At 45.8% G+C, this 72089-nt stretch overlaps 1 protein-coding gene and 1 non-coding gene across 2 annotated transcripts; one reads left to right on the top strand and one right to left on the bottom strand.

Annotated features, from left to right (window-relative positions):
• The first annotated feature begins 3068 nt into the window (after positions 1–3068).
• Positions 3069–3134, top strand: TRNAG-GCC (transfer RNA glycine (anticodon GCC)). The gene has a single exon. It is a non-coding gene; the product is annotated as a tRNA-Gly (tRNA).
• Positions 3135–33384: 30250 nt separating this feature from the next.
• UCHL3 (ubiquitin C-terminal hydrolase L3) lies at positions 33385–63955 on the bottom strand. Its single transcript, XM_056861878.1, has 7 exons — positions 63831–63955; positions 61380–61536; positions 60004–60089; positions 58880–58927; positions 38447–38522; positions 33890–33948; positions 33385–33600 (listed from the first exon to the last, which is right to left on the bottom strand). Exons 1-7 carry the CDS (start codon positions 63903–63905, stop codon positions 33517–33519), a joined length of 585 nt encoding a protein of 194 aa, XP_056717856.1. The 5' UTR covers positions 63906–63955; the 3' UTR covers positions 33385–33516.
• Positions 63956–72089: the final 8134 nt, after the last annotated feature.

Genomic DNA, 72089 nt, shown 5'->3' with positions numbered 1-72089 from the left:
GCTCTGGCAAACGATAGTCAGGAAGCACCCTGACACCTTCTTCTCCGCAAACACGTACACATTAGCAAGGGTCTCCCAAAGCATTGCTCGCTGGGTTGAAAAAATCACAACGCAGCGATCCAAGATTAAAACCAAAACCTCTGGGCAGAAAGTCTCCATCTCAAAACCAGAAACGTAGCACCAGCAAGCATTCCTTCTGAAACCCCCTTTTATCAAAGGCATCAGCCAGAGACATTTTCAGAACAGGAAATTTACTAGCAGGTTTGTATCTTGGACCAGGGAAGACTGCCTGCGGAAGTAGGCGACCAAGCAAGAAAATCTGCAAATGCAAACTGAAGACAAACAAGAAAATTGTGCCCAGGAGTGAGGGGTGGAAGTATGCTGGAATTTTGTTGGACTGCAAGCAGCTTGCTGAGCTCCACATGGCCCAATAGGTCGCTGTTTTGGCAGGGAATCTGACAAGGAGCTTACTGCTTACAACTAAGATTGCCAGGTCCCCACTGCTGTTGGCGGGGGTAGGGTTGCCAGCTCTAGGTTGGGGAACTTCTGGAGATATGAGGTGGGAGCCTAGGGAGGACAGAGACCTCAGTAGTGGTAAACTGGACGAGACATTATGGGAGGAAGATGCCTTATGCGCTTCTTACTTTCGTTGTGATGCGACTGGGGACTTTGCAGGGAACACGCCTGATAGAACGAGTGTCCATTATAATGCTGAATCAAGACTAAAGTACTGAATTGCAGGAAAGCGTGGTCTGAAGATGGTGGGGGTTTCCTGTACTGGATTTTGTACAGCTCATAGCCTGGGTAACCTCATTAACATGACTATTTTCCCCCCCTCTGGTGGAAGCTTTGGCTAGGAAAGTGCTCTTTAATAAATGCACGCTTGGATCATTACATGTGATCTATGTGAAGATGTTCTTGAAGAAAGTTTGGGAAGTTGCATTTGATGCTGCCTTTTAGAGGAGCGGGCCACCATGAAGTCCACTATGCTGCTATTCTTGCTCACCTGCAATTCCTGGTCTATAAAGGTCTAAACGTGGCCCAACCAAGTGACATTTACCTTATATCCAGCCCTCGTGAAAATTGAGTTTGACACCCCTGGTCTAAAGAGACTGCGTGATTCTGTACCCAAAGGAAAGCCTTCTTCCACACATTTCTCCCAGCTCACCAAGGATAATCTGGCTGGATAAAGTCTTCTTTAGATCTCATCCTTCCAGGATGTTAAGGCAATGAAGACCTGAGAGTAATGTAACCTTTTCAGAAGTTACGCTAACCTTGTGGAACCCCTGCCCAGAGAGAACCGTCAGGCCACTGCTATTTTTCCATTTGCTAGTGAGGAGACTTGGATTTTCCCAAAGGCTTACATACCTGTCTCTAAGCTCAGATGGAAGATTCATGTGAATATGTTAGTTGGGAATTGTTTGTTCTGTGTTATTCTTAATGTTTGAATGTGTCAAAATTTGTTTTAGATTATGCAGTGTTTTATTAGGCTGTAGGAAAGAGTTTTACAAACACTATCAGTAGGGTTGCTGGGTCCCTCTTTGCAACTGGTGGGAGGTTTTGAGGGCGGAGCCTGAGGAGGGCAGGGTTTGAGGAGGGGAGGGACTTCGATGCCATAGAGTCCAATTGCCAAAGAAGCCATTTTCTCCAGGTGCACTGATCTCTATCGGCTGGAGATCAGTTGTAATAGCGGGAGATCTCCAGCTACTACTTGGAGGTTGGCAACCCTATCAGCCACACATCCTGCACCAACCTGTCAACAATGAATTTATTCAGAGAATGAACCACAGATTCCTAAAGAGTTTGCAAACTATTTTCTATATTCTCATTTCCTTCACAGTTATAATACAGCTTCCTTTCCAGAGAGATGGCAAAACATTTTAAAATTTTAAACTATTTATGATGATCTACATCTGCTTCTTATTAGAATTTTTTCAGGAGACTGCTTATGCATTCTAAGCAGAAGAGCCGGTACAGAAACCATTTTTAGTAAATTAAACCCACATTCACCTGGCCCAACACTGCTTCAGCCAAGCTTTAAAAAGCAGAATTGCAGGGGAGAAAAGAGAGTTTGACAAAACTGTGTTCAAAATGGGCCCGACATCCTCTTGCTTAAGTGCTGACAACAGTATCGAGTATGGAAAACATTATCTGACATATGTTCGCTCTTGAACTACAGAGGGAAATATTAGTTCCCTTACAAAGCCCACGAAAGCTTTAGGTCACAGTTCAAAGAGACAGAAGCAAGGGGAGTGGTAAGAGTTCTGAGACAGATTATGGCTTGAAAGAGGTAACTCAAAAAGATCAAAAGGAAACACAGAAAACTTCAGTGAAGTCACCTGGTATGAGGAACTCGGACAGTCTTTTTAACGCAGATTATCAGACACAGTTTAAAGGGACACTACACAACATAATTTGGAGAAAGCAAACTATGTTTGTCAACAGTAAAAGTGCAGAAGGTAAAGGAGGAAGCATTAGGGTTGCCAGGTGACTTGGAATGGCGGGGCAATTGCCCGCCAATCTACTGGCCGGCTCACAGCAAGGATTGCGCATGTGCGTCCGCGAACAACGCGATCCCATCACTTCTGGTTTACTTCCAGAAGCGCCGCAGGGTGAAGGGATGATTTACCACTCAAACTGGGGTTCGAGTGGTAAATCGTCCTGTGCCGTGGCGCTTCCAGAAGTTAACCAGAAGTGGCAGGACTGCGTCACTCACAGCCGCACACGTACGATCCCCACCCCAAAAATCTCCCGCTGGAGGAGAGAGGGGACCTGGCAACCTTAGGAAGCGAACAAGCTCAAGGATGTCACGCCAAACCATGAAAACGCCTCCCAACACATAAGCTCTCAACTCACTTTTCCACTGTGACTGTAGGGTTGCCAGTGTTAGGTTGGAAAATACCTGGAGATTTTTGGGGGGGTGGAGTCTGGGGAGGGTGGGGTTTGGGGAGGAGAGGGATCTCAGTGGGGTATAAAGCCTACCCTCCCAAGCAGCCATTTTCTGGAGATTGGGAGTTCTTACTGATGAGGATCAGATTATTTTGTACAGGACAGATGTGGGAGGGGCCGAGGCTCAGTGGTAGAGCATCTGCTTGCCGTGCAGAAGGTCCCAGGTTCAATCCCTGGCATCTCCAGGTAAAGGGACTAGGTGGGTAAGTGATGTGAAAGACCTCCGCCTGAGACCCTGGAGAGCCGCTGCCGGTCTGAGTAGACAATACCAACTTTGATGGACCAAAGGTCTGATTTAGAAGGCAGCTTCATGTGTTCATGTGATGTTTTTAAGATACAAGAACAGAGCCTGCGGGGAGATTTATAGTGCAATCCTAAGGAGAGTTAATCATTAATTTCATTGGGCTTAGACCTCAGTAACTCTGCATAGGATTGTATTGTTAGTCTGGTAGAAAATGATGCCGCGGTTGTTATGCCTGTTTAAGAGTTACAAAAAACCTTGTTTAGAATCTAAATTGTCATGTATTGCTCAAAACAACAACAGGCAGGCAAAGATATTCCTGGACTGAACGGCTTAAACCTCGGCCCAACACAGAAACTTAATGGAAAACCAACAGCATAGTGATACCAGAATTAGATAGGTGCATTTGGCCTTTAAAAAGACAGACAGACAGACAGACTTGACAGGGCAGTTGCTGGGAATGTTCCTCGATATGAGAGACACAGGGGCACATATGATCTGGAGAACCGTGTTTGATTCCCCACTCACACACATGAGTGGCAGACGCTAATCTAGAGAACCGGGTTGGTTTCCCCACTCCTACACATGAAGCCACCTGGGTGACCTTGGGCTAGTCACAGCTCTCTTAGAACGCTCTCAGTCCCACCTACCTCACAGGAAGTCTGTTGTGGGGAAGGGAAGGTGATTGTAAGCGGGTTTGATTCTCCCTTAAGTGGAAGAGAAAGTCGGCATATAAAAACCAACTCTTCTTCTTCATGGCTACAGAGTACAATATTATCTGGCCATGATTAAAGCTCACAGCACACCAGGGAAGGAATTCTCACCTGAAGGAAATGAACCCAGTAACGTTAATGGACTCTTCTGGCTTTAGTTACCCAGCCACTCCGTTTTACAAGTTTTACTGCCAACATACATTGGATAAATTTCAAATTAAGATAGAAGCCCCCCCCCCCTTCACCACAGCGAAATGGTAATACTCACTTAATAGAGGCTTAAATATATTCCTTATGCAGATGTTCCAGTTCTGAGCCAAGTCCATAGCAACGGAGCTATAAAAAGCACTCCAAGAAAAAGAAGAAGCCCACCCAAGTTTTTACAAATGAATTACTTGATGGAGAAATGTGCAGGTTTGGCTTTGTCTCTCAAATGTTATTCATTACTATATATATATATATATATTCATAAATATATTCCAAGGTCAGAGAGATCTCATCACGTAGCTCTTGCCATGCTCTGAGGCAGCTGGAAAATAACTACTTGCCAATAAATGTTATTGTTAGTTCTGTTCCTTTAGGCTACACAAGGGGAGACTGAAAGCTCATTATACCGTCCCAACCCCACACACATACACACACTCATCTCCCCCATAAAGCCATACTGTATTGATTAGACTCATGTTCTTGAGAAGGACTTAAGAGAAGGAAGGGGGCTCTTCACGCAAATCCAGGAAACCGACCCTAGCTGGACTTCCTGGCAGAAAAGCAAACCAGGAAAATATACAGTAGACAGTCTGGCTTTAAAACACGTTCCAGAAATAGGCATGTGGTGACCACATGTTAGACAGCCATTTCCTTAGACTTCATCATTATGTTGCATGGTACTTTCTAACTTTATTTAACGTACGTTTATTGAAAGCTTTAATATATCTCTCCCCCGCCTCCTCTTCCCCCCCTCCCTGTCTAGAATTCCATCTTTACCATAGTTTCAGGTGAGTAGCTTGCTCATCTTTACCATGAATTAGGGTTGCCAACCTCCAGGTGGTGGCTGGAGATCTCCTGGTGTTACTACTGATCCCCAGCTGATAGAGATCAGTTCACCTGGAGTAATCCTGTGCAGTTTCCCCCCACACTCACTACCTTTTAAACATAGTTCACACTATGCTTCTCTCAGACTCCGAAGACGATTACTCCTGTCTCAAATGTTGTGCACAAAAATGGCTTTTATTTATAACTTATATGACATAAATACTGGGGTTCTTGAAAGCTTGGAGATGATTCAGTGAGAAATTCAATAACTATGGACCAACTTTTATGAAATACAAATTGTCCAGCACTCACTGATCTTGCCATCTTTCCTCAACTAAGCATTCTAAGGGGTTTCCTCCATCAGGGAAGCCAACTTCAGGTTGGGAAATTCCTGGAAATTTTGGGGTAAAGCCTGGGGTGGATGGGGCATAGGGAGAGGAGGGACCTCAGGAGGGTGTAACACCACAGAATCCACCCTCCAGAGCAGCCATTTTCTCCAGGGGAACTGGAGGTCAGCTGTTGTTCTGGGTGATCACCAGAGCCCATCTGGAGGTTGGCAACCCTTGCAGTCATACAGGGCAATAGGGCGACGTAGGGTTTCACCCCTCACCATGCCCCAGAATTTTCTACAGGTGTTTTTAAGCAGCTTCCTCAGCACAAGAGTTGATACGTGAGCGGGCAGAATGTTTGAAAACCATCGCTTTTGGAGGTTTCTACTGCTGCAGTGCACCATCATGGGGGGAGGGGACGTGGCTCAGTGGTAGAACATCTGGTTGGCCTGCAGAAGGTCCCAGGTTCAATCCCCGGCATCTCCAGTTAAAGGGACTAGGCAAATAGGTGATCTGAACAGACCTCTGCCTGAGACCCTGGAGAGCTGCTGCCATGAGTAGACAATACTGACTTTGATGGACCAATGGTCTGATTCAGTATAAGGCAGCTTCCTGTGTCCACTATGTGACTCAGCCATCAGGAAAACCTTGCTTTTCTCGCTTGGACAAAGCCCAGCCTTCCAGTCTTGTCCATGATATTGTGTGAACAAGTTCGGTCTCCACAAGTGGCCTGTGGCTTCAGTTTCTCCCACGTTCTGCTTTAAAATCCACTAAAATTGAAGGTATCCCTACTGATTCAGAGGAGATCCAAAATATGACAGTAGCGCAGTACTTATGTTAAGACCAACAAACATATCCCAAGAGGATATGTTTATGGGAGGAGCTGTAGCTCAGTGGTAGAACATCTGCTTAGCATGCCGAAGGTCCCAGGTTCAGTTCTTGCCATCTCCAGTTAAAGGGACTAGGCAAGTAGGTGATGTGAAAGAGCCCGGAAAGCCGCTGCCGGTCTGAGTAGACAATACTGACTTTGATGGACCGAGGGTCTGATTCAGTATAAGGCAGCTTCATGTGTTCAAGAGAGAGGGAGAACAAGCTTATGAGCTACCCAGAATCTTTCATCAGGCTGGATGTATCGGGGGGGGGGGGGTGTAATCAGGGTAAACTGGCAGAGCCCCCAAAAGTCTGGCGTTCGTAGCTTAATTGTGCTGCAGACTTAATTAGATTACATGTTGCTGGGTACGAATCAATTTGAAGATGCCCTCAAGGCTCTCCGGATGAAGAACCAAATATGAGCGTCCCCTTTTGAAAATACAAATGCCACTTATTCAGAAGACCCCCCCTCCTCTCCTCCATGCCCTCCCCCTTTAGTCATTATGGTTTACCAGGTTCAGGTTTTGGGTTGTTGTTTTTAATTCATGCATGCCAGATTGCTTTGGGACAGTTGCCTAGCAATGCTGGCAAAATCCATCTTCTGTAAAATAAAAACTTGTGGAAATGAAACGTTTCTTTCCAAACCAGCCCACATCAGAATTAGCTGTGACTGTGAATGTGATTTCCATTGCCAGTTGAGAGACGGAGGAATGTCATTCCACCACGTCTCTCATACCCTCACAAAATGCAAGCACCATTGAATATTAAACACCACACATGTGTATTATGGGGCTCAGCTAGACAACCTTTTGCTGTAAACACACACACACACACACACACTGAGCAGCAACTTTGGGGGTGCTTTATGCTTACAAGAATTAGAAGCGGAAATCTACAGAGAAGAGCCCCATTTTACGTAACTCCTAGCCTACCACAAGTTCTGGAAAAAAAGCACGCAAATCGTCAAGGACAGCCAGACTGGTATATCACATGAAAAGTCCTACATTCCTGGTGACCAAGCATCCATCAAACGTCGTCTGTGGTTTTTCAGATCATTTGACTATTCAGACCTCAGTCGATTTTTTAAAAGCGGGTCACGGGGGCATTTTCCTAATGAATAAGCAGGGAATGCCATTTGTACAACATGCATTTTTCGCCAGGCTGGGACAGTCAAGAGTTTGTTCCTTTCCCAGTTCCAAAAAGCTAGAAACTCTTCACCAACAGTAAGAATTTTGAGTTCTCACTCATCCATTTTTACTACTGTCTCTTATTTTGCTCACGAGACTTGAACCAGGACAATGAACGCTGGTGTGAGGTTTGTGATTGCTTCCGGGGACAAAGTTCTTCTGGCATGCTGGTGCCTCTTTAAACGGCAGCGTTAAGGACAAAGCAGCCGCGAAGGAAAGCCTGCCGACGAAAACAATGGGACATCTGCCCTATGGCAGAAGGGAGAGAAAGGGCAGGTCTACGTACTTTATGACTTGGCGAGTCCCATACAGCTCACCCGCCTCCCAAGGGACAGGATCACCTAGGGCTGTCAATAAGGTTGCCAGCTCAGGATTGGGAAATACCTGGAGGTTTTGAGGGTGGAGCCTGAGGAGGGTGGGGTTTGGGGAGGTGACAGACTTCAATGGGGTATAATGCCATAGAGCCCGCCTTCCAAAGCACCCGTTTTGTCCAGGTGAACTGATCTCTGTTGAAATAGCAGGAGATCTCCAGACACCACTTGTGACTGGCAATCCCACTTGTCAACCTCCAGGGGAAGCCAGGAGATCTCCTGCTATTAATTTATCTCCAGAGATCAGCTCCCCTAGAGAAAATGGCTGCTTTGGAGAGTAGACTCTATGGCATAGTACCCTGCTGAGGTCCCTCTCCAAACCCAGCCCTCCCAATGCTCCACCCCCCAAATCTCCAGGTATTTTCCTAGCCGCCCACCTGGCCTTACCACCATGGGGCGGGGGTAGTTCAGGCAGAATATGGAGACCAAAAGGCTTACTTTGCTTCTGGGGAAGATACATCCCTAGCTTTACACATATATACAGGAAAAAAGTTTGAGGTGTTCATGCAGGAATTCTTTCACTTTCAAATATGAATTTCCTTCTATACAACTGAGAAAGATAACCCTACCTCCTGTAAGGAAGAAGTCCAATTTGTGCAGCTCTCCCTTAGTCTGCCGGTCGATACTAAAGACTCCCTTGGTCCCTACAGACAACATCAACAAAGCACATCTACTTACTCAACACCTGAACTATTTCTGATTAGCACAGGAGCACCAGTTTACTTTTTAAAATATATTCCACTCTTGAGTTCACGTCGAATGCATTTCCCATCTTGAATTCAAAAGTGTCATTTGTTAATAGGAACTGTTAATTGAGTAAACAGTGAAACACATTTTTCTTTCCACTAAATGATGAATCTCATATGCCATCTAATGGAGAGGTTGGTTTAGTTAAAACACACACATACACCAAAAGTTCAAAAATGAGTAAGTAAGTTTCACATTGTCTGGCTCTGTTGTCATTTTCTTCCAAGTGAGTACAGGCTTTTCCTTTTCCTCATGAAGATGGATAAACAGCAAGTCAAATCTATTTGCTTTGAAAACTGAACACTGACTCCTCTCCCCAAGTTTAGTCACTTTTGACAGCTAGATGAAAGAGATTAGCACATTCATTGTCTTCTCAGGTATTTAGAGGAAGTGTTTTGCCAAATACTTTGAATTTGTTGAAGACAATGGCATTCTAAAAGCAAGTGAAAATCCCAAGAGACGTCCACCGCCTGACCTGCGACAAACCCAACACAGAATTGCCTTGAATGTTAGAAGCTGACTTCTGGCATCTCTATTACCTTTCCTTACCCACCAGATACTAGAGCACATTAAGAATGATCAGCAAAAAATCAAACAGGGCAGCTTTACTACTACAGAACACAAGTTCTGCATGCATGAATGTTTCCCACATTAAAATTAAACTACATATAGAAAGCTTCACTAGGAACACTCTACTAGAACTCTTTGCTCAATATATTTGGCCCCAAAAAACAGTCTGCAAAATCATGACTAGTTGTCAGCCCCCAGAGAAGGATACTCCACCCCTACCTGGCATTTCCTGCTGCCACTCTGAGTGGTGGTAGGAGAAAAGTATTTTTTTTTTATAAAAAAAAATGGACAACAGCATGATGTCACTTCCAGTAAATGCAGAAGTGGCACACATCTCTCTAGGAATTGTCTGAAACTCTACAGCTTTATCACAGAGCTCTGAGCAATTCCTAGACAGGCAGGATGCCACTTTCACATTTATCTGGAAGTGATGTCACACTGCCCATCACTACCCATATCTCCCCCAGTCTTCTGCTGGCTGTCAGTCCAAGTCCTGCAACCTTATGATGCAACTGATTGGATAGACTCCTGTCTGGGAAAAATGGGTAATTTGCTCTGAGCTTCTCAGCCAAAGAATAGGACGTAAGTGAAAACAATTACATTTTAATTCTGCCGTTCCACCAAGAACCTCAGGATGATGTAAGTAAGTAAAGGTCCCCTGTGCAAGCACCGGGTCATTCCTGACCCATGGGGTGACGTCACATCCCGACGTTTCCAAGGCAGACTTTGTTTGCAGGGTGGTTTGCCACTGCCTTCCCCAGTCATCTCCCCAGGATGATATACCTAGTTCTTTATCACAGAGATGGCTATTTCCACAATAGCGTAAATAAGGTTTCTGCCCGTTTGGTTTGAGACAACAGTCTGTTTTGATTTTGCTTCATACTCCGATTTCCAAGCGATCTCTGTTCCCTAACTCTCAGTACATGTGTGCGAAGCTTCAACTATTAAGGGGAAAGTTACTTCAACACAGCCTGTTCTCTTAGCATTCGCACAGTTTTCCCTTCATTTGGACTGTTGTGACTACAAGGAACAAACTACACACTTAAAAGGCACTTGCATCGAGAGGTATTTTCAGAAAGAATGTGGTAATCGTAAACCTAACACTCAGATGTATCAAGAGCCCTTTATCAGGCCGAAGCTGAGGATGGCTGGTTAAGTGCTCGAAATTCTTGGGACAGGTGTCCCATTTCCGCGGGTCTGTTTGAGGCAGTTCATCACAACCGCATATGAAAAAAAAAACCTTTAGAGATTAAACAATATAAAGCTTTTTAATGTTGTTCAGGGGGGTAAGAACATGGAGACCACCTATTTCTAAACAGGTTGTATACACCAGCTTCAGACTTATTTCAGGGGGGAAAAAACCTTTAGAGATTAAACAATATAAAGCTTTTTAATATTGTTAAGGGGGGTAAGAATTCTTCCATAATGGAAGAATTTAAAAACACTCGGGCAAAGGCCGTCACATATTGGGATAAACTGGCAAAAACGGATTTTACTATTTTAATTAGTGAGTTATAGAAACTAGTTTTAATACTTTTATATTTTACTGTTAATAGATATCTTTAAAACTGTTTAGACACTTCTTCGGAAGTCGGGTGGTGGGTCACTTTTTAAGGTGGGTGGAGGGTCGAAGGGGTATCTTTTTGAACTTTACAATTTTGTAACCATGAATGTATTAATAAGTATATATAGATACTCTTTTGTATTTTTTTTAATTTTCTTTATATTATTATTATTATTGTATTTGTTTTGTTTTATGTTATAAAATTTAATAAACATTTATAAAAAAGAGGGGGTAAGAACATGGAGACCACCTATTTCTAAACAGGTTGTATATGCCAGCTTCAGACTTATTTCAAGGGAAAAAAACCCTTTAGAGATTAAACAATATAAAGCTTTTTAATACTGTTAAGGGGGGTAAGAACATGGAGACCACCTATTTCTAAACAGGTTGTATACGCCAGCTTCAGACTTTTTTCAGGAAAAAACAACTTCAGCCTCATCTGTCAAAATACTTTCCTGAAGCTTAGAAGATCTGCCCTGCTACACACAAAACACGCAACGGCTTATCAGTTAGAAATAGGAAACCAAATATCAAAGCAAATTGACGGATTCCTTGCTGGCCACCTGAGTGAAACTCTGCTGCTACGGGATGGTGTCCCAACTTTGATTTCACATCATCCCATCCTGTGGACATGCTTCGCTTCCCAGGAATCCATTTCCAGTATGTGAGTTATCTACCTTTCTCTTCCAAATGCTCCTATCCCAGACCTGCCTTAGATATCTGATTCCTAACTGCTGTCCTGTGGGACCGAGCTCTCGACAGCAAATCTTTATACGGCTACGGACGAGTCTCCGTTTCGCCTCCGATGTCTGATGACCCGCTTGCCTCTCTGGCAACCTGACATCGTTCTTACAAAATTCCAACCCCCGTCTCACTCAAAGAGATGGAAGGCAAGTTGACAAATAAAAAGACACCTCCACAGGTATGAGCAGCGACAGTTTCTAGAGCTTGCATCCTCGCTGCAGTGGTTAGGAGCAGTGAATAATCTGGAGAACTGGGTTCGATTCCCCACTCCTTCACATGAGCGTTGGACTCTAATCTGAAGTACTGAGTTTGATTCAACACTCCTCCACATGAAGCCAGCTGGGTGACCTTGAGCTAGTCACAGCTCTCTTAGAGCTCTCTCAGGCCCACCTACCTCACAGGGAGTCTGTTGTGGGAAGGGAAGGTGATTGTAAGCCGGTTTGATTCACCCTTAAGTTGTAGAGAAAGTCGGCATATAAAAAACCCAATTCTTCTTCTTCTCATAGGACCACATCTGGGCCCATTCACCTTCAGAAGCACACAACAAGATGTTTGAATAGAACATGATATTCCAAGTGCCTCCCTGGGCCTCCACAGTACCCCGGCTTCCAGAATTGTGTACCTTTAATAACTCCACACAGCGCCGGCCCTCTTTCCAACAGTGGTTATCCAAATGCTCTGGAAACATACAGTTTAAAGAGGTTAAACATACCTGAAGTTAAAATACACATGAAGTTTTGGGAGGTATTATACAACACCATGTGATGACTCATCTCATCATTCATGGCATCTTAACCATTTTAGTTAACCATATGTGTAAATTAATCATAGCTACATCGTAGAAGTTTTCTTTGTACTTTAATTGAAAAAAAATGGTACGGCCTGTTTCATGTATAGTGTTTATTGATATTTCCACCTGTTTTAGGGTCATTATTACATATGTTTGCTTCTAAGGTAACTTTGGTTTTGATTATACTCACAGGGTGTTTCATCTGCACCAAGAATACCAAACTGCCCGACTTCGCAAGCAGCCACTCAAAATAATCAAACTCAATCCACATGAATATCAGAGGGGAGACTTCCCCTGCACATATAGGCAGATTTGCCAAGAATGTATGACAAGACTGAGTGTAAAAATAAACTGACAACTGTATGTATTTGAGATGCAATGTTCAACCAGATTACTGACCAAAGAACCCTTTGATTACCATTATATATTCAATAAATGGCTGTGGGTTTTTTAATCACAAACACAAACTTTTATTGGCATAACGGGTTTTTTAATCCTTACATAAAGTTCCATAAAAGAGTTCTATCTGAAACAAAAAAAAGAAAGAAAAGAATTTATGCTCATAAGGACTACTGTAATAAGTACAGATTCCCCTGAAACGAGTAAGGAATTTTTATTCTGAGCAATAAAATCTTTTTACCTATTTTGCACCATTGGCCTTGGTCTTTTTTATTTCCATATGAAACAGAAACAAATGTTCTTCCTTCTCCAGTACAGGAACAAATACCTCTAAGATGGTAACTCCTACAATAAAAAGGTAAAGGTCCCCTGTCCCCGGGTCATTCCTGACCCATGGGATGACGTCACATCCTGACGTTTACTAGGCAGACTTTGTTTATGGGGTGGTTTGCCAGTGCCTTCCCCAATCATCTTCCCTTTACCCCCAGCAAGCTGGGTACTCATTTTACCAACCTTGGAAGGATGGAAGGCTGAGTCAACCTTGTGCCGGCTACCTAAACCAACTTCCGTCGAGATCGAACTCAGGTCATGAGCAGAGCTTGGACTGCAGTACTGCAGCTTACCACTCTGCCCCACGGGGCTCTTAAAACTCCTACCATACTCTTCATCTAAAAACATTTTCCTCCCACCCTCTGAAGTACTGTTTGATCTATTTAAATTTGATCAACTGAATGATGCGATAATCAACTAAGATTTCTTTGAGCAAGTGAAGCGCACAGGAAATATGTCATTTAATTTCATCCCAACTAAGCGATGCAATTATACTACCGCTTCATTTAGAAGAAGAGTTAAAATATTAGACACAAGTAAATGACACCATTCTAAAATTCCTTCTAGACTCAAACGGAAGACTAGACGTTGAGAAATTACTGGAATTGGGATGCTTGTAAAATATGCAAGGATAAGTGAAGGCAGACAACCACAGTCAAAGACCACAAAGGATATGGTATGAATGAATTCCTTTTATTATCTATTGGAAATAAAAATAAATGTGAAAACAAGACAATTGTTCATTCATTCATACACACACACACACACAGATCCTGTAGGATTCTGCCTCTTCTCCAACGATCCGGCTCCAGACGCCTCTTCCTTCTGAGGTTAGATGGGTGGTAAAGACCAGGGACAGCTTTCTTTGTGGTTCTGCTCTGGAGGAGGTTTAACATTCCCAGAAACATTTGGCAGACACCCACTCTATTTTCTTTTAGGTACAACTAGGGTTGCCAGCTTCTTGCTGGCCACCAGCAGGGGGTGAGGGGGTAGGGTTGCTAGATCCAGGCTAGGAAACTCCAGGAGATTTGGGGATGGAGCCTGGGGAGGACAGGGACCTCAGTGGGGTATAATGCCATAGTGTCCACCCTCCAAATCATCCATTTTCTCCAGGGGAGATCAGCTGTAATTACAAGGGATCCCCAGGACCCACCTGGAGACTGGCATGCCTATGGACAACGTTAAAACGTTTTTCTCCTCTGAGTAGTTGATTGATTTGGTTTCACCACTTCTGTTATTGATGCTGTTGTATGCATATTGTATTAAGGGTTTCATACCAGAAGAAGAAAAGTTGGTTTTGATATGCCGACTTTCTCTCCCTTTTTAAGGAGAATCAAACCAGCTTACAAACTCCTTCCCTTCCTGTCCCCACAACAGACACCTTATGAGGTAGGTGGGGCTGAGAGAGTTTGGAGGGAACTGCAACTAGCCCAAGGTCACCCAGCTGGCTTCATGTGTAGGCGTGTGGAAATCAACCTGGTTCACCAGATTAGAGTCTACCACTCTTAACCACTACAACACAAGGTATTTTATGCTGCTCTTTCTTAACTTGTGGCTGTCCTATTTGTGATCTGCCTGGGAAACCACTGAGCAGAAGAAAGAAAAGTTCTAAATAAATAAGAACAAGTCACAGGTATTTTACAACACTCTGTCTGGTATGAACTGTTGAAAAAATGATATTCAAAAAGAAAGCCACTGGTCACAGTAAAATCATTACATGATAATGTCAACAAACATGGAAGACCTTTCTATACTTTGTCTGTCCAAAAAGCTTTTTAACAGGGCTTACCTAAGGCTCCTAAGTGAACTTAGCCACCGTGGAATTGGGGAATGGGTGCTTTTATAGCTATAGGAATAACAGAACAGGAAACAGATGGTGGGAATAAATGGAAATATTCACAATGGAGGGAAGCAAATAGTGGTGTCTACCAAGGATTATATTTAACTTAGAGTTAGATGCAAGCCAACCAAGTCTGCAAATAACAAATTATTCAAGATGGGGGAAATCCAAGCAGACTGCGAAAAGCTCTGTAAGAAGGTCTGAAAAAGTTAACAGGCAGTGCGGTGGTTAAGAGTGGTGGGCTCTAATCTAGAGAACAGGGTTTGACTCCCCTCTCCTCCACATGAGCGGTGGACGCTAATCTCGTCAACCTGGTTTGTTTCCCCACTCCTCCACATGAAGCCTGCTGGGTGACCTCGGGCTAGTCACAGTTCTCTCCAAATCTCTTAGATTGGCATGACCGGCTCTTCACCGCCATAGATGAAATTACACCCCAGCGCCCTCTTTGCCTCCGCCAAAACCGAGCCCCATGGTATACCGAGGGGCTTCGGGAGATTAGAGGGCTAGAGCGAGTATGGCGGTGAACTCGTGACGAAGCCACAAGAGCATCTTATAGGAAGCTTATGAAAGCCTATGAGGTGGCAATGAAAGTACTAACCCTGCTTAGCTTCCGAGACCTGACGTGATCTGACTAGCCTGTGCCATCCAGGTCAGGGCAGCAGGTAACAGAAGAAGAGTTGGTTTTTATATGGTGACTTTCTCTATCACTTAAGGGAGAATCAACCCAGCTTACAATCACCTGCCCTCCCCCTCCCCACAACAGACACCCTGTGAGGGTGAGGGTGGGGCTGAGAGAGTGTGACTAGCCCGATGCCACCCAGCTGGCTTCATGTGTAGGAGTGGGGAAACAAATCCAGTTCACCAGATTTGCCTCCGCTGCTCATGTGAAGGAATGGGGAATCAAACCCGGTTCTCCAGATCAGAGTCCACAGCTCCAAACCACTGCTCATAACCACTATACCACCACACAAACCAGCACAGTAGCAATGCAGGAGTCATGTACTGTTCACTACTTGATGGCTGATAACCCTTTCCATCAAAAAGTGAGAGCTCTCATTTCCCAACCGGATCGGAGCTGGCTAGGTACTTTAGCTTGGTGGACTGGAGTTTTCACTAGAATTTCCCTACCAAAACTGGGAGAAAGGCTGCCGCGAGAACACAGCCAGGTAGGGTGTCACCCTTGGCTGAAGGAAGTCTATCTCCATCACCCTCAATGCTGAAGTTGGCCATCCATGCCCAGCTCCTAACAAGCATACAGAGTAGGGTTGCCAGGTCCCTCTTCACCACCGGCGGCAGGTTTTGGGGTGGAGCCTGAGGAGGCCGGGGTTTGGGAAGGAGAGGGACTTCAATGCCACAGAGTCCAATTGCTACAACAGCCATGTCCTCCAGGTGAACTGATCTCTATCGGCTGGAGATCAGTTGTAACAGCAGGAGATCTCCAGCTACTACCTGGAGGTTGGCAACCCTAATCCAGAGTATATTAACCTACATAACAGAAGGCCATAATCTATGACAACCCCAGATTGTAACACACCTCAAGAAGAAAGCAAGGGCAGGCAAACAGAAACACTCAAGGAAGAGGGAGGAATTTGGGGAAGGATCTCAGTGGGGTATAATGCCATAGAGTCCACTTTCCAAAGCTGTGGTTCAGTGGTAGAGCATCTGCTTGGCATGCAGAAGGTACCAGGTTCAATCCCTGGCATCTCCAGTTAAACGGACCAAGCAGGTAGGTGATGTGAAAGACCTCTGCCTGAGACCCTGGAGAGCCGCTGCCAGTCTGCGTAGACAACACTGACTTTGATGGACCAAGGGTCTGATTCAGTATAAGGCAGCTTCATATGTGCATGTGTTCTAGGTGAACTGATCTCTGTCACCTCAGATCAGTTGACATAGCAGGAGATCTCCAGCCACCACCTGGAGGTTGATAACCCTATGTGCAACCAATTTCTGGGCACGATATACAACATATAGGGTGGAAAGCCATAGGTCTTGTGCAAGTGGATCAACAACAAATCTGTTTATGTTTCCACTTGTGCACTGCTGGATCTAGGCCAACATTTTGCCACGCAGAAAATGGGCATGTACCCTGACACTAAAACATTGCCACAATTACTCTAAAATTGCAACTGCAATAACAGTTAATTTTTTAACTGTATATAGCAGAACCAGCTTGCTTAAACCAAGATTAGCCAATATGCCCCCCAAAGCCATTTTAATCTGGGCCCCAGCAACCCTAGTTGTAGAAAGTGCTGTCAAGTCACAGCTCACTTATGGCGACCTCGTAGGGTTTTCAAGATAAGAGAAGTTCGGAGGTGGTTTGCCACTGCCTGCCTCCGTGTGGGCTGAGAGAGTTCTGAGAGAACTGTGACTGGCCCAAGGTCACCCAGCAGGCTTCACATGTGGTGGAGCGGGGAATCGACCCCGCTTCACCAGGTTAGAGTCCACTGCTCTTAACCACTGCTCTCTCCAGCAATCCTACCACCATTAAGGTGCAGAAGACTACCATTAAGGTGCAGAAGACTACCATTAAGGTGCAGAAGACTAGCAAAGAAGGGAATAAAATATTTCAAATTTTAAGTACCGGTATCAGAGATCTTTCATATAAGCCCAAACTATGCTGGAATACACCCACTCCATTACTGCTAGATCAGATTGGCTTTATTCACACATCCCAACCACTTCGTTGGGGGCAGGGGGCAGTTTGTGAAGCGACTCACTTTGCTATCACTTTCCAGAGAAAGAAATCTCTCCCCTTCCCATCCCGAATCCAAAGGTTTAGGTGCAGCCTAAACATTAGTGTTGTGCAAAATGATCTTATACATATTGTAAAAACTCTCACAACTTACTCATTGCTGTGAATATTACAATTACATACTACATTCCAGCACACCTTGTGGATAAGAAAAAAAGCCTTTTCTTTTTCTATCCCATCCATATGCTATAAACGTACAGGCTCAAAATCTACACGCTAAGAAACGCTACTAGCCAAGGCTGGTCAAGCCTTAAGAGAATACTTAAATTTCCTGTTTTCCACTTCCTGAAATACCAGACCTGGAAGGAAAGTGTCCCAGAATGGTTCCCCCTCTCCCTTCTCTTAGAAGTCGGATGAAATATGTGCCAATAGTCCTGGAGCTGGCAATAAATTTCCCCCAAGAACTGTTAAGATTAATAGCCCTAAGGAATCACTTTTCAAACACCATCCAAAAGGCGCAAACACTTGCAGCTATTCATACAGTGGAACTAGAACGCAAGCTCGCTTTGAGGGATTCGGCCGCTTCGCTCACCTTGTTAATTTTACAAAACGGCCGCACCTTTTTCAGCTACGTTTGCTGGGCTCCAAAAATTTGGTAGACACCTTTGAGGGAGACTTTTTTTTTTTGACAATCAGTTCCTCAGGTGGCATTCCATCATCTTTGATGGATCTACAGGAGTTCAAGCCGAGGACTAAATTGTCCCCTTAAGTGCAGCTTACAGATCTGAACTTGGCCATAAAATTCAACATATGCTTTGTTAAGCAGAAAGGAATGCATCTCCCCCCCATGATTACTTCTCTGTAAAATACAGGAGGCTACATCAAAGGAGAAAACTAAAATAGCCCCGGAAGACCAAATTTAGTTACCAGTGCAGAAGCCGACATACTCCTTACACTCTTAATCAGCGAGTCCCCAGCTTGAAGAATCCAGAAGAAACTTATTTTTTTAACGCATTTATACCTCGCCTTTCTCCCCAATGGGAACCCAAAGCAGCTCTCCTCCCTTTTATCCTCACAACAGCCCTGTGAGGTAGGTTAAGCTAAGCATGCGTGACTGTCCCAAAGACACCTGGTGAGCTTCCATGGCAGAGCAGGGATCCGAACCCGGGTCTCCCAGATCCTAGTCCAACACTCTAACCCAGCGTTTCTCAACCTTTTTACCCTTGCGGAACCCTTGAAATAATATTCATGTCTCAGGGAACCCCTACATATGATTTACATATGATTTAGAGATGGATTGACTCTATAAAGGAAGTCACGGCCCTCAATTTGCAAGATCTGAGCAAGGCTGTTAAGGATAGGACACTTTGGAGGACATTGATTCATAGGGTCGCCATGAGTCGGAAACGACTTGACGGCACTTAATACACACAGCCTATTCATCACTATTTCTCGCGGAACCCCTAGCGATTTCTCGCGGAACCCAGGAACCCTGGTTGAGAAACGCCGCTCTAACCACTACACCACACTGGCTCTCCAGCAGGAGATGTTCCCTCTGCAAACATGCTGGGTATGAAATAAGGGAATCCATTCCATTTCACTGCAGTATGAAGCAGAGAAACAGGACAGCCGCTGTACGTTCAATGTGGCCAAAGTATCTTAAGACAATGTACGCCAGGGCATCTGACTTCACCAAAACTCAGTTCCAGGTTAATGCATATGTCACTGCAATAAAAACCAAAAACTCCAGAGAACAAGGGACTTGGGGCGTGAATGATCGAACACAACAGCCCTCTCCATAAACACATACCTGAGCCCACCAACCTCCACTTTACCAACTCCTTCCTTATTCTCACCCTAATTAGGGTAACCAACTCCACGTTGAGAAATTCCAGGAGATTTTGGAGGGTGGAGCCTTGGGAGACAATTACGCCGTCCCCTCCAAAGCAGCCATTTTTATCTCCAAGGGAACTGGCCTCTAGAGTCTGGAGTTCGGTTTTAATTCCAGGAGACCTCCAGGTCCCGCCTAGAAGCCAGCAACCCTATCGCTCTCGCAGGGGTGAAAGAATGCCTGAGTTTGGATACCACCTTACAGATTGTGTTTTTAAGATTTTGTGTGTTTTATCTTTGCTGATTGATGGCTTACTGAACACTGTGAGCAGCCCAGAGCCCGGTGACCCGAGGAAAGGGTTGGGGGGTGGGGGGGATAAGCCAAAAAGTAAAGTAAAAAAGGAAAATTAAGGAAAACGTTCGACTTGTAAGTCCTGCCTTGAGCTTCAAGCAAACCCAAGTGAGACACAGTACAATTAGGAAATAAATTAGTGGCAGCTTTTATTTCTGTTCACAGTTTTCAATTTTCATGTTTTAAATGTGGCGGTTTTCCATTCTTTTTTTTGCAAGACACCGTGAGATTCTATATATGAGAATGTATTTTAATTAAGTTAAATAAATCAAGAATTGGAAAAGGAGGAAAATGTTCCCACACTTCCTTAATTTTGTAGAAGTTTCAAGCAGTTTTTACTGTATTGCTCATTTTATAGATTATACCATTCCATTGCGTGGCTCTTCGGCTTTGTAACCCTGGTCCAATTTTTCCAGCGCAACCCAGTTCTTACCACATTTTACATACATTGTGCACATTATAAATATATTGCTACATATTGTGTCTATTGTATTGTTTAATAAATTGTATTCAAAAAAAAAGAAATATAAATTAGTTTTACCCTTTCAGGGACGATCCCCCCCTCACCTATCGACATCCAAGCAAGCACAATCTAGTCTCCCCCCCCCAATAACTGGGAGTAGGTCTACTCTTTCACAGCGGGGATGGGCTGTGGCTCAGTGGTAGAGCATCTGCTTGGCATGCAGAAGGTCCCAGGTTCAATCCCCGGCATCTCCAGTTAATGGGACTAGGTGGGTAGGTGATAGGAAAGATCTCTGCCTTAGACCCTGGACAGCCGTTGCCAGTATGAGTAGACAATACTGACTTGGGAGGGGCCATGGCTCAATGGTAAAGCATCTGCTTGGCAGGGTTCATCTCCAGTTAAAGGGACTAGGCAGGTAGGTAATGTGAAAGACTTCAGTCGGAGATCCTGGAGTGCAGCTGCCGGTTTGTGTAGACAATACTGACTTGGGGAGGGGCGGTGGCTCAGAGGCAGCGCCTCTGCTTGGCATGCAGAAGGTCCCAGGTTCAATCCCCGGCATCTCCAGTTGCAAAGACTAAATAGGAGGTGATGTGAAAGACCCTCTGCCTGAGACCCTGGCTGCCAGTTTGAGTAGACAATACTGACTTGGGAGGGGCCATGGCTCAGTGGTAGAGCATCTGCTTGGCATGCAGAAGGTCCCAGGTTCAATCCCCAGCACCTCCGCTTAAAGGGACTAGGCAAGTAGGTGATTTGAAAGACCTCTGCCTGAGACCCTGGAGAGCCGCTGCCGGTCTGAGTAGACAATACTGACTTGGGAGGGGGCTTGGCTCAGTGGTAGAGCATCCGCTTGGCATGCAGAGGGCCCCAGGTTCAATCCCCGGCATCTCCAGTTGAAAGGGAGTAGGCAGGTAGGCGATGGGAAAGACCCCTGCCTGAGACCCTGGAGAGCCGCTGCCGGTCTGAGTCGACCATCCTGACTCGGGTGGGCCGAGGGTCGGATTCCGCTGGAGTCCGCGCGCTTCCTTTGGCCCCCTCTCCCCAACCCTGCGCCGGGCAGACCGCAGCCCCGAGCGGGTGAGCCCTCCGGGACGGAGCCCCCAGGGCGGAAAGGGGTCGCCCCCCCCCCGCAACCTCCCCCCGGGAGGAGAAAAGCGCCCCGCCCGGCTCACCTCCACCCAGCGCCGCGCCTCGGCGAAGGCTCCGTCCCCGGCAGCCGCCTCGCGTCCCTCCATGGCCGGCGGCGCAGCAGCTGCGCTCCCCTGGGGCGGAGGGAGAGAAAAGCGGGGGGGCGAAGCGTCAGGCTGCTGCTCCCCAAGGCGAAGGGGCAAGGGGGACCCCCCCTCCGGCCAAGAGAGCCCTTCCCACGCCGGGAGAGCTCCTCTCCCACGAGGAGAGGAGAGGAGAGCTGCGCCCTGCGCTGCGTCCTGGCGCTTTGCGCACCGGCCTCTCCGGCGCGCGCCCAGCCCAGCCCAGCCCGGGGCTCCCCGGTCCCCTTGCAGCCGCTCACCCGCCGGGCCGGACCCGACCCTCGCTGGCTGGCTGGCTCCTGTGGCTTGGGCTGCTCCGGGCTGCGATGCCCGCGCGCCTCCGGCCAAGTAGCCGCGACGCCCGACGCCGGGGCCGAACTCGCGGCGAACTGGCCGGGAAGCGGGCTCGCCACCCCCACCTGGCGGCGGGCAGAAACAGCGCCGCGCTGAGCGGGGGGAGGCGAGGGGGGGCGTTTAAGTACGGCTAGGAGAGTCGCTGGGAAAGTCAGGCGTGCTGGGAAAAGGTGAGGGCGGCAGGGAAAGAGGAAGACCCAACAAGAGATGGATGGACTCCATCGAGGAAGCCACAACCTTCAGTTTGCAGGATCTGAGCAGGGCTGTCAAAGAAAGGATATTTTGGAGGACTTTCAAGAGAAACTGCTGAATTACAGTTGATATTCAAACTAAAGTCAATGCGTTTACCTGGGCTGAATAAAGACCTTGCATTCATGGCCCATGACCAATGCTGATTTCTCCACACCCATCTCTCCCCTGGACATCACAGACTCTTCTGCAGACCACACCTCATCCCATCACGCCTGCTATTCATATTTACATACTGTTCCTCTACTTAAAGACTGATGGATTCACATTCTAGCTGTATCTGAAGAAGTGAGCTGTGGCTCACGAAAGCTCATACCCTACCAGAAGATATTTTTGTTAGTCTTTAAGGTGCTACTGGACTCTGGCCCTTTTTGACTATTTCATTCATAGGGTCGCCATGAGTCGGAAGCGACTTGACGGCACTTAACACACACACACACACACACAACACAGAGAGAGAGGAGCCGGCCCCGCACAGCGCACAAGCGGCGGCGCCTCGGTGGATCCCAAAAGCGCAGGGCTGGGTTGGTGCAGCTGTTTTGGAGAGGGCGTTTGGAAGGACGGGCGGGGGGCTTTAAGGGGGGGAGCACCACTGGCGCAGGGCTCAAGGGGCTTCAGAGGCCCGAGAAGCCGGACTGACCGCCCGCCTCGGGCTTTGCGACCAAGCAAGCAGGTGGTTCCACACCTGTTGGTCTGCACCAATTACAACAACAACAAGAAGAAAAAGAGTTGGCACATTGATTCATGCAAGGTTTTGCCTTGGATTTGCCATCCATATTCCCAAAACTTAACAATAACCCCCCCCAAAAGAAAAAACAATAAGCCCCCATGCAGTTTTAAGAATTCAGATGGGAGAAATGTGCATCTAAACAGTGGCAAATTCAAGGCAAAACCTCCCATGAATTTGGTCTTTATATGCTTTCTCTACCGCTTAAGACAGAATCAAACCAGATTACAATCACCTTCCCAGGACACCCAGTGAGTAGGGTTGCCAACCTCCAGGCAGTAGCTGGAGATCTGCTATTATAACTGATCTCTAGCAGATAGAGACCAGTTCATCCGGAGAAAATGGCCGCTTGGGCCATTGGACTCTATGGCATTGAAGTCCCTCCCCTCCCCAAACCCCGCCCTCCTCAGGCTCCACCCCAAAAACCTCCCAATGGTGGTGAAGAGGGACCTGGCAACCCTAACAGTGAGGTAGGTGGAACTGAGACTAGCCCAAGGTCACTCAGGTGATTTCATGTGGAGGAGGGGGGAAACCAGCCCGGTTCACCAGATTAGCCTCCGCCGCTCATGTGGTGGAGCAGGGAATAAAACCCGGTTCTCCAGATCAGACTCCACAGCTCCAAACCACTGCTCTTAACCACTACACCACGCTGGCTCTCCTGGAGACTTTGGGGTGGAGCCTGAGGAGGGCAGGGTTTGGGGAGGGCCTTCAATGGGGTATAATGCCATAGAGCCCTCTTCCAAAGCAACTTAATTGCAGAGTTCTTTCAGGAACAGCCAGAAAGCTTTTTAGGAACTGAGCGCTACAATCTTAAACAGGGTTACACCCAGTGCCGGATTTACATAGGAGCTTGGCAGACTGAAGCCTAGGGCCTCAAAATCTAGGGTATATAATATATATTTTTCAATCACTACGGTATTTAACAATAACATCTTATGTCCTTTAGGGGAGGAATTGTGAATTACGATATTTTAAACACCCGTCATCATCCTCGGCTTCACTGAATTTTGTTTAAAACACTCTCCATCTTCCTCTAGCCGTGAGGGTGGGAGATTGGGAGGGGCACCAGTGGAATAGCCATGGACCTCTCTTCATCTAAATCCGACACTGGTTACACCCTTCTAAATACATGGAAGTCAGTTTTGGTTGCCAACTTCCAGGTGGTGGCTGGAGGTCTCCCGCTATTGTATCTGATCTCCAGGCGACAGAGATCAGTTCACCTAGAGAAAATAGCCACTTTGGAAGATGAACACAAGAAGCTGCCTTATACTGAATCAGACCCTCGGTCCATCAAAGTCAGTATGGTCTACTCAAAACGGGCAGTGGCTCTCCAGGGTCTCAGGCAGAGGGTCTTTCACATCACCTACTTGCCCGGTTCCTTTAAATGGAGATGCCAGGGATTGAACCTGGGACCTTCTGCATGCAAAGCAGATGCTCTACCACTGAGCCATGGCCTTTCCCCAATGGACTCTATGGCATTGAAGTCCCAAAATCTCCAGGAATTTCCCAACCTGGATCTGGCAATCCTACACCTGGAGGCTGGTAACCCTAATTACAACAGCTCTTCCCTCTACAGGAATCAGTTCCTGTGAACAAAATGGCTGCTTTTGGGAGTGGAGTGTATGGCATTATATCCTGCTACCCCACTAATGTTCCTTCTCTCCCCAAACCCCATCTGTACATCTCCAGTTATTTCCGGAGCTGGCAGCCCTAGTTGGTGAGAGCATTTTCTTTTCCTGGCCTGAATCTGTTCCCAGTCAACTTCACTGGGTGATCCTAGATTTGGACCACAGGTCACCTCCACACAGTTAGAAATGAACTAGTAATTCTGGAGGGCCTCATCCACCCACAGCAGGGTTGCCCTAGTACCTACTGTGGTACTAGCAGGAGATCTCCTGCTATTACAACTGATCTCCAGCTTATAGAGATCAGTTCCCCTGGAGAAAATGGCCACTTTGGCAATTGGACTCTATGGCATTGAAGTCTCTTCCCTCCCCAAACCCCGCCCTCCTCAGGCTCCACCCCAAAAACGTCCTGCCAGTGATGAAGAGGGACCTGGCAACCTTAACCCACAAACAGCCCTGAAAACTGATTGTATTTGGACCTTTGTGGTGGTATATTTGTTTAGGAAACCCACTAATCTCTCACTCCCCTTCCTTTTTCTAAGGCCCAGTCAGCTAATGTACACAAACCCTGGAAAATGCTATATAACCAGGGCCAAATCACAGTGCATTATATGAACGAACGAAGGTGGGTCAGCTAATCATGCTTCTTTTTTATTACATGAACTCAGAATAACACGGATAGACAATCCTCTGCCCTTCCTGAATGACTTCAAAAAAATAAGATAAGGTAATAACGAGGTACAATTCAATTCAATTCAACAAACCCTTCTGCTAATCCTCTTGGAAGGAGGATGCAGCGTTCCCTCCTCTGTTCATGGCCCACCTTTGAGGAATAGGGTTGCCACTTCCAGGTTGGGAAATACCTGGAGATTTTGGGGGTGGAGCCTGAGGAGGGCAGGGTTTGGGGAGGAGAAGGATTTTGATGCCATAGAGTCCACCTTCCAAAGCGGCCATTTGCTCCAGGGGAACTGATCCCTGTCACCTGGAGAGCAGTTGCAATAGCGGGAGATCTCCAGCCACCACCTGGAGGTTGGCCACCCTGTTGAGGAATCTGCGGTTTCTGCAACTGTGAGGTCAAGAAATCGCAACAGAGTCTAGAATTTCAAGGAAGCTAGGGGGAAAGGTAGGCATGGAAGCCGTTCCCATGTTTTTGTAAACTTCAGGCCGATCTGCCCATCTATAAAAGCAATTTCTTTCTTGGAACCTAACACAGAAGATGTTAAGTCCGCGTGGGAAGGATTCATGAGATCAGAGACGGAGTTCAACAACACAGCTTTATTTGATTTCAGCACAGAACTAACTTACACACTGAACGTGCCCTGTTTATATGCCCCCCTGGCCGCCTGCGGCCACTCCCCCCCTGATCCATGATAGGGGGGAATACCCTCTCGGTGACCAATGGGACATGCTGGCTTAGGGTCAATAGGATCCATTTGCTTAGCCAACAGGATGAGCAGGGTTTAGGATCCTTCGTGCGGAATTCAAGCTCCTAAGTCTCCCCTTGCTTACTACCCTACTAAATACATACACAACAGAAGATATCAACTGCTACCCTACTCATGTACTTACTTATTCCAACATCACCCAAAGCCCGGAGATGGCGGCTTTTGTTCCCGCGTGTAAGAATGCAGGTCTTTGTGACAGTCGCGTGGGGGAACGGAAGGCATTCTGTTTGTTTTGTGTGTATCAATCACGGCTTTTGTGGTCTTGGAAAGTCTAACAAGAGAAGATGTCAGGGGAGAGATTCACAGCATCGTGTGACATGGCGCTCTTCGCCCCATACAAAGATGAAGCCTCAGATATTTCAAGTTGTTACCAAGGCTGTGACGCTAGCACACACATCCCATTCCTCCATCCTCTAGAATATTCCCCATATTTTAAACTTCTAGGAAGACAGTTTATAAGCAGGACTAAAATATATTGTTAGTATCCTTGATATGCCCCACTAGCCCGTTCTGAGAACCCAGTTCAAGATCTGCAATGTAATCCTAAACTGAGTTACACCCTTTTTAAATGCATTGAAATCAATGTGCTTAGAAGAGCGTGACTTTGTTTAGGACCGCACTGTTACACTCCTGATTCTAAAGTTTCCACTCATGGCTTAACCTATTGAGAGAAAAATCAAAGAAACTCAAAAGGTAAAACTGGGAATATTAATCCTGATCAATTGTTTAAGTACATAAAGCCAAAAAGCAAAAATAGACATGGTTCTTCTAGCCAGGACATTCCAGGATCCGGTTTCAATCTCTAGCAAACAATTTAAAGCTTTGCCTAATCTGTTTTTGGTACTTTAGATCTTCACCCTTACAGCTAACATGGTGCAAAGTTTATGCTGGAAAAGAGGCTGGGTTTATATTAGGGTTGCCAACCGCCAGGTGGTGGCTGGAGATCTCCTGCTCTTACAACTGATCTCCAGCCAATAGAGATCAGTTCCCCTGAAGAAAATGGCTGCTTTGGCAATTGGACTCTATGGCATTGAAGTCCCTCCCCTTCCCCAACCCCGCCCTCCTCCGGCTCCACCCCGAAAATCTCCAGGTATTTCCCAGTCCGGAGCGAACAACCCAAAGGTGGATCCTGGAGATCTCTGTTTTTTAGAACTGACTATAGAGATCAGTTCCCCTGGAGAGTGGAATCTATGGCATTATACCCCACCAAGGTCTCTCCCCTCCCCAAACCCTGCTCTCCCCACGGTCCACCAAGAAATCTCCAGGTATTTCCCAACCCAGGGCTGGCAACCTTTGTTTATACATGGAACAGAAAAGGGGGAAGATTCCAAATGGCCTCCTTTTGGAACATACCCCCTACCCGTTTGTTACATTTATAAATTGGCCTGATAGATTTATACTCCAGTGCATCTCAGGAAGCGAGCTGCAACTCTCAAAAGATTTAGTATGGATTCCTGTTTTATTCCGATGCTACAGACTTAACACATCTGGAATAGTCAGTAGAAGCAGCTGCCGCCAGGCCCTGCACCCTCTTGGTCTGGCAGGGCAGAACAGACCCCCCATGGGCACCTGTTACTTGTTGCTAGAGCTCCGTTCTCAAACACCCTTTCGTTTTTCCATGATTTGTTCCTAGATTCAGTTTTTCCAAAGTCCTGCTTTTAGGGCCTAGTGTGGTTATTTCTTTGATAGGATCCAGGTGTCCTCTGGCCAGGTAGCATTCCTGGGGCGAGCCAGCTGCATTGTTCCAGCGCTTCAACAGCAATCAACTGTGGAAACATGTGGTTCTTATTTCAGATACAACCATGGCTTTTAAAACTTGGGAGCGGGGCGCGGGATGTGACCCCTACCTACGGGCTCTTGCCTGCAACATGATTAACAACTATTCCCTCACACCAAGCTTTTAAAATACCAAGTTTCATAGTTCCGTAAGTATTTAAAACCTTTTTTCTTTTTAAAAAAGAGGTACAAGCCTGCCCCTTCATTTTAACCAAGATTCCTTTTAAACGAGTCGGGCAATATCCATCCTTTGCTAGTTCAGCCAGGGCATTTAAAAACGAAACACCTACACAGCTGTCCCCCTGCGACTATTTCTGCCCTCCTTCCCTTTATCCATTGCTAGGGTTGCCAACCTCCAGGTAGCATTCAATATAACAACTAGTGTTCAAGACAGAATTTTGGAAATCAAATACAGAACACTTATGGCACATGCATAACACTGCCTTGTCTAATTTTTGTATTGGGCTTAATAGCATGCATGGGCCATAAGTGTTCTGTATTTGATTTCCAAAACAAAAACAAAAAACCTCCAGGTACTAGCTGGAGATCTCCTGCTATTTCAACTGATCTCCAGCCGATAGAGATCAGTTCCCCTGGAGAAAATAGCCGCTTTGGCAATTGGACTCTATGGCATTGAAGTCCCTCCCCTCCCCAAACCTTGCCCTCCTCAGGCCCTGCCCCAAAAACCTCGCACTGGTGGTGAAGAGGGATCTGACAACCCTATCCATTGCATGCAGAGAATTTGGGGGGAGAGGAAACTGCTGTCTCCCCAAAAGGGAGAACTGTTGCGTTTAATAAAAAACGTCAATAGTAAAAAAAGTAGGGAGATAAAGAACCTACGGTTGGGGAAAAACAAGGACTATTGCCCCTTTAAAAACCCAGTGGGCATTCATTTTAAGTTATGATATTCTTTAGGGGAACTACTGAAAAAAGCATATTCACTTTGTTCAGGTATCCCATCAGTAGGGTTGCCAACCTCCAGGAACTAGCTGGAGATCTCCTGTTATTACAATTGATCTCCAGCCAATAGAGATCAGTTCCCCTGGAGAAAACGGCTGCTTTGGTAATTGGACTCTATGGCATTGAAGTCCCTCCCCAAACCCCGCCTTCCTCAGGCTCCGTCCCAAAAACCTCACGCTGGTGGCGAAGAGGGACCTGGCAATCCTTGACTCAGGAAAGCTTATACCCTGCCAGAAATTTTGTTAGTCTTTAAGGTGCTACTGGACTCTTGCTCTTTTCTACTGCTACAGACAGACTAACACAGCTACCCATCATGATCTGTCTACTTGCAGAGGCATTTTTTTCTGGTCGAAGCCGCCTCCCACTGAACAAAAGCACTTCCAGTAGCAGAATGGATCCACAAGATCCAGCCCAATGCATATTCTCAAGATCCATGGGTGGACTATGTAAATTTATAGCCCCCTTCTCAGAGTATTGCTCCAAAGACGGCCTAGCTATTGATGTTTCTAAGTCAAAGGTCCTTCCCTTTAGTAAAAAATGATAGATGAGGAAATATAAGTGGGCAGTAGTGGGTCAGCCTATGGAGCAAGTAGAGCAATTTAAATAATAATTTAAGAGAGCCAGTGTGGTGTAGTGGTTAAGAGCGGTGGTTTGGAGTGGTGGACTCTGATCCGGAGAACCAGGTTTGATTCCCCACTCCTCCAGAGGAACGGCAGACTTTAATCTGGTGAACTGGATTAGTTTCCGCTCTCCTCCACATGAAGCCAGCTGGGTGTCCTTGGGATAGTCACACCTCTCAGCCCCACCTACCTCACAGTGTGTCTGTTGTGGGGAGGGGAAGGTGATCATAAGCCGGTTTGATTCTTCCTTAAGTGGTAGAGAAAGTCGGCATATAAAAACCAAGTCTTCTTCTATTAAGGAATTATTTCTTCTTGGAAGGTGCATTGGGACTCTGTTGTAAGAACAGCCATGAGTACCAGGAAGGCTATTTTGAGGACTGTATTTTTCCTCTGGGGGACAATATGTTCCTGCAGCAGTTAAAGCATTTAATGCTAAAGTTTCTGGGCAGTTATTGTATGCAGTAGGGGTTTGGATGGGTGTGGTTACAGATAATATTGATGGGCCCTTACTGAAATTATTATACAATATCCTGGGAACTTCGATAGTCTGGCATGAATAGTTTTGACAGCTGACTGTGGGGAGATGTCTTTTGAGGCTTGGTGGAGAGAGTTTAAGGAACATTTAAGGTGGAGTCAAACTGGCTTACAATTACCTTCCCTTCCCCACAATAGACACCCTGTGAGGTAGGTGGGGCTGAGAGAGCTGTGACTAGCCCAAGGTTAGCTGGCTTCACATGTAGGAGCAGGGAAACAAATCCAGCTCACCAGATTAGCCTCCGTCGCTCATGTGGAGGAGTGGGGAATCTAACCCGGTTCTCCAGATCAGAGTCCCACCGCTCCAAACCACCGCTCTTAACCACGATACCATGTTGGTCAAGAGGGATAAAAAGAAATTCAGTGTCTACTTGGTGTCCTGTTTTTTTGTAGGGAAAGCGCTTTTGGGTGAGATATTTAGCAAATGACAAGAATAAAGATGGGAGGGGTCACAGGTCAGTAATAATGAAGAAAGTCTGCTGAAGAGTTGGACCATCTAAATGACTTCAAGCTGGGTGTGCGTGGGAGCTGAAGAAGTTCCCTGGAGATTCTAAATTAGCTGGGCAAATACAAGAACTGTTCGCCCCCGTTGGGAGGACTCATGGATATTTGGTGCGCTCCCAGACATCTGGAGAAGAACAAACACAGTTCCTATCTTCAAAGGAAGAAAACCCAGGGAGTTGTGGATGGGGTGAGTTGACTTCTGTAGCCGCAAGTAAGAAGCACCTACAGGAAAAGGGGAATAAGGGACTAGCAATCAGTGTGGGCTGAAGAACAGGAATGCCAGATAATCCTGATTGTCATTGCTGAACCAGCATTTGGCTCCTTCTGCAAGGAAAACGGTAATTTATGAGTTCAGTCATGTTTTTGACCTGTTCCCACCGCATATTGAAAAAAACACACACGTGAAGCTGCCTTATACTGAATCAGACCCTTGGTCCAACAGTCAGTATTGTCTACTCAGACCAGCAGCGGCTCTCCAGGGTCTCAGGCAGGGGTCTTTCACATCACCTACCAGCCTAGTCCCTTTAACTGGAGATGCCGGGGATTGAACCTGGGACCTTCTGCATGCCAAGCAGATGCTCTACCACTAAGCCACAGCCCCTTCCCCTATTCTCATACAAAAGCTTTCAAACATTCTATTCTCCTTTCAAAAGCTTAATAAACATGGGCTGAAGAATGAACAGTCAATTTGTTTGAGTAACTGCATACATAATTCACAAACTGGGAAGTATCCCATTATATTCATAGATCACGGTGGGTAGCCATGTTAGTCTGTCACTAGCAGTAGAAAAGAGCAAGAGTCCAGTAGCACCTGAAAGACTAACAAAACCTCATGAAGAAGTGTGCTGTGGCTCACGAAAGCTCATACCCTGCATGAAATTTTGTTAGTCTTTAAATGGACCCATGATAGTCATAATAAGAATTCTGTTCAATAAGTTAATTAATTACTACAGTGAAAGGACAGATAGTATGCTAACTTACATGCGTAGTTGACACTAGCTTGCTTGCCTTCCTTGCTCTGGATCAGGAAAATTAGAACTTCTAACACCCTCAGAGAACATACATTTCCACATGGATTTGTTTGCCGATGGAATCTCTGTGCACTATAGAGGATTGTGGGGCACATTCTGAAGCACTCTCAGTAGATGTAGTGTGAGGGGTCACCCCTAGGTATCACTAAATTTGTTACAGAACCTGATCACCCGAGAGATAGATTCAAGTCCGATAGCATCTTAGAAACAACCACAATTTTCAGGGTATAAGCTTTCAAGACATCCGACAAAGGGAGCTTTGACCCTTGAAAGCTTATACCCCCAAAAAACTTGTTGGTCTCTAAGATGCTACCGGACTCGAATCTAGTTCTTCCACTGCAGACCAACACGGCTACTCTCTGAAACTATTCTCACCCAAGAAGTGGACAGCTTATATAGCGGGGGGGGGGGGGGGGAATGCTTCTGGCTCCCAGTGGCTTTGAGAACCCCAATTTTGTACGTTCCTGTTTCAGTGCACATGCCTATCAACTTTTAATTCATAGAATCATAGAGTTAGAAGGGACCTCCAGGGACATCTAGTCCAACCCCCTGCACAATGCAGGAAATTCAAAACTACCTCCCCCCATGCCCCCAGTGACCCCTACTCCATGCCCTGAAGATGGCTAAGATGCCCTCCCTCTCATGATCTGCCTAAAGTCATAGAATAGCCTCTTCTTAAAAATCTCCAGGGAAGGAGAGCTTACCACCTCCTGAGGAAGCCTGTTCCACTGAGGAACTGTTCTGTTAGGAAATTCACGCAGGTGTATCTTATCAAGTTGGCAACTGTGTATGGAAAGAGTGCTTGTGATAAACCAGGGAAGGACACTTCAGTTATTTTGTAAATTGGAGCACTCTTGACCTATCCACATTCCTATTGAGAATGACCTGGAGTGGCTTTTACTATTGTGGTGAGGATATTCCCCAGTTGTTGGCATGAGACGACTTATGGGTGGTCATATCTGCAGTTGCCTCATCATTGCAATGCAGTGCACCAGTGTTTCTGTAACGGGATAATCATGACTTCTTACATTCAGAAAACAGCACAGACGTACCTCACATTATTGTGCCCCGCTTTGTGCCAACGCATAGTTAAATTGTGGAACTCCCTGCCCCAGGATCTGGTGACGGCTGTCAACTTGGAAGGCTTCAAGAGGGGAGTGGACATGTTCGTGGAGGAGAGGGCTATTCATGGCTACTAGTCCAAATGGATACTAGTCATGATGCATACCTATTCTCTCCAGTACCAGAGGAGCGCGCCTATTATATTAGGTGCTGCGGAACACAGGCAGGATGGTGCTGTTGAAGTCGTCTTGTTTGGGGGCTTCCTAGAGGCACCTGGATGGCCACTGTGTGAACAGATTGCTGGACTTGATGGGCCTTGGTCTGATCCAGCAGGGCCTTTCTTGTGTTCTAATTGCGCTTCCTAGATATTGGGGTTTTTACAAATTGAAGGTTTGTGGCAACCCTGCGCTGAGCAAGTCTATTGGCGCCCTCGTTCCAACAGCAAGTGCTCCCTTTGTGTCTCTGGGCGCTTTCACACATACTGAATAATGCACTTTCAATGTGCTTTGCGGTTGGATTTTACTGTGTGAAACGGCACAATCCACTTGCAAACGATCGTTGAAGTGCATTGAAAGTGGATTGAAAGTGCATTATTCAGCATGTGTGAAAGCACCCTCTGTGTCACATTTTGGTAATTTTAATTAAGGTACTGGTATGTTCATTGGTTTTTTTTAAAAAGACATAATGCTTATTGCATACTTAATAGACTACAGTATAGTGTCAACATAACTTTTATATGCACTGGGAAATCAAAATATATATATTTCTGTGACTCGCTTTATTGTGGTGGTCTGGAGCCCCGTGACGCAGAGTGGTAAGCTGCAGTACTGCAGTCCAAGCTCTGCTCACGACCTGAGTTCGATCCTGACGGAAGTTGGTTTCAAGTAGCCGGCTCAAGGTTGACTCAGCCTTCCACCCTTCCGAGGTTGGTAAAATGAGTACCCGGCTTGTTGGGGGTAAAGGGAAGATGACTGGGGAAGGCACTGGCAAACCACCCCCGTAAACAAAGTCTGCCTAGTAAACGTCGGGATGTGATGTCACCCCATGGGTCAGGAATGACCCGGTGCTTGAACGGGGGACCTTTACCTTTTACTGGAACAGAAGCTGCAGTATCACCAAGTTATGTCTGTAGCCAGTGCACAGTGCAGCCTTGTGTTACCATAATTGACATTTGTGGACTATAGTAATCTAGAGTCACTCAAAAGAACGGAGGAGAAGGAACAGTCCACAAGAGATATAGGACAAATCAGAATTTTAATCTGCATCAACATGTTACTTGGGAGGTATCAAAAGTGTAATCATGGCAAAAAAGCATAATTGTTACAATACTTAGACACACAGGGTTTTTTCACCACCACTTAAGAATAACTTAGGCTGCTGACAGAGCAATTGCATTAAATCTTAATTCGTCTGGATCACGCTCCATGAATTTCTTGCATACTTCTATTGCATCCTAGTAAGAGACAAAAAAAGGCAGAAGATGTAATTCAGCTTACAGAAATAATGGTGTGACACAGAAATATCGCTTATTGTCTTGCTGAAAAGATCTGTGTGCAGAAAAAAAGGGGTTTAGCAAGCTTTCAGACAGAAATGACTTTAAAGTCCAAACTGCAAACTGAATACTACCAACAGTGAATGGTACTCAGTGTGCAAATTTAAATGCTGACATTTGAAGATATATATTTTACCATAGGTCAGGTATGCAAAATGTTGGCGGTATAAAAGCACTTGAAAAATTGTACCTCTAAGAACGTTTCATCACTTGTCCGCCCGTGGTTTATTGGGAATGGCTTCCGTCCATCTGTAGGGATAATCATACTTATTTACTGCCTTTGGAAAGGTCAGGCAAAGCACAGAATTCAGAAAACAATGTCTTTTCTGCTAGCAACACAACGGTACCACAGTTTTCCTTAATGCTTTCCTTAAGTCTAATCGAACTCCAATTTAACCACCTCCTGCCCTGTGAAGTTTTTCTGTTATCATCCAATGGAAATTCCATTCTTGCTGAAACACACGGCCAGGAATTATCAGGCTTTGGTTCTGATAGTCCAGTTTCTTGCCATGAAGTTATTAATTGATCATAGCCATCAGTTATTATTTTTTTAAAAAGAGTCCTTCTGTAAGAATTCTTCCATGGAACCCAAAACACTTGCAAGAATTATGGACGTGCAACTCTCATTAAATAAAAAGCAAACTGCCCTATGAGGAGTGGTTAAACCGCTTGGGGTTGTTTATCTTGGAAAGAAGGCGGTTAAGAGGAGACATGATAGAGGCCTATAAAATTATGCATGGGATGGAGAGAGTGAACAGGGAGAAGCTTTTCTCCCTCTCTCAGAATACCAGAACGCGGGGGTCATCTGCTGAAGCTGGAGGGTAAGAAATTCAAAACAGATCAAAGGAAGTGTTTCTTCACACAACACATAGTTAAATTGTGTAACTCCCTGCCCCAGGATGTGATGATGGCTGCCAACTTGGAAGAATTTAAGAGGGGAGTGGACATGTTCATGGAGGAGAGGGGTATTCATGGCTACTATTAATAATGGATGCTAATCATGATGCATACCTATTCTCTCTAGTATCAGAGGAGCATGCCTATTGTGTTAGGTGCTGTGGAACACAGGCAGGAAATGCTGCTGCAGTCGTCTTGTTTGTGGGCTTCCTAGAGGCACCTAGTTGGCCACTGAGTGAACAGACTGCTGGACTTGATGGGCCTCGGTCTGATCCAGTAGGGTCTTTCTTATGCTCTTATTGAGAGGCATACTGACATGGAGCTGTCATGACCAACAAACAAACTGACATGGAGCTCCCATGACCAACAAATTTAGCTCCCATGACCAACAAACTGTTTAAATCTCCTCCACAACAACTTTTCTGAAAAACTATTTAATGGAACGGCCACAGATAATCAGGCCAGTTTTTTCCAGCATCTACCCCCAGCCTGTAAAACGTTATCAGGCTGGACTGCCTATACTGGTTTAGAAACTGTTGCCAAATGACATTTATTTATACACAGATAAGCAGCTGAAACCAACCACAAAGACCATCTAAATTATGTTCATATGAAGTATTACATTTGGACAATTGTTTAATGTTTACTGCATTGGATGACCTCTGAATTGTCTGACAACCCCAAAGATGGTTCAGGGCGACACATTCTTGGTTATATTCCACAGACTTTTTGCAAGCTACATTTTCTTGACTCTGATCCCAAATTTATTCTGGGAAAGGGCACTGCAGATGGTTACCTATAAATATAAACAGCCTGTTTTCTGTGGAAGAACATAAGCTTTCTGTGTTTATACGCGGTGCTCCTGGAACCAAAAGCAAACTATTACTTGGACAGAGTTCAAGCATGCAAGTTAAAGCAGATTTTAGGAATCTTCAGTAGTTATCGTTTACAAGCCCATTCAGAGGGCTGTAGTTGCTCCGATTTTCTTTGGAGACTTTTAACTAATGACTTGTAAACGGGTAGAGGGGAAGGCTCTGCAAAATCTCAGGTCAAGGCTTCTTTCAGGCTTCATTTATCCCCCCCTTTTCTTCCATTATGGATCTCAGGACAGAGGATACCAAAGATACCAAGACCCAGCAGTGCTTAGCTGTAAGAACATAAGGAAGGCCACACTGAATCAGACCAAGGCCCATCAAGTCCAGCAGTCTGTTCACACAGTGGCCCACCAGGTGCCTCTAGGAAGCCCACAAACAAGACGACTGCAGCAGCACCATCCTGCCTGTGTTCCACAGCACCTAATATAATAGGCATGCTCCTCTGATACTAGAGAGAATAGGGATACATCATGACTAGTATCCATTTTGACGAGTAGCCACGAATAGCCCTCTCCTCCATGAACATGTCCACTCCCCTCTTAAAGCCTTCCAAGTTGGCAGCCATCACCACATCCTGGGGCAGGGAGTTACACAATTTAACTATGTGTTGTGTGAAGAAACACTTCCTTTTATCTGTTTTGAATCGCTCACCCTCCAGCTTCAGCAGATGACCCCGTGTTCTGGTATTATGAGAGAGGGTGAAAAGCTTCTCCCTGTCCACTTTCTCCAAACCATGCATAATTTTATAGACCTCTATCATGTCTCATTAACTGCCTTCTTTCCAAGCTAAACAGCCCTAAGCGTTTTAACCGCTCCTCATAGGGCAGTTGCTCTAGCCCCTTGACCATTTTGGTTGCTCTTTTCTGAACCTTCTCAAGTTCTGCAATATCCATTTTTAGGTGTGGTGACCAGAACTGTACAGAGTATTCCAAGTGTGGTCTCACCACAGATTTGTACAAGGGCAGTATGATAGCAGCAGTTTTATTCTCTATTTCTTGTCTAATTATGGCCAGCATGGAATTTGCCTTTTTCACAGCAGCCGCTGTGAAAGCTTTAGTAAGGATGCTCTATCACGTGCCCTTCCCCAACTATATGCAGGTATCTTTTCATCGCAGATGCACCAGGGGCTGAATCGATAACCTTCCACATGAAACTCGTTCTCATACGAAGCATCACAGATGAGAATTCTGCATTACTTAAAATACTGCCAGACAGCCCCTGAATTCAGCTTGAGGAAACAGATCTTTGAATGGCATGCAGTTGGTCCCAGGTTCAGTCCCTGGCATCCTCAGTTAAAGGGACTATGCAAGTAAGCAAAGGTAAAGGTCCCCTGTGCAAGCACTGGGTCATTCCTGATCCATGGGGTGACATCACATCCTGATGTTTCCTAGGCAAACTTTCTTTACAGGGTGTTTTGCCAGTGCCTTCTCCAGTCATCTTCCCTTTACCCCCAGCAAGGTGGCTCCTCATTTTACCGATCTTGGAAGGATGGAAGGCTGAGTCAACCTTGAGCTGGCTACCTGAAACAAACTTCCAGCTGACCACTGCAGCTGACCACTCTGGCCACGGGGCTTGTACTAGGCAAGTAGGAGACGTGAAAGACCCCTGCTTGAGACCCTGGAGAGCCGCTGCCGGTCTGAGTAGACAATACTGACTTTGATGGACCGAGGGTCTTGTTCAGTAGAAGGCAGCTCCATATGTGTTCATGGATATCCCCCATCTCTGTAAATTTCCATTAACAGATGGTGGGGAGGAAGAAGGATTCCCTCTGCCCCTATCATCCCTCCACCCCCCAAAAGCCTCCACCACTTCTTCTGGAATCGCCATTTGCATCAATATGAAAATGTACATGGCCGTCAGTTTGCTTTGCCGATGCAAATAACAGTTCCAGGAGAGGCACTAAATCCCCCTCCCTCCCCAACTCAACTCACACACTCCCACAGCTGCTGTTAATGGAAATTTAAAGAGAAGGGATCTAGTCTCAGATCTCCAGTGTCTCATCCTGCTGCACCTTCCGTTATTACATAGGCTCATAAAATTCCAGGCAGGAAAAGCCGTGAAGCTGCGTCTTCAAAACTGCCAAGCTGCAACTTAAATGTAAGATCGGTATGTGATGATCATAGAATAGAATCCCTCAGGTACTAGCTGGAGATCTCCTGCTATTACAACTGATCTCCAGCCGATAGAGATCAGTTCTCCTGGAGAAAATGGCTGCTGTGGCCATTGGACTCTATGGCATTGAAGTCCCTCCCCTCCCCAAACCCTGCTCTCCTCTGGCATTGAATCATAGAGTTGGAAGGTACCACCAGGTCATCTAGTCCAACCCCCTGCACAATGCAGGAAATTCACAACTACCTTCCCCACGCACTCCCAGTGACCCCTACTTCATGCCCAGAAGAAGGCCAAGAGGTCCTCCCTCTCATCATCTGCCTAAGGTCACAGAATCAGCACTGCTGACAGATGGCCATCTAGCCTCTTCTTAAAAACCTCCAGGGAAGAACTGAGGAAACCAACCTGGTTTACCAGATTAGTGTCTGCCACACATGTGAAGGAGTGGGGAATCAAACCCAGTTCTCCAGATTAAAGTCCACTGCTCCAAACCACTGCTCTTAGAGAGCCAGCATAGTGTAGTGGCTAAGAGAGGTGGCTTGGAGCGATTTAGTTTAGAGCAATTGAGTCTAATCTGGAGAACCGGGTTTGATTCCCCACTCCTACACACAAAGCCAGCTGGGTGACCTTGGGCTAGTCACAGCTCTCTCAGCTCCACCTACCTCACAGAGTGTCTGTTGTGGGGAGGGGAAGGGAAGGCTATTGTAAGCCGGTTTGATTCTGCCTTAAGTGGTAGAGAAAGTCAGCATATAAAAACCAACTCTTCATCTTCTTCTTAACCACTACACCACGCGGGCTCTCGTTAGGAACTAATGGATACCCCTGACAATTTATTTCAGTTGTAAAAGAAGAGAGTTTGACCTTACCCAACTCATAGAGGCTGCCGCCAACGCTTACTAATGCAATGAAGTGGAGATCTACCTTTTCATTTATACTAGGTGCCTGCAAGAGAAGGAACATTCACAGACTGTTAGTGAAACCTTATTTATGCAATACCGGAAGACATTCATCTGAATCTGGATTCAAAGCATTGTCCGAATACCACATATTACATAAAAGCCCAGAGGGCTTCTAAAAACTTGAAGAATGCCTTTCCCCTTACTGCCGAGCCAGTCTACACGCCTTGAGGATTAAGTGCCCCAGGAGCGGCTGCCAGCCAGGCAGGAGCCTCACATTGTAGAAGTTAGCCAGTGGAGAAGGGATACTGTCAAAGGACTGGAAGAATGGTAGGCGGCCTACTACAGGACTTAATATTTGGTGCTGGCATTCATAAATAACGGCAAGACAAAAATTCCACAAAATCTCTCACTCTCTCTCACACACACACAGATAAGGTTACTGCACACACAATCCCATGCTCCAAAGCAACTATGCTAAAAATCCAGCAGACCAACTAAGACATAACATGCCAAAGTATGGATTAGCTCTTGAGTCAAGGCCTGGGCTCAAATCCATCCTCCTCCTCCATCCCACCCCTGCCTTTACACCAGTTCCCTGCCTGTCTGCCTGCTTCATGTAGGGTTGCCAACTTCCAGGTGGTGGCTGGAGATCTCTCGCTATTACAACGGATCTTCAGGTGATAGAGATCAGTTCCCCTTGAGAAAATGGCCGCTTTGGCCATTGGACCCTATGGCATTGAAGTCCCTCCCCTCTCCAAAGCCTGCCGTCCTCAGGCTCCACCCCCAAAATCTCCAGGTATTTCCCAACCCAGAGCTGGCAACCCTAGCTTCAGGCAAACCTTTAGGCCCAAACCCGCAAACTGTACTTTGCTCTTGCCCACTAAATGGGAATTGTTTCAAACCGGGGGTTCCAGTTCTCCTTCAGCAGCTGAGGGTGAAACCACAGTTGGTCAGCTCCAACTTAATAGCGGGCTGTAGTTTGTCTGAAAAAAGGGAGGTGGGTGGAGGAATCACTGCACATGAGGAGGGGAAAAAGAAGAATCAGACCCGATTAGGGTTGCCAACCTCCAGGTAGGGGCTGGAGATCTCCCGCTATTACAACTGATCTCCAGATGATAGAAATCCATTCCCCTGGAGAAAATGGCCACTTTGGCAATTAGACTCTATGACGTTGAAGTCCCTCCCCTCTCCAAACCCAGCCCTCCTCTGGCTCTGCCCCCCAAAACTCCAAGTATTTCCCAACTCGGAGCTAGCAACCCTAGACCCGATGGTCAAACTATGATTTCACTATTATATCCAAACCAGGCCTCAGGGCACCCTGTGTATGTTTTCCCAAGACAGCAAGTCTTCGCAAGGCCGTTTCCAGTCAAAAATGGCCCAGAAAGGAGGCTTAAGCCCCTTCCCCTAAGGCCCTGATCCAAAATGTGCCCCGCACACCTGAGAATAGATTCAGAAATCGCAAGGAGCGCTGAACGAGCAACTCCCAGCGCTGGTTTGACAGGGCCCAGGGTGGACCCGGAAACTGTGCAACGCCCCATTACACCCTCAGTCTGCTAGGGCTGGCCATCCAACCAGACAAAAACTGGGGAAGTCTTTCTTAACTTTATTAGAATTAAAATCTGTCAACCGGTTTAATAGTCATGATATTGCAAAACCAAAATAACTTATCACGGCAAAACAATATTGGCTTTCAAATGTTGAATTGCGTGGATTTTCTTCCGAAAGAAGTCCACGAATTTGTGCTTAATGCAGTTAACGTCGGCAAGGTTGATTCTTGCCCAAAATTGGCAGACAAATATAATCCCAAAGAAGGAAGAGTAGCTGGAGAAGCTAGCAGAGTGTATTCGTCTGAGAAAAATAACCCGTCTTTTGCATGGCCAAAAATCCAAAAGGTTTGTAAAACAAAACAAAAAAATTGTCTAGAATGTACAGTTAATTTGTGCTTGTATACTTTGTTGTTGATGTATTTAGTAATTTCTGTTCTAGACTCTTGTATTTTATTTGTTTTAAAATAAAGTTTAAAAAATAAAATGAACTGTTACTTCAGAATGGAGAGGAGGGGTTCAGTTTGTAGAGCATCTGCTTGGCATGCAGAAGGTCTCAGGTTCAATCCCCGGCATCTCCAGTTAAAGGGACCAGGCAGGTAGGTGATGTGAAAGACTTCTACCTGAGACCCTGGAGAGCCACTGCCGGTCTGAGTAGACAATACTGACTTTGATGGACCAGAGGTCTGATTCAGTATAAGGCGGCTTCATGTGTTCAATGAGAGATTGCACCATGAGTTATAACATTTGACCAATGCATAAAGGTTTCTGTAAAAGTGAATGATTCGCCGAACATTTCCCCTATTTGGCTTTTATCCTGGACCACCAAGACCAGCCTACAGTTTCGAATTTTATTTACAACTGAAATAGAGAAATGCGAAGACTTCTGGTACTTGGCTTGCACTCTGTAAACTGACAGTAGTGCATAAAGAATATCACTTAAGGCTGGATCCAGACTAAATTTTCCGCTCCCACAAGGCCCTTTTGTCAGCGGCAGATAACTTCCCTTCCTCTCCCCTCCCGCCACAGCAAATTGATCTCCCTGAAATTCTGCTCCTGGGGCAAAGAATGAATGAGACACAAATCAGCGGTCTGCAGCAGGAAGAGAGAAATCGGTAGGAATTACTCCTCCCCTGGAGAGCCAGCGTGGTGTAGTGGTTTGGAGCGGTGGACTCTGATCTAGAGAACCAGGTTCAATTGCCCACTCCACAACATGAGCAGCAGAGGCTAATCTGGTGACCTGGATTTGTTTCCCCCACTCCTACACGTGAAGCCAGCTGGGTGACCTTGGATTAGTCACAGCTCTGTTAGAGCTCTTTCAGCCCCACCTACCTCACAGGGTGTCTGTTGTGGGGAAGGGAAGGTGGATTGTAAGCCGGTTTGAGTCTCCCTTAAGTGGTAGAGCAAGTCGGCATATAAAAACCAACTCTTCTTCTTCTTCCCTTCCATTAATGAAAAATTTAGTCTAGCTCCAACCCAGAATTTTAAAAGTCCATCGTGCGAAGGAGACAACAAGTCAAGGCTGTGTACAGGATGCCAACAGTTCTATCTAACAGGCAGTAGAAACAAGCTCGTAAATGACGCCACCTTTTTAAAACACACAGATCAGCTGCCCCCCTCTAGCGGCATTCTTGGTTTCACAGAACGCATGGGCAAAAACCTGACTGCAGTCCTACTCCAGGCTGCCGGCGGGTAGCTTCTGACTGGTCAACAGTCCAGCACGCCGACCTTTCGGTCACCTTTCCCTGCAGGGCATCAACCAGCGTCCGTTTCCTGTGCATTTTATAGTCATAAACATTTCCAGAAGGCGCCGCCGAAAACATGCACGACGATTTTCTTTCCGCCCCTAAACTGGAGACTACAAAAGCTGCCACACTGTCAAAACCTGTTCTGGGGGGGAGCAACAACAGAATGGCCAATCCGAGCATAAGAACTGGAAATACAGAGATTTTAAAGGTTTCACTGAAGCGGATGTGCCGCTCTGGCTTAGCTGCCCTTCACGTTGTGCACCCCATCGCTACCCAAGTAATGCTCTAGTGAGTATCCACCACGCGGAGATGCACATGGCAACAAGTCGGATCCAGTGGAGGGTTTCCCCAGACAGGGGATGCAATCCCCTTGCTCTTCCTGCAGACTTTCAACTCCTCCCTCCAACCAGTTGCGAAGGGTCTCCTGTGGTCCAGAAGCAGCATTTTGAACTGCAGCAGGAATAGAGAATCATATAGAATCATAAGAGTTGGAAGGGATCACCAGGGTCATCTAGTCCAACCCCCTGCACAGTGCAGGAAATTCACAGCTACCTCCCCAACACATCCCCAGTGACCCCTACTCCATGCACAGAAGATGGCCAAGATGCCCTCCTTCTCATGAACTTCTCATAGCATCAGCCTTGCTGACAGATGGCCATCTAGCCTCTGCTTAAAAACCTCCAGGAAAGGAGAGCTTACCACCTCCCGAGGAAGCCTGTTCCACTGAGGAACCACTCTAACTGTTAGAAAGTTCTTCCTAATGTCTAGACGGAAACTCTTTTGATTTAATTTCAACCCGTTGGTTCTGGTCCAACCTGCTGGGGTAGCAGAAAACAACTCGGCACCCTCCTCTATGTGACAGCCCTTCAGGTACTTGAAGATGGTTATCATATCACCTCTCAGTTCTCTCCTCTTCAGGCTAAACCTACCCAGCTCCTTCAACCTTTCCTCACAGGACTTGGTGAGAACATTGTGCTACACACGTGGGGAATCCCTTCCATCAGCAGAGCCTTAGCGCAGGATCCAAGCCAAGAATTCGTAATTCCTGTTTAATATCGATACCAACTTTAAATCCTTGGATTTAAAGTTAGCAGCTTCCAGGATTGTCCCTTTTAAGCTGACTTAAGTAGCAAGAGTAACAAACTTCCCAATGCTGAAGAAGTTGGTTTTCATACCCTGCTTTTCTCTACCGAAAGGAGTCTCAAAACAGCTTACAATCACTTTCCCTTCCCCTCCCCACCAGGCCCCTTGTGAGGTAGGTGAGGCTGAGACAGTTAAGAGAGAACTGTGACTAGCCCAAGGTCACCCAGAAGGCTTTCAGTGGAGGAGTGGGGAATCAAACCTGGTTCTCTAGATCAGATTCCGGCACTCATGTGGACGAGTAGGGAATCAAACCCGGTTCTCTAGATTAGAGGCCACCGCTCTTAACCACTGCACCACGCTGGCTTGTGGTATTAGTGCTAAGCCAACATCCCACTGCAATACCACGTGTCGTATTTGTAGAAATTCTGTCATAAGCAGATATGCTGGCACACATTTTCAAGTTTGGGGTGTTAACTGGAAGTCGTTCCATATACAGGTGAAAAATGCATCAGAACTGGAAGAGAGTCAAAGAAGGACAACTGATTTTAAGGGAGGAGCCATGGCTCAGTGGTGGAACATCTGCTTGGCATGCAGAAGGTTCGAGGTTCAATCCCTGGCATCTCCAGCTAAAAGGATCAGGTTGGAGGTGATGCAAAAGACCTCAGCCTGAGACCGCAGAGAACCTCTGCCACTTGGAGTAGACAAGAACGATCTTGGTAGAACGATGGACTGACAGGCAACTCTGTGCGATTAAGAGGCTGAAACTCCTGTCCCATAAAATAAAGTTTTTAAAAGGATTTCAGGATGTTTAGTTTTCAAAAAGACAACAGCTAAAGGGGCGGACGCAGAGGAAGCTTACAAAGAATGGCGTGAGGAAAGTGTGTGGGAAAACAGGTTATCAAGATGTTGGTGCATCCCTGCCTTAAACGTTCTACAAAATGGGCAGAAAGAAAGCACGCGTTAATTATGCCTCCTCAATTTGTTAACAGCCTAGGTAGGGTTGCCATCCTTCAGGTACCAGCTGGAGATCTCCTGCTATTACAACTGATCTCCAGCCGATAGAGATCAGTTCACCTGGAGGAAATGGCCCCTTAGGCAACTGGACTCTATGGCATTGAAGTCCCTCCCCTCTAAACCCTGCCCTCCTCAGGCTCCGCCCCAAAAACCTCCTGCTGGTGGCAAAGAGGGACCTGGCAACCCTACTGTAGGGCAACCCATGTGTCAGAGGAGGGGTCAGGCAAAATGAAGGTCTGGTTTATCAATGACGGCCAGTCAGCTAATGCAAGTTACCACTTAATACTGCAATCCAATAATGAACATACATGTAAAACCTAGCACGTATGGGGGAAAATATGCATTTAAATCTGGGGTTAGTAATATGGCCTGGGGCTGCCAACCTTCAGGTGGGACCAGAAGATCTTCCAGAATTACAACTGAACTCCAGATGACAGATCTGTCCCCCTGGAGAAAATGGCTGCTTTGGAGAGTGGACTCTATGGCATTATATCCGGCTGAGGCCCTTCCCCTCCCCAAACACTACCCTCCTTAGACTCCACCACAAAATCTCCAGGAATTTCCTAACTTGGAGCTGGCAACCCTAGCCAGGCCAGGTCTCAATGTGACCTGCCTCAAAGGCAAAAATAGGCTTGGAAAGGGCACTGCCCCATCTCCCTGCCTTTTACTGACAGAACCAAGCTTGGAATACAGTGGTTGCCTAGCAACAGCCACTGAGGGAATCTGTTACTTAAAGCTACAGATGATCTTTTTTATTGTTTTGGTTTTTTTAATACCCCCTGTTTTGGGGACGTTTATTTATTTATTTATTTTAGATTCCACATTTTTCTGCAAACCTGGGACCCTTTTCAGACTTTAGAAAGATCAGTCTTGCCCATTCACAGCTCCAGTCTCTGGATTTAAGTATCTTCAGATTTGGCCGACTTCACTATTAGTCTAAAGATATAAGAAGCAGGCCTGAAAACATACAAAGAGATATTCATTTACCAGCTAGAAATTTTGTGTTTGCTAGTTATTGACCTGGATAGCCCAGGACAGCCCGATTTCGTCAGATCTTGGAAGTCAAGCAGGGTTGTCCTGGGTCAGTATTTGGATGGGAGACTACCAAGGAATACCAGGGTTGCTGTGCTGAGGAAGGCACTGGCAAACCACCTCTATTAGTCTCTTGCCATGAAAACCCCAAAAGGGGTCGCCATAAGTCGGCTGCGACTTTATGGCACTTTACACACACACACACACACACACACACACACACACAGTATTTGTAGTCAGACAGTGTCCATTTTTATATTGATAGAATTAGAAAGATACCCAATTCTTAGGTAAACAGTATATTTTCAAAGCCTGACCGGAATGGCCCAGGTTAGGCCAATCTTGTCAGATCTCAGAAGCTAAGCAGGGTCAGCCCTGGGAGACCATGAAGGTAGTCCAGGGTCACCATCTCTTGCCTTAAAAACGCTACGGAGTTGCCATAAGTTGGCTGTGACTTGGTGGCACTTTCCACGTTTTCAAAAGAGGTCTTTCATAATGGCCACCATGTGAAAGTCCCCTCTCCTACCCAGCTTGGTCAAAATCCTGGAAAGAGGTCCCCCATTTCACCAAATCCCATACAGCTGTTTTTTGCACCTAGGGAACAGCTGTGCTTATTGTTCTTCACATTTGCACGTACGTATCGGTTCTTGACTACACACTGGGATCTGTTAACCTGGTGCTACAGAAATGGAGAGACAGCCACATCACTTGTGAGTAGCTTGTTCAAAGCAGGGACCAATTGACTTGAGGACAGCCTTTCACTTGAGCATCTCTGAACAGGGAGAGGGGCTGTGGCTCAGCGGAACAGCATCCACTTTGTGTGCTGAAGGTCCCAGGTTCAATTCCCAGCATCTCCAGGGACCAGGTGCCTGAGATCCTGGAGAGCCACTGCCAATCTGAGTGGACAGTACTGAGTTTGATAGACCAATGGTCTGATTCAGTATAAGGCAGTTTCATGTGTTTGAGGGGCGGGGAGGTGCCGTAGACATGAAAGACGACATGGTTTGAGGAAGCCAATTGCTATGATAGCTGCTGAACTTCACATTTGCCTCAATGCGTCCTTTTCCACTTTAGTAGGTCTCGTACAAAGAAGAAGGATGACTCTCACTTAGGTGAACCAAACTAGGCTACCGAAACCCTCTGAGGTGGCAAAGCCATTCAACATAACACACTCGACAGTGTGGTGCTCCATACCACCAAGCGGCTTCCCTCCATAATTTAGGGGAAAAGTTACCCATAACTATATAGCCATAACATTAACAAAGAAGCCGAGGGCATTTTCACATGTGAAGCTAATGACTTACTGTAATACTGTTGATAATGTTGTATGGAAGGGTGGCAAACAAAAGGCCTGCGGGCTGGATCCGGCCCCTTGAGCGCTCTTATCCAGCCCTCAAGCCAACCACCCTCCCAACTCTCGATCTGGGCTGGCGAGGCACGGCACAGCCCGACCAAGTGACATTTATGCTATATCCGGCCCTCGTAACAAATGAAAGACACCCTAGCTCTATGGTGTGTGTGTGTGGGGGGACGACGACGACAGTTTCTAGTTCAAATAATAAGTTAATGCTGTTAGTACCCACAAAAAAAAGTAATGCTCGGGTTCTTCCCTCCTGGGAACACAGCCTCTCCTGAAAGGGAAAGTGATGGGGACAATTATTCCTGAGAAAGAAAAAGGTTAAAATTTGAACTTACAAAAGCACAGGTTAATATATTAAGGGGAAAGGGAGATTCAAGGGATATTGGCAGGATTCAAAATTATTTACAAAAATAAATCAACTAACTTTTAATCACAATGAATAGAACAATGGGCAATTTTTGCCAATAGCCGGAAGATTTTCATTATAAATGCAAGAAAATCAAGATGCTAACGAGAGAACGTCTAAACCCACGGTTTCATTTTTTTTTTTGAGATTGGAAAGCATGAAGAGCACTGAAGCTCACAATAAAGCAAAGTGACCACGGAAGTCCTATTTAATCAGATGTAAAAGAAACCGATTTGGCAGAGGATTTAAAGTCAGCAGGCCCAAAACCAAACACCGACGAGGAAGAACAGCCAGCTAGCAGATGGGGAAACAAGCAGCAACGTCCATTAGAGATCATCTCTCTCTCTCTCTCTTTTTGCGCCATTACTAAGAGAGTCTCTGGACGAAGACGTAAAGCAGCGAAGCCGAGTCCTAAAGGGGACTCGAGGAGGTGGAAAGAAGGATCTTCGGGTCTTAATGTTGAGTGGCAGGTCCCGCTGCAGAGAAGAGAGCAAGAAGCTACACTTACAACAGAATGGAGCGCAATGGATGATAATGATATTGTGGGCCTCCAACGCTGAAGGCAGACGGGCGGACTTGTAGCCTTTACGGGGCTTGTAGCTTTCGCAGAGGCTACGTGATTGCATCTGACCAGCGTCAGGGAGGCGGAGCGACGCAAAGGTGACGCCTTCATTTTGCAGTGGCTAAACAGAGGCTGGGATGAGGTAGATGGTGAGGGCAGCAGGGAGGTCGGAGACTACATGAATATTAAAAAACAAAACAAAAAAAAACAAGACACTTTACCTACTTCGGACTAAAAGGCAATCGTACAGTTTCACTCCGCGACACGCTCCGGTTTAACTGAAGAGCGTTGCTGCGCCGTTCTATTTTAACCCCCCCCCAAAACAAGAGACGGAGAATGCTTTCGAAACATTTAAGTAATAATTAAGCGCCACCAAGTCGCAACCGACTCATGCCGAAACTTCGTGGGGGGGTTTAAGGCAAGGGGTGAGCAGAGGTGGTTTGCCATTTCCTGCCTCTGCACAGCAACCCAGATCTTCAATGGTGGTGGTATCCAAACAATCAGGAACTGCAGGCCCTATCTCGACTTCAGGCATTTAAAGTAATAACCGCACAAGAAACTAGCGTTTCCCCACTTGTCAAGAGGATAACCGCAGGGGGAAAGGAAGACAATCACTTTATTATAGGTTGTCCCTTTAGAAGAACATCTGCGGTATGAGCGGAAGGGTTCGCCAAATGGCAGAGGGAGAATGTAACAAGGAGAATGTTTAGAGACAAGGCTCCGGGGGGAGAAAGGTGGGAAACATTGAGATTCCCCCCATCACACATCCCAAGAACTTCTTCAGTTTTTCTGATGGAAAATTGAGCAATTTTGAGCAACAAGGAATAAAGGTCCCAAGAACTCTTTTCTTTAGAAATCTTAATCGTAAAACAGGACTTTACTCTCAAAATGTATAACATGAATTTTTTAATGCAAGACAGACTACATCATTGTATACACTGTATTCAATTCCAACACATACCATAAACAAACATTTTCAAGACTACGTTGGTTTCAATGGGGATTTTTAAGGCAACAAGATGCTATAAAGCGTTTGATAATAAATGATGGAAGCTTACTTTATCTGTTATACTGTCTACAAATATGCTGTTAGTCCTGCCTACCGCTCCTGCACAAAACTTTTTCTGTACAGATAATAGACACGTTTTTTGTTTTTGTTTTTTACTGTAAAGTTCCACTATCTAACAGATGGCAAAAACTTAAGAGGCATGCAAGGGTAGTATAGGGTATAGCAGTTTGCAGCTCTCTCTTGGTATATCTGCATTTCTGTAGAAACCCAAGACATTTATGTAAATTAGTACAGTTTTATATGCCAAGTTATAAATGATGCATTCTTTTTGCCGAAGCAGCAAAATAAGTTTAGGTTTTAAAGCATTCCATGTCTTTTAGTCTTTCCTCCAAATCTGTCCTCTACCCCCACCCCCCCAAAAAACCCCAGGAAACAGGAAAGAAATGGTTTCTTCTCGTGGCTTCAACGTTTTTGGAAATTTTACGTTTCCATGCTTATTGGGGATCTTTTAAAAAGAAAAACAAACAAGGGCTCCCACACTGTAGCATTAAAAAAAACCCTTGTAATTTTGAGGAAAATCACAACTGGTATATATATGTTCATGGGATGCGGAAGGGAAAGTCAATGTGTGTTGCTCATTATTGATGGCTTCTCCAGAAGCACCTAACAAGGGCTAGATTAGTAATCCCCAGTGCAGTGATTGCCAATGCATTTTCTTGCACCTGCTTCCAACTCTTTTCCAATGCAATGAGTCAGTTCCAACTTTCCTCCATCCCACTGGAGTGGGAGGTAGTTCAGAAGAACCTGGGATGTATCACCTTCACGTCTGTGGGGACCACCCATTTGGAAACAGCTGCCTCCCTCACAGGAGGATGCCTAAGAACATAAGAAAGGCCCTGCTGGATCAGGCCAAGGCCCAACAATTCCAGCAGTTTGTTCATACAGTGGCCAACCATGCTTGACTTGGGTCTTCCTAACGTTTTATGATTGGTCCCTCTCTCGCGGCAGCCATTTTGTGGCCAGGCAGCCTACTACCTATTTAATACGTTCTTTGCCTGCAACATTCTGCTCCAGGTTGTTTGTACAACTAGAGCAACTGCCCTGTGAGTACTCCCCTTTCCATAGCAGCTTCATAACTTGATACAATGAATTGTCACCATTCTCAGGCACTCATTAATGGTCCTGTTGGTCAATAATGCTACCAATTAGGGTTGAAAGAATCAGCCTGCTCTGGATGGGGGGGGTGTCACACTCCCCTGAAAGGCTCAGGTTCACACCTTGGGAGCGCTGCTGGGTCCAGATCTTCCCTACAGTGTCCTCCTGGCACCAAGAATGGACAGCAGCTCCAAGGGTTTGTTTAGTTTCTTGCCTACTGTTTCCTACCCCAGTCCGCATATTCCTAAGTGGCCTAGAACCAGGTTCTTTAGAAGTTACTGGGGTGGATCCAGCCATCCTCCAAGTGTATGTGTGTGTTAAGTGCTGTCAAGTAGCTTCCGACTCATGGCGACCCTATGAATCAATGTCCTCCAAAATGTCCTATCTGATAGCCTTGCTCAGGTCTTGCAAATGAGGGCTGTGGCTTCCTTTATTGAGTCAATCCATCTCTTGTTGGGTCTTCCTCTTTTCCTGCTGCCCTCAACTTTTCCTAGCATGACTGACTTTTCTAGTGACTCTTGTCATCTCATGACGTGACCAAAATACGACAGCCTCAGTTTAGTCATTTTAGCTTCTAGGGTCAGTTCCGGCTTGATTTGATCTATAACCCACTGATTTGTTTTTTGGGCAGTCCACGGTATCCATAACACTCTCCTCCAACACATTTCAAAGGAGTCTACTTTCTTCCTGTCAGCTTTCTTCATTGTCCAGCTTTCACACCCATACATAGGTATATGTATAAAGAGCCTTCCTCAAATTTAAGTGGCTCTTCCATTGGAGAAAGAGCCAGTTAAGCTGAACAAAGGCTCCTTCGCCTTCCTACAAACTACAAGCCCAAAAGGGAATGCCAGTTCTAGGGCACTGTAAAGACTTTGGCATAAATGAACACTTAGAGAGCATGGTATAGTGGTTAAGGTGTCGGACCAGAATCTGGGAAAGCCAGGTTCGAATCCCCACTCCGCCATGGAAACTTGCTGGGTGGCCTTGGGCCAGTCACACACACTCAGCCTCGTCCCTGGCAAGTATCTGGATGGGAGACCTCCAAGGAATACCAGGGGTGTGACGCGGAGGCAGGCAATGACAAACCACCTCTGAATGTCTCTTGCCTGGAAAACCCTACGGAGTCACCATGAGTCAACTGTGACTTGAAAGTACTTTCCACCACCAAATTAACTTTTAATGTGCTTAAAATCCTTGTGAGACTAAATCCTAGAAGACTCCAACAGGTGTTTTGATATGAATAAACTCTGTTAACTAAATCCTTGCTGGTTCTGAAAAAAATATGTTGGCAAGCTGCAGAATGCTCACCTTGAAAGGATCAACACCCTCTCAGAATTGAAATGCCAAAGTACCAAATATTTAACTTTGCATTCCTTCACATGTCATCCTTGTTTGGCAAGAGAGGTTTGGCTTTGTTTTTTTTCCTTACAGATTGTTTACCTAGAAACAATTTTAAAAATGAGCTCTAAAAAAGATGGTGAAACAAAACTTTGGGAAGGTTAACAATGGCAGGAAACAACACTATGGTGTGTGTATTTTGCGCTGAAAAAACAGGGCTCAGGAATTCAATAAAAATACAATTAAGCCATCCAGGGACTCATAAATGGCAATTTATATGTTTAGGGAAACAGGAACTGAATAGCTTTCAAGGTGAAATATTTTCTGGTACTTATTTCAAAATTATTTCCCACTGCTCAGTTTCGTTGGCTGAATAAAGCTACTACTGCATCTCAATTAATGCCACAAAAGACTGATCTTCGAATGTCCATCCGTCTTTCATTTATTCACACGCAAGTGCCAGGCAGTGTCTCGTCACTCAACGGCTTTCAGTGGACTGTAGGGCAAGTACAGTTGCCAACCTCCAGGTACTAGCTGGAGATCTCCTGCTATTACAACTGATCTCCAGCCAATAGAGATGACCTGGAGAAAATGGCCGCTTTGGCAACTGGACTCCACAGCATTGAAGTCCCTCGCCAAGCCCTGCCCTCCCAGGCTCCGCCCCAAAAATCTCCAGGTGTTTCCCAACCCGGAGCTGGCAACCCTACACAGAGAGCTTTCAAGGCAGGCTTGGTCATGTTCTCTGTGGACAACCTTGGTATGGTCGGGCACACTACGTTTTTACATCAAGGCCTTCCAACCTGATGTGTGCGCCAGTTACAAGGGCATTCACTAAAAATGCCTTCTGGATTATGCTCCCCCTCCAATCAAGGGGCTATAATATAACCCAGGTTACATATATCTTCATATTTTACAGCTATGGAGGAAGGTTTGGGAGGGAAGGTGGCATGGTATAGCCCAATCAGATCTGGGAAGCTAAGAAGGGTTGGCACCTGGAAGGGAGACCACCAAGGAAGACTCTGCAGAAGAAGGCAACGGCAAACCACCTCTGCCTCTCGCGTGCCTTGGATGCCCCTTTGCTGGAGTTGCCGTAAGACAGCTGCAACTTGATGGCTCTTTACACACACACGGATGAGGGCTTGGCTGAAAAACCACACATGACCACCTACTGCCCATTGTTCTGTGGTTGACTGAAGATCTGCATTTCCCACGTCTATACCCACACTACCCCACTGATCCCATGATAATCCTTTAACACCGATGACCTTCTACAGCATTTTCAACGTAAAGCCCATTAAGTGAAAGGGCCCTAATCTTACGGGGAAGCTTTTCAATAAGCGATCGCTCTATTAATCTGCTACTCATTTCACTGGGGAAAGCACAATGAGGTGTAGGCGCACAAGATGTTTTGAAGGACAGTTTGTCCACATTCTTAAGTGCAACTGCTTAATCTTTCCTCAAACCGAATGATGAAGGAATCTGATCTCTTCGCTTTAAAAGGCACATTCCAAAAAACTCGTATAAGCAATCAGCCTCAGTTCCTCATGTGTCAAGCGGGATTAATTATGCTGGCCGGCCGAGCATTACAGGATGTTATGACAATCAGCAAAAAGAAGAAACCGGAGGCTTTGGGGCAAGAGTTAATATAGCAACCTATTCTGCCCATGGGAACAACTCAAACCATGGAGGAATCTGTCTGGAATATCCGTGGCTTGGATGTACCACATTTTTATCCACACCTTTCCTCCAACCTCAGGGCAGTATGCATTCTACCCTCCATTTTATTCTTACAACCCATCCTGTGAGGCGAGTTAGGCGAAGCGAGAATGACAAGCCCAAGGTCGCTCAATGATTTTAAGGGCCAAGTGGGGATTTGACGTTAAATTAGCGTGGTGTAGTGGTTAAGAGCAGTGGTTTGGAGCGGTGGACTCTGAACTGGAGAACTGGGTTTGATTCCCCACCCCTTCACATGAGTGGCGGGGGCTAATCTAGTGAACTGGATTTGTTTCCCCACTCCTACATATGAAGCTGGCTGGATAACCTTGGGCTAGTCACAGTTCCCTTTGAACTCTCTCAGCCCCACCTACCTCACAAGGTGTCTGTTGTGGGGAGGGGAAGGGAAGGTGACTGTAAGCCAGTTTGATTCTTCCGTAAGTGGTAGAGAAAGTCAGCATATAAAAACCAACTCTTCTTTGTCGAAACCCTGCTGAAGTAGGAGTAGGGGATTTGACCCCAAGTCCTACTTCAACACTCCAGCTACTAGGTGCACAGATCTCAGAAAAAAATCTGGATAAAGTGGATATTTTGCTTGGAACAGTCTAAGCCAAGGCAAGGTTGTGTGTATATTCTAGCTTTATTTGCTCTTTGGAGCAGAACTGGACTTCCTGAGCTTTTCCTCTTAAAATAGGAAACTACTAGCTCCAAGTTTCAGCTCAAATGTGTCCTACGCACAGCTATTACTGCCTTGAATTTATGCCAATCCAGTTTATTATTAAGTATAACTGGGAACATATGAAGATTAACTTTGCATCTGAGGCATTTATAGCAACATTTGATGTTATTCTGCTTCTTTGAAGAGAAATTAAATCAAAGTAGCACCAGCAATCCAAACAAAACCTTCTAACCAAATAATTATTTTGGAAATAGTTTTTTAAAATCCCAGAGTTATCACTAAGCAGGCTGAAAACATTCTAAGTATTGACCTGCCTGTCATATCAATAATCTTAAGCTTCTCATGAACACATGAAGCTGCCTTATACTGAATCGGACTCTTGGCCCATCAAAGTTGGTATTGTCTGCTTAGACTGGCAGTGGTTCTCCAGGGTCTCAGGCAGGGGTCTTTTCACATCAACTACCAGCCTAGTCCCTTTAACTGGAGATGCCGGGGATTGAACCTGGGATCTTCTGCATGCCAAGCAGATGCTCCACCACTGAGCCATGGCCCCTTCCCTCCTTGAAAGCTAACAGGGCACCATAAGGCTTTATACTTCCTCTGATTCTTAACCAACCATGGTAGAAATGGCGCCTTATTATCAAGAACTGCATTAACAAAAGGTTTTCCCTCCCCCCGCTTCTCTGGACCAACTTATTGTTGACGTCAACTCAAGCTAGCCCTGACCTGGATCAGCATTGCTAAGCAGAGGCAGGCAATGGCAAACCTCCTCTGTTTGTCTCTTTCCTTGAAAACCCTTATGGGGTTACCATAAGTCAGCTACAACTTGATGGAACTTTCCACCAACAAAGTCAAGCTGTGTGTGGGTATTAAGTGCCGTCAAATCGCTTCCAACTTATGGCGACCCTATGAATCAATGTCCTCCAAAACATGCTATCGTTAACAGCCTTGCTCAGGTCGTGCAAAATGAGGGCCGTGGCTTCCTTTATACAATCAGCCCATCTCATGTTGAGTCTCCCTCTTTTCCTGCTACCTTCAACTTTTCCTAGCATTGTCTTTTCCAGTGACTCTTGGCTTCTCATAATGTGACCAAAACACAATAGCCTCAGTTTAGTCATTTTAGCTTCTAGGGACAGTTCAGGCTTGATTTGACCTAGAACCCACTGATTTGTCTTCTTGGAGGTCCACAGTATCCATAAAACGCTCCTCCAACACCACATTTCAAAGGAATCTACTTTCTTCCTATCAGCTTTCTTCCTTGTCCAGCTTTCACACCCATACATAGTAATAGGGAATACGATGGCATGAATTAACTTGATTTTGGTTGCCAGTGACACGCCCTTACACTTAAGAATCTTTTCTAGCTGCTTCATGGCTGCCCATCTCAATCTCCTTCTGATTTCTTGGTTGCAGTCTCCTTTTTGGTTGAATTACCCTATAAGTCCATATGTTATAATTTCAGAGTCTTAACATCTTCCATTTGGCATGGCTAGTTTTTTAGACACATCTAAGATGGGCTGTTCTACTTTCAAGCGCAACGAAAAGGCCTGTTGCCAGGATCAATTTGGCTCAGTGCCGAGATCTGCTTGCGGATGGCTCCACTTAGATTAAGGGGCCCTCAACGCGCAATACTGCAAGAGCAGCTATGAATAAAAGTCATCACAGCTCTCACAAACGTTGTCCATTTCAGGATCACTATGCGAGCTCTGTGCTTTGTTCGAAAGTACCCCAACATATCCCGTCTGAAGCGACGTAGGGAGAAAGCGACAGGTTGATCAAAGCATGGAGAGCAAGAGGCTGATCTTAAATATAATTAACTGGGTCCTGGAACAGAGTGAGAAAGCATTGACAAAGCAAGAACAATTAGTTATCCAACCTTTAAAAAGCAACGCTTTTAAGCTTCTTATTTTCCGATAAGAGCATATTTTGCAGTTGAGACACTAATGTTTTTTTTTGGGGGGGGGGGGGGTTAGAGAAGTAATCTTAGAAAAAGGAGATGAAGGGGGAAGAGGGAAGGAACAGACATTCCTGAAAGAGACCGCATGGATTGTTAACCAACGATAACAAGAAAACATGGCTTGTACGTCAACACAGAAAATACCCACATGCTCTGAAGGAAGGAGAAAGGTTTGTTGCCTTTCATGTTACCCCTCGGCCCATAAATCATAAGGCCAGATAAAACAAAGGACTGCTTGAAACCTTTACAGCAGTAGGACAGCCTGCAGCTTCTCAAGTTTCCCGTCTTAACCGCTATTGCTCCATCCAAGAGTCTGAGCGTTCATATGGCATTCCACAGGGAAGATACAGATAACCAAAACTGCTGAGCTCGTCACGGACCAGCATCTGCAGCCAGGGACCGAGGACAGCTGAGCAACTCAGCCATGGCGCCCCAACAAACCTCGCCCACATGCGTTCCTTCGGTAGGGATGCCAACCTCCAGGGACTAGCTGGAGATCTCCTGCTATTACAACTGATATCCAGCCGATATAGATCAGTTCACCTGGAGAAAATGGCCACTTTGGCAATTGGACTCTATGGCATTGAAGTCCCTCCCCTCCCCACACCCCGTCCTCCTCAGGCTCTGCTCCAAAAACCTCCCACCGGTGGCGAGGAGGGACCCGGCAACCCTATCCTTCGGCAAGCTCTGCCTACAGATAAATGTACGTAAGATGACCTCAGAGGCCACAAGGTCAAAATTCTCCTCACCCATGTACAAACCACCTCTTGTATTACGAACACATGAAGCTGCCTTACACTGAATCAGACTCTTGGTCCATCAAAGTCAGTATTGTCTACTCAGATCAGCAGCGGCTCTCCAGGGTCTCAGGGAGTGGGTCTTTCACATCACCTACTTGCCTAGTCCCTTTAACTGGAGGTACCGGGGGTTGAACCTGGGACCTTCTGCATGCCAAGCAGCTGCTCTACCACTGAGCCACAGGCCCTCCCCAATGTTTACTAGGCAGACTATGTTTATGGAGGTGGTTTGCCATTGCCTTCCCCAGTCATCTACACTTTACCCCAGCAAGCTGGGTACAAATTTTACCAACCTCAGAAGGATGGAAGGCTGAGTCAACCTTGAGCCGGCTACCTGAAACCAACTTCTGTGGGGATTGAACTCAGGTCGTGAGCAGAGCTTGGACTGCAGTAACTGCAGTTTACCACTCTGTGCCACGGGGCACCTGTTACATGCTAGTCAAAGACAAAGAAGACATGCCATCGTGTATAAAAATTGCAACATGCTTATGACCTGTAGGACCAGAAGAAGTTTTATAGTTTGTCCAACTGCAGTAAGTATTTGTACTTATAATTTATCGGATCACCTTTTAATGCTATCGTAATAGCTCTTAAATGCAGGCACTTGGATCATAATTACAGATTACTCCCACAGAAGTATCTCAATTCCATTCCCAAGTACTTATTTGCTAGCACAGAAAGTCTTGAACACTGTCTGTTAGTCAATTTGTGGTCCAGAAAATATCCGTTTAAAAACTCCGGCTCCAACCACACATATTTGAGGGTTATCTAGGAATTCAATCCACTAAAAACAACGTTCAGTGCTTGGACTCATGTGCATCTACAGTACGTTACTCTTTAACCCTATACAAGTTAAATTTCTGGGCTGCATCTGGTTCTGCATTTCCATAGGTGCCAAGGACTTATGCCTGTGGAGACAGACTTTCTTGGCTGCCCCCTTCAGCAGCCTGAAATGCTCCCTGTGACAGACTAAGGGTTAATATCTGTCAGTGACTGTAAGCAGGCAGAGCTTAAGGGTAAAGTCTGAGCCTGCTGGAAGAGAAGGGGTCTTTTATTCTGGGGGGAGGTCGTTCTGGTGTGATAGGTTGTGCCTAGTGTGACTGGGGCAGAAACCTTAAGGGTAACGAAAGAGAGAGTTTGGGGAGAAAGGTCCCTGCTCTAGTCACTGAAAGGAGGTACTCCTGGTCCAATCATTGTGTGAAAATTACTGTAAGCGCTGTGAAGTAATTCTGCAGAGAGATAAAGGAAAGGAGAAGAGAGAATCTCCACATTTCCTAGTTTTAGGCACCAGAGTATACACATGAACCTTTGTGTGCAAGTTATGGGACTAAGCTAACTTAAAGTGTTGGAAACCAAAGTTAGATAAAATATCATCTGTGCTGTATTTATTGAGCAACTCTATCTATCTAATCTATCATCACACTGAGGCTTCCTAAGCCAAGAAACCTCCAGTCACTTCCTTCGTGGAAGGGGCACGGTAAAGGGGAATGGTGGAAGGGAATAAGTGAGAAGAATCAGCTCCTGTGTGTGCTTATCACATGCACACCTTACTTACTTTAATGATACTGTTCATATGGCCAATTCGGCCCTGAACAATGTCATACTAAGATCAAAATTTAAAAGGACTGTGTGTATGTGTGTGTGTGTGTGTGTGTGTGTGTGTGTAACACACACACACACACAGATATCTAGATAAACAATAAGGAAATTAGTATTTTTTTAATCTTGATGGACTGAGATAAAAACTTGGCAACTGCCAATGTAGTATCAAAATCCACCCCTGCTAAAAGAACCCTCAAATTATCCAACTCACAAACAGATTCCTGGATAAAAGGCTTTTTATCCATCTGTCTCTAGCTTCGTTGAGCAGGTCGCAGCTAAACAAGCAATGCTGAAGAGTGTCCATTTGGCCAGAACAACGTTGACATACTCTCTCGCAATTCGGGACCCTATTTAAACGACCCATGAACTCCCCCCGATGGAATGGCATTTAGTCTAGCCAACATAAATAATCGTCTGTATCGTGGGATTGTTAGGAAATCAAAATACATTGGGAGAGAATGCAGCAAGTTTAGGCCTAGGTATGGAGGTGAGCATACTCTACGTGCTCTTGTTGTAGTACTTCTGAAATCCAGTTTTTGCAAGCAGCTCAGGATTGAAGAAAGAGCTGTCGACGACCTGCGATCCTTTAGGTCAGAAAGAGAGATTCCGAAAGGCTGGATACGACATTCAACTAGTTTACTCCACGAGATCTGGTAAGAGTCATCTTTAAGTAGGTCTAAATATCCATTCGCCTCCGTGGAGATCACATGCACAGTGACGTTTTGCCATGACAGCTGAATGTAGCCTTTCAGTCCATTTCTGGGGCTTGTCTTATTTTACGAGCTCCCACTGCAAGAGCGTACCACCTGCTTACACAGGTGTAAGCTTTACTGGAATGGATTCGTTCAAAGAGGAAACGGGTTTGCAAAATTCCATTGCCCCCCCATCCTTGGAATGTGATAAATGCATAATATATGGCACGCAGCATTATTTGTTCCCCCTCAGCAATATATACGCTCAGTACAGAACATGTTCGGTGTAGAAAGATAAAGCTCTTCACAAAGGCCATCTCAGAAATCCTTATAACAGCCATTCAAGAAATTAATTCAGTGTATAGTAGGGGAACACAGAACTGAGGTGGAGAGAAAGTGGCTTATCTAGTCAGGGAAATCAATGGCTAAAGTAACGTATGAACCACAAACTGATGTTCAGCCCTTAACATTCGTAACCTCTCTACCCCTCAGCCTTATTCAAGTATTTCACGCATCCAAATTAATTGACCCTTGGCAATTTCCTCACAGACACTATTTTTCCCCTACAGTTTTTAGCAAGTCGATAGAAGATTTTAAGGGAAGGCAAAAGAGGAAATAAAGTTATGAGAAGCGATTCAGCTGCTTTGGTACAGTTTGTTTTATATTTCAGGGGGTGGGGGGAGTAAAATTAGTTTAAAAATTTAAATACCTCAGTCTGACCTTCGTGGGCACTGGACTCATGAGTAACACGAATAGCCTGAAATTTCAACATTTGTCATTAGTAGATGTATATGCAAAGTAACACAGGTTATACAGTCATTGATAGAAACAACAGTCAGAACATTAATTGTGAAATCCTGAAGGGGGGGCGTATGCCCATAGGAGCCGGCATGACCCCTACCCCAGCGTCCATGCCGCTTGTGCTGTGCAAACTGGCACAGACGCTGGCGCAGGGCAACTTACACCAGCCCCGTTGGACCGCGGAGGCAGACACTGGCATTTCCCCGGTGCATCTCCTTGCACCGGCCTCCTGAGAGGTGTTCCCGGGGCGTTCCTGGGGGCAGAGCTGCCTTTAGGAAACACCCCCCCCCCTCCACAGCATTGATACACCAGCTGTTTTGCTGACGTAGTCTCGCTAAAGTGAATGGGCATTTTTCTAGCCTTCGCTAGATTAAAAAAAAAATCAATAGATTTTCCTCCCTTTTTTTCGGCCAGGAAACCTCACTGGAGCAGTATGGTTGCCATCCACGGCCACCAGCGTACCTGCCCCTCCCACTCAGGATTGCTCTGCCCGCTGTATTTCTGAAATACTGTATTCTTTAACCCAACACTGAACAGTCCCTGAATGTAGCCCCATTTGCACTTTGATCCAGAGGAGCATTTGAATCTACCAGTACCCAAGTAGGAACTACTGCCTTTTCACACAGCAAAACCCAGCTGCAAAGTACATTGAAAGTGGATCGGAAGTGCATTATTCAGCACGCGCGAAAGCACCCTTAGACACCCCACTAGGGTTTCCAACCTCCAGGTAACAGCAGAAGATCTCCTGCTCTTACAACTGATCTCCAGCCGATAGAGCTCAGTTCACCTGGAGAAAATGGCCGCTTTGGCAATTGGACTCTATGGCATTTAAGTCCCTCCCCTCCGCAAACCCCACCCTCCTCAGGCTCCGCCCCAAAAATCTCCCGCCAATAGCAAAGAGGGACCTGGTAACCCTACACCCCACGTTAACAGGCTCACCCACTTATCCAAGACGCAGGCAATTTCACTGAACTTGAAATGCTAGAAATACCGCATATCCCAAATAATATACATTAAAAGAGTTGTACTGACATCATAGGTTTCTAGATATTTGGCTCTCTCTTCAGGGCTCATGGACACAGAAACATCCAGGAACTTTTTTAGCGACGACTCCGCTTCTAGAACAAGTCAAGAAAGTAAATGCTACTGAAATGGCAGCCATTATATAATAAATATTCGAGTCCCTTAAGCGCTTAAGTTTGCAGAGAGGCAGTAAGCTAAACCAGTATCTAGCATTTGAAGTTTGCAGTTTTAGTTCAATTGATATAGAAATGTTTTATGTATGTACTTTACTGTAATAGTTATTATTTGATTACTCATTACTAATTAAGTGCTTCCAACCTTTTTGTTCTTTATTGTGTAATATAGAAGAATTAAAAATTAATATTTAGAATCAATAACTTAAGTTTAAAGAGCCCCGTGGCGCAGAGTGGTAAGCTGCAGGACTGCAGTCTAAGCTCTGCTCACGACCTGAGTTCGATCCTGACGGAAGTCGGTTTCAGGTAGCCGGCTCAAGGCTGACTCAGCCTTCCATCCATCCGAGGTCGGTAAAATGAGTACCCAGCTTGCTGGGGGTAAAGGGAAGATGACTGGGGACGGCACTGGCAAACCGCCCCGTAAACAAAGTCTGCCTAGGAAACGTCGGGATGTGACGTCACCCCATGGGTCAGGAATGACCCAGTGCTTGCACAGGGGACCTTTACCTTTTTTTTTTAACTTAAGTTTAAAGTTGATGAAGGGTGTATGTACGTATTATTACACTGAAGCTTGGGCACAGACACATTTCTTTTTTCTGATCTTCCCCCCATTCTTTTCCCCCTTGTTTCTTTTTTCTGTACCCTTATATATAAAAATAAAATTTATACATAAAAAAAAGAAAAGAAACATTACAACACCCTGCGTTACTCTGAATTCGCCCCACAAACCGTTCACCGCACTTGCATCCAAAATAATTATTTCATTCTGCCAGTTCTGTGCACTGATGACAAAATGGGACATCCATCAAAGCCTTATTTACGCCCACCAAAATACGCAATGGATTAAAAGTGACCAGTTTTCCCAACTGGCTGCTCCTTAATGCAATCCATAAGCGCAAGGGTAACATGAAATTCAGAGCGTAAAGCTACACGCTTGCTTGAAAGTGCCACTGAAATAAATGGGAACATGTAATTGTGGTTGGGATTTTGGTAGGGGAGGCAGACGTCGAAAATAGCCTTCACTAGATCTGCTGCTTGTCACTAAATCCTTCTGGAAAACATTATTCACGTAATTGTGACCTTTGTCAGCTACAGTCAGCAAACGCGGCTTTTAATTTTTTCAGCCAGTCCCAAGCGCAGAGCAACTCAACAGCGCCATCTACCTTCCCAATGAACAAAAAGGCAACATAAGCAACATAAGCAACTACTTACCAAAGTTAATTTTGTCCCTGTTGTTCGCAATGGCATGTATAAGACCAATTGTCCCGCAGGCATTGCTGATGGTCTGCTTCATGAAATATACTGAGGGTTTGACTTCTTGTCCCTGAGATTTTATTCTCTCTTCCTCTTCCGTCCGGAACGTTTCGTACTAGGAATGAAGGGGAGGCGAAAGAAAGACAACACTTTCGTTTAGGAAAAATACATTCAAATTCTGTTTTTTTTTTTTTTTTTTAATCATCAGTTCTAAAACACTAACCTGGTTGTGCAAGGAATAAAAAGGCTTTCCTCTGTTCCCCCACTCCCCTTCCAAAAGAAGAAGAGTTGGTTTTTATATGCCGACTTTCTCTACCTTTTTAGGAAAATCAAACCGGCTTACAATTTCCTTCCTCTCCCCACAACAGACACCTTCTGAGGTAGATGGGGCTGAGAGAGTTCTTGAGAGAACAGTGACTAGTCCAAGGTCACCCAGAAGGCTTCATGTGGAGGAGTGGGGAAACCAACTTGGTTCTCTAGATCAGAGTTCGCAGCTCAAGTGGAGGAGCGGGGAATCAAACCCTGTTCACCAGATTAGAGTCCACCGCTCAGGTGAAGGAGCTAGGAATCAAACACGGTTCTCCAGATTAGAGTCCGTCGCTCCTAACCAAAAAAAGAAAGCAGCAAGGCATCTGTCGCTGTCATTACAAAGAGAACCTTGGAACAATGGCTGTTCTATTTTTTTGAAGAATTTTCCCAGCTGGAGGCTTCTTGAAACATCTTATTTCTTCACGACTGTTTTATTTTGAGCTCTCTATATACATAGGTCAGGTGCCACTTGCGTTACATTCGCAGCATGATAAATTAAGGCAGAAACACAATGTTCTGGTACAGGGAGCCAGTAGAAGAAAAATAGTATTAAATATAGCTTGAAACAAGCCACACAGTCCTTCCCATGCTAAAAGCCTTCATCTTCTGCCTTACATTGTGGCCTTTCTAGCTGTTCAAAAATGTTCAGAGCACAAGACAGCCAGCTTCATTTATTATACAGAGCGTTTTATTTTCATCTCCCTGCTACCTTATCAGTATACAGAGGTTTTAGTCTTTAAGTCCCTGCTTCCCTCGAGGCACGTAAAGCATTAGCAATGCCTTGATTAAACAAGGAAGTCTATTTTGTACCACCGCTGTACTACCAAAAGTTTTCAAACAAAACTATCAATCCTGAAATTAGTACTAGAGGGTAGAAATTGGAACGCAATGCATAGTGACTGGAAACCGGGGCCGTCAACGGATTAGATAACGAAGATTCCTTGAAGCCTGCACATGTTTCCACATGACTAAAGCCAGTCCATCAGAAGAGGAGACTTTGTTTTCAGACAACGTTCTACAGAAATTACACTCTGATGAAATGCAGGAACGCCTCTAAGATGGTACCTACCTTATGCAGTTTGAGCACTTGTATTAAAACTTTGTATTTAAAAAATAAAATAAAACCTGCTGCCTAGCTTTTCGGAGGCAGGTTTGCTAATGCGGGGGTGGTGGTGGTGGTGGGTCTACACCTGCCTGTTGTTTGTGTATTAAGTGCATTCAAGTCATTTCCAACTCATGGCGACCCTATGAATAAATGTCCTCCAAAACATCCTATCCTTAAAAGCCTTGTTCAGGCCATGGCTTCCTTTATAGAGTCTGTCCATCTCATGCTGGGTCTTCCTTTCTCTTTTCCTGCTGCCTTCAACTTTTCCTAGCTGGCTATAACCAAAAGCATGAATCCATGAACTGGAAGCCCTCCGTGGTGCCAACTTTATCTCCAAGCCCCAACCTCCCAGGAAGAATCTCTTATGTGGAAAGCCACACTGGTGCTCTTATGGACTGCTGTCTCAAGATTACAGCAGCCTAAGGAAGCCACAGAAGAGCCCCGTGGCACAGAGTGGTAAGCTGCAGTACTGCAGTCCAAGCTCTGCTCACGACCTGAGTTCGATCCCGACGGAAGTTGGTTTCAGGTAGCCAGGTCATGGTTGACTCAGCCTGCCATCCTTCCGAGGTCAGTAAAATGAGTACCCAGCTTGCTGGGGGTAAAGGGAAGACGACTGGGGATGGCACTGGCAAACCGCCCCGTAAACAAAGTCTGCCTAGTCAATGTCGGGATGTGACATTACCCCATGGGTCAGGAATGACCCGGTGCTTGCACAGGGGGCTTTTACCTTTTTTAAGAAAGCCACAGAACTTGGTCACCCTGTCTTGGAATACCTGGACTACAATACAGGAAATTCGCTAAAAAAAATAAGCTCGACTATTAACTGAAAAGTGTTTTGCAGTACATCATCCTTTCAAGTCATATTACACACCAAGCAACATATTCCTATCCAGCTTTAATGAAATGAGGAATCCTTTCAGTTAGCTCATTTTTACAATACAGGTGTCCGGTTTTGTAATCGAGCTCACAGTGTTTAAAAAACTGGCAATATTTACCTTTTCGGTTACTGGAAATAGTAGCAGAACGGCACAGACAGGTCTTGGCACCATGCTGAGTAGCTCCGGATCCATTCCGTAGACATCTACAAATTGCCAGCTGGGATGTATCCCTAGCTGCTTGAGAAACTAGTAAAGCGAGAGAGAAAAAGACAGATATAACAATCTCGCCAATAAGTACACGCCTTAAAATTTTGCCATGCTTCAGCTGACTATTTTTGTTAATTTTGATATTGCATACCTATGAGAAAGAGCCGTATAAAATAGCTTAAGTTTTAATTATAAAGAAACTGAACTCAAGGATGAAGACAAACACGTATCTGCTTCTAGAAGAGAGGGAACCTCAACTGTATCTTGACGTGGATGGACCAGGCTATCCTAAACTCATCAGATCTCAGAAGCTAAGCAGGGTCAACCCTGGTTAGCACGTGGATGGGAGACCACCAAGGAAGTCCAGGGTCGCTACGCGGAGGCAGGTGATGGGAAACCACCTGCGCTTCTCACTTGCCTCGAAAACCCAACTAGGTCACGGTAAATTGGCTGTGACTCGATAGCACTTTACACAATCTCAACTGTGGGCAGGATCCAGAGAGCCATGCAAATGTCCTGTGCATTTAAAAGGGATGTGGGCTTGCGATTCTTAACCAACCTCTTGCACACAGCTGCACTCCATGCAAAAGCTTTTCAAAGCCTAGGAGTTGAATAAGTCACCTGAGATAGGTGTGGGGCTTTGAAATTAAAATGAAGTCCAAATGTTCCCCTGGGCAAACCCAAATGTTCGAGGGCACCTGAAGTAGCTCTGTACATCCCAGCTAGGGTTGCCACCCTCCAGGTACTTAGTACAGGAAAATGCTGATACTGACATAGCATAACAAAGTTGTAATGATGTGCTGCACACAACAAGTGAAAATATATACAAAAAGTGACTGTGAAACTAAGTATGTACAATATAGTTTCTAATGTCCATATAAGGTATCAAGGTATCATAATATCCAAAGTTGGCTTCTTGAAACTGAAGAGTAAGATGGGATACGATCGTTTCGGAGTCTTCCTCGGTCCTACTTATATCATCAACAGTGTACACGCTTGTTCAAATTCAGCTTATTAAATTTTTCACAAGCAAGTTCCCCACGGGGATAATGTGGCTGCAGTTTGTATCCTGTTTGGGAACATGGTAACATGTTATTTGACGCTGTGAGAAAATTGTTGAACAACCGCTTGCAGTAAAGGATGGACATCCTGATTTGAGATTACTAAAGAATTGGAATATTGTAGCGGTTGCAGCCATTTTTTTTGTATATATTTTCACTTGTTGTGTGCAGCACATCATTACAACTTTGTTATGCTAGGTCAGTGTCAGCATTTTCCTGTACTAATTTCCTAACTATTGGTACCAGTACAGAGGTGCTCTTTTTGCAATTACCCTCCAGGTAGTAGCTGGAGATCTCCTGCTATCACAGCTGATCTCCAGCCGATAGAGATCAGTTCCCCTGGAGAAAAGGGCCGCTTTGGCAATTGGGCTCTATGGCATTGAAGTCCCTCCCCAAACCCCGCCCTCCTCAGGCTCCGCCCCAAAAACCTCCCACGGGTGGTGAAGAGGGACCTGGCAACCCTGATCCCAAATCCGTGTCAGCAGCCATAAAGAGAAAGGCAGCAAAATAAATAAATAAATTCAACCTGAACACGAATATCAACAGAGAAACTAAAATCCAGGTAAACGGGAATCCTCATAGATTCGTCTCTCAAAACAAGGTACCTTTATGACGTCTTGTAATCACTATACAAAACAGGGTTTTGTTTTGTTTACGTTGTGCTACATGAACGGAACGTGACATTTTATAGAAGCTATTGCTGCTCCTGGTTCTGTGGTTTAGGAAGCGCGGCCGGTTTTATCTGTAACCAACCGGAACAAAATATCAAGTACAGGAAACTTTTCAAAGATGCATATTTAAAGCATCATACGACAAGCAGTTTACAGGCTAGATTCAGACTAAGGGGGTTACCGCACTTGTATTCCCAGCAATGTATTAAGAGTTTGAAAATGTTATAAAAAATACTGTTCGCACTTTCTATGTATTCCCAGCGATGTATTAAGAGTTTGAAAACGTTATAAAAAAATACTGTTCGCACTTTGTTTGGCCTCTTTAGCTGTGAAGACGTCTTCCAACCATTTATAAGCCGTGGTATCCAAAAACCCTTTTAAAGCGATGTTTTTTACAACATTTTCAAACTCTTAATACATCGCTGGGAATACAAAGTGCGGAAACCCCCATCGTCTCCCATTAATGGAGAGCGCTTCCATCGGCAGAACAAATCTGTTCTGCCTCCCTTCGCCCAAAACGCTCCTCCTCGGGATCACCGCAGGAGGCTCAAGGGGCAGAAAAGTTCTGCTTTACTGACGAAAGCGCCTTCCCGTTACTGGAAATTGAACTTCGGATCCAACCATATACCTTTGAAGGCTTAAGAAATCACTGACATCGCGTTTGTTCGTCAGGTAACCCAGAAAGCCGCATGAACTTTATTCTCCAATTTCACTGCTCAGATAAGAGGTTGTTTTCTTTTATACATCAACTCAGGTCTCCTAGCACCTCTCTCAGAGGAATGAACTAACTTTCACATTTGCGTTGAACGTATTTTATAAGGGTCACTTAAGCCACAGAAGTGGGAGGAGAAATCTGCCTTCAGCATTGTCATTTGTTAGTGTATAATCCTGCTCTTTCTCTGAGATTTGGGCAGAGCGCAAGGGACGTTGTCTTTATTTTAGCCTGACAATACTCTTGTTACGTAGGGTAGGCTGAGATTATGCCTTTGTGCCTGTTAACGTGTTTCTTACCTTCGTCAGGATTAGAATTCAGGTCTAACCAGGTTAAGTCTTATTCTCACTCTAGTATAGCAAAAGGCACATACAGAGGTGCTGTTGCCACATGTCCCAATTAGCTGCAGTTACCAATGTTTCCCTACCAAAGGGTCTCTAAGCCACCAAGATGCTCCTCTCCAAAAAACCACAGGTCCACTGTGACACTTTTGCAATGCATTTTGCAGGTTGAATTGCTCACACCCATCATGATTTAGATCAGGAGTGTCAAACTCATTTATTACGAGAGCCGGATATGACATAAATGCCACTTGGTCGGGCCGGGCCATGCCTCGCTAGCCTAGATCGGTACTGGGGGTGGGGATGGCTGCCTTGCAGGCCAGATAAGACCTCTCAAGGGGCCGGATGCGGTCCGTAAGCCGTATGTTTGACAGCCCTTCCCTAAATGGCTTGGGGCCAGGGTACCTGAAGTACCTCCGCTGTACTGTCCAGCTACCTGTGCCCCTGCTTTCAAGGTGAAGCAGGTGGTGACCAGACACAGGGTCCTTTCAGTGGTGGCACTCCATCTTTGGAATACCTTCTCCTGTCCAGAAAAGTCAGCAACTTTCTGGATCTGTTTGATGTCACCCTAGTTGGCCCCTTACACACACACCCCCGCCCCTATTTACTATGGAATGACAATCAGCAAACTCATAATTTCTAGCTAAGACCATGAAAAATAAGACTTTCACAATAGGATCTTAGGTCTTCATCAGGTTTTAAATCTGTGGCCTTGGGGCATCTCTCACATGCAAAGTTCTAACCCCTTTACATGCAGAACAGGGTACAGAACTTTTTAATTAAAAGCTAAACCCGCTCCCACCAGATCACACAAAGATATCAGAGCTTCACTACAGCCAGTTTTGCAAGTTAGACCATGGGAGCTCGGCAGATTTTTACAACACTGTATAGCCGAACCTTCCGCAGAATTCGTGCCAACCTCTCAATACGAAGTCTATCTAAAAGATAAGCCTGTTTCGCAAAACACTCATCCCGCGAGTTTCTGTATGTCTAGTGATGGAAACAAGGAGAGCGTGCCCCGTGCAAGGAAGGGCTCTCTTGGCCACTGCCATCCTCCTCGGGGTACCTGTCCAACCTCCTCACCTTCACACATGAAGCCCCCCACTTGAGTCTGCTCCCAGGCCGGCACTTTGGTTGCAACGCACACTTTAAAAAGGCTATTTGAGGCTGCTGTTTTTGTTGTTTAAAGCTGCATAAGTATTCTGCAGGGCCTGTAAGACGGAGTTATTCCACCAGTCCTACAAGTGAGGGCAGCCGCAGGTTGCCATCTATGCTGGCCTCCCTATCCCCTCCGGGACTGACTGACTGCTCCATCAGGCCTGACTTTATCACTTAAGGGAGACACAAACCGGCTTACAATCACCATTCCCTTCCCCTCCCCACAACAGACACCCTGTGAGGTAGGTGGGGCTGAGAGAGTTCAGAGAAAACTGTGACTAGCCCAAGGTCACCCAGCTGGCTTCGTGTGTAGGAGTGGGGAAACAAATCCCGTTCACCAGATTAGCCTGCGCCCCTCATATGGAGGAGTGGGGAATCAAACCCGGTTCTCCAGATCAGACTCCACTCCTCCAAACCACCGCTCTTAACCACTACACCATGCTGGCTCTCCATGGCAGCAGTCGGTCACACACACTCCTTCTGTCGTTAAGGACAAATGCAGGAATTTGCACTGCTGTGCTATAGGAGCTGTCAACATGGCACACCTGCTCCAACCCTGATCTTCCAAGACTGGAGGCGGGGGGGGGGGGGGAGAAAGATCAGCAGCTGCCATTGTATATCACTGTATTGGGCTCTCAGCCTGTGTGCCAGGGAGGAGTGGCAGAGGAGAACACACCTCGTCCTTTGCGCTTGCCAAAGGAGATCAGGTGACTGTTTCATGACAAGGCTGAGATATGACATAGTAAATGGATTGATACGAAGCAACGAGCAAGAAAAAAGAACCACACTGGCAGGTAGAGAAAGAAGTTTGTCGAATCCAGAAACCACAGAAAGATGGCTGAAGCAAGAAAGATTTTGCTACACTGAAAGAAAAACAAAGGCATGTAGATATGCGCTGGACAGATCTATAAGGAGATTCCTTCCTGAATGAAGCGTGCTGACCCCACTACCTTTGGGGCACACCAGACTTACCCACTATGAAAAATCTGGTTATCACATGAGTTGGAAGGGGCCATAGAGGCCATCTAGTCCAACCCCCTGCTCAATGCAGGATCAGACTAGAGCATCCCTGACAAGTGCTTGTCCAGCCTCTGCTCCAAGACTGCCAGCGAGGGGGAGCTCACCACCTCCCTAGGTAACTGATCCCACTGTCAAACAACTCTTACTGTAAAACATTTTTCCTTATATCCAGCCAGTACCTCTCCGCCAGCAATTTAAACCCATTATTGCTAGTCCTATCCTCTGCTGCCAACAGGAACAGCTCCCTGCCCTCCTCTAAGTCACAGCCCTTCAAATACTTAAAGAGAGCGATCATGTCCCCCCTCAACCTCCTCTTCTCCAGACTAAACTTTCCCAACTCCCTCAGCCTTTCCTCGTAGGGCTTGGTCTCCAGGCCCCTGATCCTCCTCGTCGCTCTCCTCTGCACCTGCTTGATTCAACTTATCTTCTTCCACCTCTCTGAGGGCCAAACTAGATGCGGCTTCGTCCTCATGACCTCCACGAGAACGCTGTCACCGTTTTAAAAAGCTTGGAGGGCCTGATCCTCAAGTGCCAGAATGGCCATGCACTCCCCCCTCTCTCACACACGCAGCACTTGATAAAAGTACAGAGGGAAACAAGAGCACCACACTAAGGCCCGATAAGATCAGGCCCACAAAGCATTTTAAAATGACTTTAGAATGGCGATGGCGTCCTCATGGCAGCCATGAGGACAACTCCACATCTATAGAATCATAGAGTTGGAAGGGACCACCAGGGTCATCTAGCCCAACCCCCTGCACAATGCAGGAAATTCACAACTACCTCCCCCCCACATACACACCCAGTGACCCCTACTCCATGCCCAGAAGATGCCCAAGATGCCCTCCCTTTCATGAACTGCTTAAGGTCACAGAATCAGCATTGCTGACAGATGGCCATCTAACCTCTTCTTAAAAACCTCCAGGGAAGGAGAGCTTACCACCTCCCGAGGAAGCCTGTTCCACTGAGGAACCACTCTAACTGTTAGAAAATTCTTCCTAATGTCTAAATGGAAACTCTTTTAATTTCAACCTGCTGGTTCTGGTCCGACCTTCTGGGGCAACAGAAAACAACTCGGCACCCTCCTCTATATGACAGCCCTTCAAGTACTTGAAGATGGCGGTCATATCACCGCTCAGTCTTCTCCTCTTCAGGCTAAACATACCCAGTTCCTTCAACCTTTCCTCATAGGACTTGGTCTCCAGACCCCCTCACCATCTTTGTTGCCCTCCTCTGGACACGTTCCAGCTTGTCTACATCTTTCTTAAATTGCGGTGCCCTAAACTGAACACAGTACTCTAGGTGAGATCTAGTTTGGCCTGGGCAGCCCATTCCTGAGCCCAGAGGCGTCTGGGGACGGCGTGGCTGGAGCACCGCCGCGCCTCCAAAGAGGTTTGGAGGCTGCTGCGAGCAGGAAAAAGGGCGCTTTTACCTGCAAAAGTAAAAATTGGGGGGGGGGGCATAGACTAAAGGGATGCTGCGCCAGCAAAAACCTGGCACAGCATGGTGGAGGGGTCGCGTTCCCAGGCTGGAAGGGGTTCAGAAGCTGCCTACTGCCAGCTCCGTCCCCGGAACCCCCTGAGAACCCCCCCCCCCCGAACAACAGCGCAAACACTTGTACTGTTGGGACACCGGCAGGAGGCCGAGCCAGCATCCCAGGGCCACGCTGCCATAGCAGCACAGAGAGGCCGGCATGAGTGCCCTAACGCTGATGTCCGTGCCACTCTTGGCGGCGCAAGCGGCCCAGGCGCTAGCGCAAGCTTCCTAGATGCTGGTGTGAGCCCTTGCGCACCTCCTGTGGACTTTCCCCCTCAGAGCTCAGGAATGAGCTGCAAGAGAGCCAAAGAAAGAGATCTTAAATTGCTTTCTATTGCCAGCATCCCCCTTTAGGAAACAGCAGAGTAGAGCTCCTGACACATTCCCATCTCAGATTTTACACATATTCCAGAGTTCGTCAAGGGACATGCACCCAGAATTCCCTTCTCCCAATGGTTTAATACCCACTTCCCACCTAAACTGGTTCGCCGGAAAGCTTACTTCCTTGTTTGGAATTTCTTTTTATTATTATTATTATTATTATTTTCATTTATAAATAGAAGTACAAAAGAAACAGTGGGGAAAGGGAAAATAATATTGTACACATATCACTTTTTTGATATTTAACAATCTCTACCCCTCTTTATAGTACTGTCTTCCGTATATATATATATATATGTTTTCCTAGTAGTTGAATTATTAAATTAGATCTTTTATCTGATATTTTTAATAAATTCATAAAAGGATCTCCATCTCTCATAATTCTGTTCTCGAGTATTGTCTTTCATGTATTCTGTTAGCTGTGCCATGGTAATATATTCTAGAGATTTATCTAACCATGCTTGGTGTGTTGGGATCTGGTTTGTTTTCCAGAGTGATGCCAGAACTACTCTTGCCGCAGTTGCCAAATATTTTAATACAACCTGTTGGTCCTCATTCATTGCTTCTGGTGCTTTACACATATTCCAGAGTTCGTCAAGGGACATGCACCCAGAATTCCCTTCTCCCAATGGTTTAATACCCACTTCCCGCCTAAACTGGTTCGCCGGAAAGCTTACTTCCTTGTTTGGAATTTCAAACTGCAACATCTTCCTTGTTCCTCTCGCCCACATTCCCCCCCCCCAAAAAAAATTCCTTTCTCCCTTAAGCATCAACAAGGTCCTGAATTCTAATTGCTGTCACTCGGCAGAAGACTGTCACATTGCCTAAGCGTCCAGGAAGCCCTTGTCTCTCATGTCACCTAGGACTGGTCATACAGGACTCAAAGCCAGAAGGGTGAGAGGCGTGGCAGAATGCAGAAGTGGCACGTCACTGCCTGCATAGTTTGCGTGCAGGAAGAAAGTCTTGGGGCGACACGGGCTGCCTGAGAACGTCATGCATTAGCGTCTAGTTCTTAAGAGCTTACGCCCCAATACAGAGCCAGCGTGGTGTAGTGGTTAAGAGCAGTGGTTTGGAGGGGTGGACTCACTCTGATCTGGAGAACCGGGTTTGATTCCCCACTCCTCCACATGAGCGGCAGAGGCTAATCTGGTGAACTGGATTTGTTTCCCCGCTCCTACCCACGAAGCCAGCTGGGAGACCTTGGGCTAGTCACAGCTCTCTTAGAGCTCTCTCAGCCTCACCTACCTCACAGAGTGTCTGTTGTGGGAAGGGAAGGTGATTGTAAGCCG

The sequence above is a fragment of the Euleptes europaea genome, chromosome 16 (genome assembly GCF_029931775.1).
Source record: "Euleptes europaea isolate rEulEur1 chromosome 16, rEulEur1.hap1, whole genome shotgun sequence".
Taxonomy (NCBI): domain Eukaryota; kingdom Metazoa; phylum Chordata; class Lepidosauria; order Squamata; family Sphaerodactylidae; genus Euleptes; species Euleptes europaea.
The sequence above is the reverse complement of the archived record's forward strand: the minus strand, read 5'-3'. Positions and strand labels throughout refer to the sequence as shown.

What these genes read in the sequence shown, in the direction of transcription:
- UCHL3 (XM_056861878.1), bottom strand. Translation starts at nt 63,905, where the DNA reads ATGGATCCGGAGCTACTCAGCATGGTGCCAAGACCTGTCTGTGCCGTT. An exon ending in CCCACGAAGGTCAGACTGAG is followed by an intron (nt 38,523 to 58,879) that starts GTATTTAAATTT and finishes CTTCTCTTGCAG; the next exon opens with GCACCTAGTATAAATGAAAA. An exon ending in CGGCAGCCTCTATGAGTTGG is followed by an intron (nt 33,949 to 38,446) that starts GTAAGGTCAAAC and finishes TTATCCCTACAG; the next exon opens with ATGGACGGAAGCCATTCCCA.